Source organism: Schistocerca nitens, chromosome 2 (assembly GCF_023898315.1).
Source record: "Schistocerca nitens isolate TAMUIC-IGC-003100 chromosome 2, iqSchNite1.1, whole genome shotgun sequence".
Taxonomy (NCBI): Eukaryota; Metazoa; Arthropoda; class Insecta; order Orthoptera; family Acrididae; genus Schistocerca; species Schistocerca nitens.
The window spans coordinates 430,364,780-430,425,727 of NC_064615.1; the positions used below are offsets into that span (position 1 = coordinate 430,364,780).

The window sequence follows — 60,948 nt, forward strand, 5'->3', positions numbered from 1 at the left end:
TCACCTGAAAAAAATCTAAGGGGGCTGCTCAGATTATCACCTAGATCATTTACGTAAATCAGGAACAGCAGAAGGCCTATGACACTTCCCTCCGGAACGCCAGATATCACTTCTGTTCGCTCGATGATTTACCGCTCCGGAACGCCAGATATCACTTCTGTTCACTCGATGATTTACCGTCTATCACGACGAACTGTGACCTCTGATAGGAAATCACGAATCCAGTCACACAAGTGAGACGGTACTCCATATGCACGCAAATTAGTTAGTAGTCGCATGTGAAGAACAGTATCAAAAGCCTTCTGGAAATCTAGGAATACGGAATCGATCTGAGATCCCTTGTCGACAGCACTCATTACTTCATGGGAATTAAGAGCTTGCTGTGTTGCACAAGAACGATATTTTCTGAATCCGTGTTGGTTATGTATCAATAAGTCATTTTCTTAAAGGTGATTCAGAATGTTCGAGTACAGTGTATGCTCCAATATTCTACTGCAAATTGAGGTCAGTGTTATGGGTCTGTATTTCAATGGGTTACTCCTATTTCCTTTCTTGAATATTGGTGTGACCTGTGCTACTTTCCAGTCTTTAGGAACAGACCTTTCGTCCGGTGAGCGGTTGTATATGATTGCTAAGAAAGGCGCTATTGTGTCTGCATACTCTGAAAGGAACCTGACTGGTATACTGTCTGGACCGGAAGACTTGCCTTTCTTAAGTGATTTGAGTTGTTTAGCAACACCTAAGGTATCCACTTTTATGTCACTCATGCTAACAGCTGTTCTGGTTTCAAATTCTGGAATATTTACTTCGTCTTCTTTCGTGAAGGAATTACGGAAAACCATACTTAGCAACTCCGCTTTAGTGGTGCCATCGTCGGTAGCATTTCCATCGCTATCGCGCAGTGACGGTACTGACTGTTTCTTGCCACTGGTGTACTTTACATAAGACCAGAAACTTTTTGGGTTTTCTACCATATTTTGAGGCAATGTTTCATTGTGGAAACTATTAAAAGCATCTCGCATTGATATCCGCTCTAATTTCGAGCTTCTGTGAAACTTAGCCAGTGTTGGGGATTTTGCGTTCTTCGGAATTTTTCATGCTTTTTTCGTTGCTTCTGCAACAGTGTACTGACGTGTTTTGTGTACCATGGTGGATCAATCCCGTCTCTTATTAACTTATGCGGTATGAATCTATCTACTGCTGTCGATACTGTATCTTTTAATTTGAGCCATATGTGGTCTACACTTACATATTTAGCTTGGAAGGAATGGAGACCCTCACTTTGGCAGGCATCAACTCTGCTTAGGGAGTTAAAAAAATGGGTTGCAGTGGTCGAGCAGCTCCTCATAAGCTACACATTTCCGTAAGCCACACATTTCTGTAGTCAGTACCAAGTGCCGCCTGAGGTAAACAGTGACAGCACTGGATAAGGGATGCCTAGAAAATAGTGACCTGTAGCGATTAATCACGCTATAGCCATCAACAAATAATGGAATGGTTTGCATTTGAAGAATATCTCGAGAACTTTACATGCCCTCATTTCTAGCGCAACAGTTAAGTATGGGGGAGGTGGTATTACGGTATGGGGATGTTTTTGGGGTATGTTCCCCTATCGCGCTTAAGAAAACACAAAATTTTGAAGGATATGAACCCATTTTACAGCACTGTATGCTGCTTACAGAAGAGGAACAGTTCGGAGGCGGTGACTGTATCATTATGACAGTACACCGTGTCACAGAGCAGCATCTGTGACGCAATAGTTTGTGGGTGGTAACATTCCAGAGTGGACTGGACTGCCCAGAATCCCAACCTGAACACAATGGAAAACCTGTGGGGTGAAAAAGTCGACTTCGCTCCAAACCCCATCTTCCAATAATTACTACCTCTCGTTTCGGCTCTTGAGGAAGAATGTCATTCCTTCACAGACAATCGGATACCTCATGAAAGTGTCCCCAGCAGACTTCAAGCTGTCATAAGGGCGAATGGTGGATACTATCTGCCAGGATACTTTTGGCCAGACAGTGTACACTCTTCACTGTGAATATAAGGCCACACCTCAGCTTATGATTCTGTCTTGTGACCTAGTCCTCCAGATGTTGTATCCTGTTGTTGTCCTAGAAATTGTGACGTCAGAAGTGTGGTTATATTCCTCAGTCTCTTGAGGCACGCTTTGCGAGAAATGTATCGAGAAAATTTCGAATTTCTTGACACATGCGCTCTGATTTTCTAACGCTAGGATGACGTGGATAAAGGTCACTTAACACTTTGGATTTGCAATTTACGGTACACATCTGCTGGGAAATTTAATCTGCACCTTACGGTAGAAAATAAATGGGATGAACACAGATAGCAACAGTATATACATAGCTGGTGACACAATGTTTGTATTTATATACGTGGCGAAGTTCAGGAAACGTGCTGAGGGCTCCAGCGACTGTCTAACATGTCTCAGGAAAGCGGACTTGCAAGCGACGAATGGAGGGGGATGAGCGGTCACGTGACCTCCGTTACTGAGAAACTTGCCGTGTCCTCTGCTCACATATAGCAGGAAGTTCGGCCAGCAGCCACCACGCACTGGTCCGCTCTGCCCTGCTGTCTGACCGTTCTCTCGCGCTTCGTGTGGGTGTTTTGTACTCAACAGTAAGTAAGTATGCTTTAGTCACTACAGTCTGATGGATTGTTTATTATTTTTAGAAGGCTTCAAACGCTTTTCTTTGATGTGTTTATAAAGTAGCTTACGATAGTTAACTTAAATCCCTGATCTAAGATTCTCGTGAAGGCAGATTATCAGTTTTTGTAATGTTTGTGTCATCTCTGTACGAATTTTATTGTTTATTGTAGAGCTTACAGATTGCAGTTACTTTTAAAACAAACCATTATGGATTCCCTCTGACTGACTAAATTGACTGTTTCCGGCAGCAAACATTCTCTTCCGTAAGTTTAAATAGTTTAACCGTATTTCCAAACTCTTGCTCCATCAGAAAAGCCTCATTTTTCTGTGCGTTACAATTCATGTGCTTAGTTTCATGGAGAATGAACAACATTTTTGCTTCATTTTAATTGACTGGACTAGTAACTCGTGGTGATATTGAGGAACTGTCCCTAAATCACCACATCTGCAGTGTTTTAACATGGTAGGCCGGCCGGTGTGGCCGAGCGGTTCTAGGCGCTACAGTCTCGAACCGCGTGACTGCTACGGTCACAGGTTCGAATCCTGCCTCGGGCATAGATGTGTGTGATGTCCTTAGGTTAGTCAGGTTTAAGTAGTTCTAAGTTCTAGGGTACTGATGACCTTAGAAGTTAAGTCCCATGGTGCTCAGAGCCATTTGAACCATTTTAACACGGTAGCACGGAGACTGTAGCGTTGCTTTCTATCTCGCAGTGAGATATTTAAGTTTCTCATAAGGAAACATCAGGATGAAATATATGACTTCCATCACCTTGTAAGTGGGGCACATCAGATCTTTGAGTAGGCTGATTGGTGTCATTGTTCCGTGGTAGGAGGCCCATCAAACGCGTACAATTATGAAAAACGTGTTACCTAAAGTAATGAAAATGATCTTTAAATATATCTCAGAGAGGTTCTAGTTGCTGTTAAAGAAGTGTGTGATGAAAGACCACGAATACTGTTCGGTCGTTCACCTTAAAACAATTCACCTTCAACATCTCTTAGTTAGCCGCTGAAAATCATCCATAACATATAAAAAGTTCGTTTTATGCCACACAACAACTCCTCACTACGAATAATTTTCTCTTTTTTGCCATGTATTGTCAGCTTTAGCACTTGCACCACGAAATTACTTCGTAAACGAATGCGTCACTTATCACTGATTTCCAAGCTGTGCAATCGTCAACTGTTTGTATATAATTTACAGCTGACGATCGCTTTTTAAGAATGATCCCAATCCCATTATACAGGCGTTGGTATTTTAGTAATAATCATGAAAGTTCTGAACGTTACAAACAACACTGTGGACAGAAAAGTAGCTCTACGGTAGTAATTCTATAAAAAATAACGTTAACCGACTAAGGCGAACTGCGGTTTCCAAATCAGCAAAGAACGAAAGAGAACAAGCTGCAGACATTGCTCCATATAGCAGCAACACACCGCTCGTGCACTTTGTTGAAGTTAACTTCAGTGAATTCCATATCTATCTAAGTAGTTCATATTTTGTAAATGCTTAATGCTCTGGAAGCTTCGCGGTGTCATAGACCTAAAACAGAATGATTAGAAAGATGCACCCGAATAGCTGCTTATAGTATTTAATCTTTATTAATTGCTACTGTTTCGGCATTTATCGCCGTTGTCAAGTACCTAATAATACAGTTTTGGTGAGACCGTTAATAACTGTGAATGTCGTTTGTATTAAAGTGACTATACTGTACTCAAGTCTAGAATGATTTACGTCGTTAGCTAACTGTCTTACTGGTGTCAGTGTTTAGATTAGATCGTGAATGACGTAAATATATTGAAAATAATACGTTAATTATGGTTTGCCAGTAGTCTGACACTTCTACTCTTACGAAGTAGTATGTTTACAAAGATTATACAGATAAACAGCAATGTTCGACAGTTCTACTCTTACCACGTTATATGTTTACGATCTTTATACAAATGAACAAATGGTTCAAATGGCTCTGAGCACTATGCGACTTAACTGCTAAGGTCATCAGTCCCCTAGAACTTAGAACTACGTAAACCTAACTAACCTAAGAACGATACACACATCCATGTCCGAAGCAGGTTTCGAACCTGCGACCGTAGCGGTCGCGAGGTTCCAGGCTGTAGCGCCTAGAACCGCTCTGCCACTCGGGCCGGCATACAGATGAACAGCAGTGTTATTCTACTAGCAAATTTTTGTCATGATTCTTTGGTTTTTACATATGTTCCAGCCGATTCACTCTTATTCATGTTCTAAAAGTCCAATAAGGAATTTGTATTTGTGTCTGAATTCTACATACTCATTTACTATTTGTTTTGGATCTTAGCTCGTGTGCGTATATAGATTTATAATTCTTCAAGAAGGCTCATTGCAAGACCTTTTGGTATTCTGTTCAGGATCCGGACTGGGCTTTCGGTTTCATCAACAGAGTGGTTTAGATTTTTAAAATGTAGAAAGAAGCTCTATTGATTATTATAGCTGTTTCTAATGTGTTCTCTTTTACCTGACTTTAAAATTTCTTTGGGTTTGGCCAGTGTAAAAGTTATTACAGTTGCTATATCCGACATTATATATGCCTCGGTTGTAATGGATGTTCTAGTGACGGCGGAATGTGATTTCATTGAAAGCTTCTTATTGTTTCTAAAGGCCAATTGAATATTTGTGGCTTTATAAAGTGCATTCGCTTCGCTGGAAATTCTACCAAGGCAGACTGTTGGTACGTAACTAACATTTGGTTTAGGGAATGTTTCTACAGTTAAATCAGTATCGTTCTGTAATTTTTTCTGCTTTGCTCTTTTACATTTGTAGTATAATATTGTGATTATATTTGGATCAAATTCATGACTACGGGCTGTATAACAAAATGTGTTAAGTTCTTTTCAGCTGTTGGCTTTTATAAGGGGAGTTTGTTTAATCTATTAATCACTAGAAGCAAAAATGCGGGTTTATACGACATTGGACGACAGACATTAGTTTTTTTACTGTTGTCACAAGTGGTATTCTTTCTATAGCTAGAAAATGTGTGGTAATTATTATTTTTCCAACTGTGAAGTCTAGATAGTTAATGATTTTGTCTCTATCCACTTCCATAGCGAAATTAGTTTAGGGTTACTAGTTGACTACTTGGTGGATATTTTGCATATCTGGGTGGCTGCCCTTTACTAGCATGTGTTTGTTCGCCAATCACTCATAACTGTTGAAAAGGCCATTGATAATACGGAAATCAGATCTTGAGCCAAGGAGAAAAATAAACTGAAGATGAAAGGCATTGCTTCCCACGCTGTCCTTGTGTTTTTGCAGTGGTGTTTTTAATTTTTCCCTTATATAGGTTGACAAATTTAGTTGTGGCAATGGAAGGCTTACAGTAACTATTTTACGCTGTGGAGATATTGAGAATATTGCTGGCATTCAAAGTTTTTAATAGGTTTTATTAAATTTTGGGACCTACTGTTAACCAAATTGTACGCTGTTTTGGGTATGCAGACGATAACCTCATTTCGGTAAGTGGCAGCCACGCAGAAATGCAAAGCATCCACGAAAAACGCAAAAAATTACTCCTTCAAATTTATTTCACTATGAAAATGCAGAAAGAAGACACTATTAACTAATCTAGAATCGCAATTTGCAAAAATAACAATTACCACACATTTGATAGGTGTAGAAGGATTACCACTGCTGACAACATTATAAATGCCAATTAGTTTTATCTAATGTCCCATAAATTAGCATTTTAGCTTTTGCTTTCAGTGATTAGTATATTAAATAATCTAACGTTAGAAAAACAATTTCCAAGAATGTTTGACTAGCCGGGGTCTCCAAACGACAGATATCAAACCTGCAGTTCTAAATCGATCACGCGACTGTGGTGGCGGGCGTTATGAGCATGTTTACAGGAGTCAATACAGCAAGGATAAAAGAAGAGAAAATTGTAATTACACTGGTCGTCGACGTTGTCGTCATGAGAAGTTCCATTTGATGTGCATACTACGGGAAGCATTCCCTTTTTGCCGTAACCTGGGTAGACTCTGCCTATGTCACGCATGAATATGCGTAGAATGTCACATGCGTCAACTTTTCCTTGCAACCGCAAGTTATGGAAATACAGATACTGAAACAAGAAGAGTTGGTCTCTATCGCCTGGGTGTCCTTCTCTTTTAACGGAAGATTTCACAGATTTTCACAGCCTCTCGATATTCTGCGTGTGCACCTGGGATCTCCGGAAGACACGAACTCTGCACAATGGTTCACGAACTCGTCGTTGAATCCTTCTGCTTTCAGTGTCTTGCAGGACTGAAAGCCGTCCGTAATCACTTTGCCACCGATCAGTACAAAGTGCTCTATCAAACAGACTGAAGTTACCTTGTCTCTGGACAACATTCATACAAAAATGCACTTCCGGGACACTCGTTCTCTACCACCGAATGCGCAGTTATGTTCGATTTCATTCTTTAAAGGTCGTCCTATCTGGTTTTCCGTTCTTGCGATGTGCGACTCGTCCTACACTGTCAATCTTGGCATAACTCACTTCTCTGCAAAACCCGAAATAGGTATTCGTAGGTAAGTCAGTTTCCGATGCTGTTGCTTGCAGGGTGTAATATCTAATCCAGCAAGATACAAGAATTATACCGTCCTGGATCGATAATTTTGAATAGTCAAACTAAGTATTCTTCGTAACACAATTTTCACAATGAAATTGTACAGGTATTTAACTATCATAACTCCTCTTACGAACTTTTATAGACTTCTCAACCGCAGTCTACACAGTCCGTCCTTTCGACATACAGTATTAGTCCACATTTTCGACAAAACTTCAATTTTCTACAATATATAAACATGGACGTAGATTCTTCAACGTGAGGCAATTGGCCGACGAAACGTCTCCGACACCAGAAATTCAAACTCCCTACTGACATAAAACGTCCATAAACTTCTTAGATCTCACCATTGACATCAGTACACACACACACACATTGTTTCAAAATGTACAGAAAAACAATTACAGACACAGTAATACCTTCTTGATCACAACACCCCATAGCTCACAAACATGCAGCTGTCCACTCAATGATACACCGTCTCATATCTATCCCCATGTCCAGAGATGATTTTAAAGCAGAGTTACATACAATAAAATTTATTGCCACAGTCAATGGCTACAATCCAGTTCTTATTGACCACATCTTGCACAGGAAACAAAAACGGAAAATTATACCCCTCCTCTATGCCCCACCTGCTTCCCCATCCACTGTCTGCAAGAAATGGTGTACACTACCATTTCTAGGTCAGGTATCACAGACTGTAGCCAAAGCCTTGAAATCGTGCAAGTATAGGGTTTCTTACTATGTCAGGAACACTACAGTCCAGTGTGTTTTTAATAGCAAAGACAAGATCCAGTTATTAGCCAACAGTGGGGTATACAAAGTCACCTGTTCTGATTGTGACAAATTTTACATTGGTCAGTCAGGCAGAGACATATCAACTAGGCTGGCTGAACATGAACGCTGCAGGAGGTTTCAGAATTCAGACTCTGCATTTGCTGAGCATGTACTCAGTGAGGGTCACAACTACTAGCCAGTGTCCCATGTACCTCACTTAGTAAAGGCCATAAACTCAACCTGCTGGAAGCCCTGGAAATCAACAAAAATCTTGCTCACAGTCCAGATCTCATCCTAAATGACCAGACACAACTCAACACTTCCCCTCTCCTAAACTTCAATCATCTTTGTTGTTCATTACTTTCCACACTCTCTCTTCCTACATACTCCCATTTTCCTGTAGTCATTAAGTTGTTTTATTTGTTGCAGTTGTCTCTGTATTCCACATACGCTGTAGTTTCAATAGTTAAGGGTTTCCTTTTAACTTGTACTTGTATTACTGTCCATGTTTAACTCCCCTTGTAGTTGTCTCATCAAATTCTGTTCATATTTTACTTTGCTCATTTATTTAATGAAAACTTGTACACAGCCACTGCTTTGATTATAATATTAATGTTAAAATGCAGTACCACCACACTCTCAAACTGTAGGTTCCCTCAAACACCTCAATTTTCCTGCATTTATTAATTTCTGTTTATCTTATTGATATTGCATAAGTTCCTTATGCATTCAGTATTTACACTGACAACTGTCTCTTCTTTTTTTTAATGCGTTGTGTATCACTCTACATGTTTCATACCTCTTGATGCAGCCTTGGCTAGTACTAATTTTATCTTATTTTATTAGTTTTGTTTATTAATAGAAACTGTTATGTAGGCATACTATTCCTATTTTGTGTTAAGGTTTTCCTGTCAACTCCATTGATACTTACGTACTGTTCAGTTTTTACTATTTCATTGCAAAGATGTTACTTACTGCGTGTTTCTACTTCACTCTAGATGTTAGTTCTCTTCCAATGTTGTCTGCTAACATTTAACTTCTTTAACTTCTTTGGTGATAATACTCAGTAAATGTCTGAAGATGGCCTTGTAAGCCGAAAACCGGTTAGCAATAAAAGTAATATTGTAAAACAAAAGCAAACTGGTGCTTGTCATTTATTATTAAGAGTAAATTTGTAATATTGGATATCACGGATTGATATATATATATATATATATATATATATATATATATATATATAAAATAACTTTTGAACACTCTTAAGGTAAATACATTGTTTGTTCCCTATCAAAATCTTTCATTTGCTAACTATTCCTTACAGTAGTTAGTGCCTTTAGTAGTTTGAATAATTTATTTAGATGGCAGTAGTGGCGCTCGCTGTATTGCAATAGTTCGAGTAACGAAGATTTTTGTAAGTGATTTGTGAAACGTATAGGTTAATTTAGTCAGGGCCATTCTCTTGTAGGGATTATTGAAAGTCAGACTGCGTTGCGTTAAAAATATTGGCCGTCAGTTTAGTGTTGATCAGAATAGGTAAAGAGCGAAATGTCTGAGTACGTTCAGTTCTGCTCAGCTGTTTAAAAATCAAATAATGTAAGAGGTTTATCAGCACAGTAATTCATTAATTTTTCTCAGGGGACGTTTCAATTTTAACGTCAGATAAACAGAAAATACATTAGAGACAGCTGCAATTAGAAACAGCGAGAATAATCAGTCGAGCTCCTTTGTACATTTGAAAAATCTAAACCACACTGTTGGTATCATCGAAAGTAAAGTCCAGATCCTGCACAGAATACCAAAACGTCTTGTAATGAACATTCTCGAAGAACTGAAAAATCTTATTTTTATCTCCTCTAAACACTCTAAAAGGTAGTATAAGTAGTTATTTCATTCCTTGCGTATCGCAACAGTAGTATGGGTGTCAGACTTATATTATAGGATTTGACGTCTCATTCCAGGTCGATCATTACTTAGACTAGGAGTTTCACCTTTGCCGCTGTGGGGAAAATGCTTCAAACTGCAGGTTCTTTGACTGTCCTGACTAAATTTACATAAAATAAAATTTATGTTTTTAGGTACATCATACCATTGTTTGCAATTTTTTGGTGCACAATACTAAACGGTTAACATACATTAACTCAGTGTGATCTAATCTTATAAATCAAATTTTCGCTTTTGGTTTTCCTTTTATGGGGTTATGAGTAAAGGTGGCATTATGTATTAACACTCAAAACTAAATTTCTTTATGAGTTAACGGGTTTCGTGGTGGATGGTTTCCTAGGGTTCTTTATCTTGCAATATATGAAAGACAAAATCCCTTTACAACAGGATTTTTTAGTCTTATAAACAACTTTTTAAAATGACTGAACACTCTGTCAGACAGAATTACTTAGAACAACTTGAAAACGTCAGTCATTGCTTTTCATTCACGCTAACCTTTTCTGATTTCAGGTTCAGATACCGTCGATCATTTGCTATGACTCTGGTATCAGTTGAAGAATGTGAAAGTTCAAGGAATAAAGGAATCTGCCACAGCTAGAGAGAGGGAAGTGAGGAATTCGATACCCTATTTGCGACTCATATAGTAAAAGGAGCTGCCATTTTGTGTGACAAAATTAATAAGTTGGCTGCACTGATTTCAGCTATATTTATTTTTCAAGGGATGTTAGTGCTAATGTGTGTTTCTATTTTGAAATATTAAATATATTTCTGAATTCTTGTTTACAGGTGCACAAAACCTCATCAAGGAAATAATTTGCACTTTTTTATGAGTCAGAATTGGAACCCCCCCCCCCAATGATTTACTACAGATATCATTAGTAAATCCGAAATATTTGTCTCCATACGACGACACAACAAGTCAAAATAAAAATCACAAATTAAACTTGCTCGGTGCTACCATGAGGCCTGAACTGTGCCGAGAACCAGCGTGCCATGTGTATTCTCCGTGGTACCTGATAGAATTTTGGCTAGCCTTTTTTCCATTTCGTTTCCGAATGTGAGCTGTAATAATTAGCTTAACCATGTAAAACTCATAATATCGGTACTTCAGCTATCTGCTTCGCATCGGACTGGTTTTGTGTGGGTGTACTTAGAATTATATTTTTCAAATGTCAAATGAAATAATCAGTCATGTGATACATTCTCCACAACTGTATGCGGAGTTGGTCTACTTATTGAAATTCAGTATCTTTCATCGTCTAATAAGATGAATTTGAGCCTATTCTCGTTTTATTGTTCCAAGAGGAGTAATGTTTTACTAGCACATCATCTCGAAACCAAAATACTAATTCCTCTTGGAAACAAAAAGAAAAACCTTCGAGGTCAAGCAACATGTTGATTTAGACGTTCACACGTTGTTTCAGTCGTGTGAAATGCAGCACACATAACCAGAAAACAGGTGCTTGAGTTTGGAACAGCTTAAAATTCATTATTGTATAACGAATAAACGTCACACAAAACGAAAATGTCCTTTTCTGGTTGACTGTAACTGAGTATTTACTAAGGAAAGGAATAAATAACACTAAGCAAAAATTGAGGCAGTGCACATGCATCACAAGAGCTACCAATATCAGCAGAAACGCTTAAAACATGTACGGTAAATCAATTCGCGACAGTTAATACTGATAAAAGCTTTCAACGCAGAGTTCGAAAACTTCTGCACTGACGAAGAAAGTGTGTATAAAGTTAATTCCAAATATATCTGTGAACGTCTCTAGTCTAAAGAAGAAAACATTTTTAGTCTTGTTTCGAGCACTGGAAAAGGTTCTTAAACTTAGGAAAGTGTATGAAGTTGGAGATGTGTCTGCCTGTAGATATCGTTTAATGTATTCAGAAACCAAAATACCCTGAAATTTTAAAACGAAAATGTGTACATCGGTAAAGTCCTGCCTAATAATTCAACATCAACCAGGCTACTTACAGGGAGGAACATTACATGTCACAGTCTCCATTTGGCGTATGTAATCATGAGAGACAGATTATAAAGCACCGAAAAATAATTCCAGTGTTAGAAAATGTCGACCACTCCTGCAGGTAAAACGTTCAAATAATCGGAAGAACCTTAGCTGAAGAACGTGAAAAGCTTGCTGCCTGACACCAAGCAGTAGCGAAGTCGTCACTTAATGGCTCAAAACGTAATTGTATACGCCTTATACGCGTCTTTCACTCCAAGTTAACAGTATAGCAGAGTCTGTTCTTCACTAATCTTCTCAGTTTTACTCCTTCATTCACAAGTCATATGTTTCGAGCTCCGTTTGGTTTCTGTTCCGTTTTGCTTCGTACTTCGTCGGTACATACAACAATAAGTATTCCGACAAGCACATCTGTTCACTTCCCGAGTTTGCAGCACTCTTTTTCCAAGTCAGATCAGCGATATTATCTTACTCCGATACCTGAGCTTATTATTTGTTCTTCTCGTTTGGTTGTTGTGTAATTTGTCCAGTCACTCAGACGATCACATCACTTTTATAAGAAGCAGCTTTCTTACAATAGCACGTAAATGCTAGTCAGAAAATAACTTTTTTTGACTAGTATCTACTCCCTTACACTTACACTGTACCTTTGTAAACCTACTACGTTAGCTTTGAATCAATGTACCTTATAAGCTAAATACTGTTGCCATGCTATACTGAGACATAATCACAATCTGTCGGTTGTTGCAGTACACTTCAGACTCTCTGACATTGGATATTCAAAGCTATTATTACGACAGACAAGAATTAAGGAAACGTCCATTACTCACAGATTTCACGTACGTTGTAGAAGGCATCATTACCGAGCATTATTATTCGAATCTATGCCAGCTCGTTTCATGGTACAAGCGATAATGGTACAGGAAGTCACAGTTATCATCTGCATAATGTTAAATGTATGAGAACACTTAAAATGCAAGATAGGATTTTTCTGATGAATGTCTGCTCTGATAACCATTTGCTGTGATCACCAGAATTACTTGGCTAGTGTTAGTGAAATCTAACAAATACTACGTGAGTGTACTGAAAAGTAATGCCTTCTAACTTTTTGTATGGAAAGTCTCAACGCTTTTAAAATAAAAACAAACTATATTAACATTGTACTTCTTTATTCTTCATGTCCACATACTTACTCTCCAACACAGTCACCCTGGCGACGAACACATTCCTCCCAACGAGAGACCGGTTTGTTGATAATATCGCTGTCGCATGTTTGACTTTTATGGCAATCTGACAACCTCATATCTGTTTGCACCGCTTCATCATTATCAAAGTGAAGTTCCCGAAGGTGTTCTTTTAGTTTTGGAAACAGCTGAAAATCGGATGTGGCCAAGTAGGGACCGTATTGAGGAAGATCGGTAACAGTGAACCGAAGGCATCGGATTGTTGCAAATGTTGTAGCGCTCGTTTGTGGTCTAGCATTGTCATGCTGAAGGAGAGCATGCTCCTTGTGTAGACACACGAGTCAAATTGGCTTTTTCAGTTATCTGAGGGTCTCTCTTTCACACACCAACATGGTTACCTTACACACCACAGTTACGTCACACACAGCCATGTTAAACTCTACAGTTCGGAGACCTCTAACGGCAGAGGGTTGCAACCTGAGTCACGGTAACGGTAAAGTCGACGAAGGAAAATGCATGACATATAATACGTCAACGGGAATTAAGAGCAGAATTAAAAATTTGGTGACATCGCTTTTCATCACGCCCTCGTAGACTACAGTTTCTAAGGAGATGTGTGACTGTTACTGAAAAGCTGAGAACTAGGACTAGGGGAACACATGAACTGCATACACGAGGTACTAATTGTTTTGCCGTAGGTGAACATAAAGATCGGGGCGAAGAACAGCTCTGCTGTGAGCGGAACTACACGCCCACACACAGCAGTGCGATGAGGCCGCTTTTGCTGACGCTGGTGACCGCTGCCAGTGTAGTAACATCGCTGCACGACGACCGGCGTTTGAGATGTGACTGTCACCTCAACCAAGTCAACTTCCACCAGATCGATTTAACCTGTGGCTACAACGCAGTAGGTATAGGAATAACGGATATCAACGACACAGTGTCATGTTCCTTTATTTGTAGTCAAGCATACTACAGCCAAGCACTTAAGCGTCATTAGTTTATTAGATCATATTTCGTCTACAGATTGTACGTAAGGGTACAGAACAAGTTAACGCCTAAGAGAGGGTTTGCTGTTTGAGAAGTTCATGCCGTAAAATTAGAAGAAGTCTAAAGCAGAACATTCATGTGTTTCATTGAACAGAAAAGCTTTTCCATAACCACAGAACAATAAATATAAACATTGCTACTCTCAATTTCGGTGCAATAACCTAATCATAAAGGCAACAGGGCGCTTTAATCTAATACCGAAATGTACTATGAGTATCAGTAGTTGTATGGGTCATATTTTAAATGCTTTTCTAGCAATCTTTGCTGCCGAGAAGGTTCAATGATTCCATGCAGAAGTCAACCACACATAAGAAGTTGAAGCTATGCTAGTTAAATTGAAATAATTTGGTCATTTATGCTTTACATGAATACCAAATATTGTCCACACCTATTCCGCCATTAGACTTTTCCCAGCAAAACTTTCATTCGGTTTTGTTTTTCATATCCGAACTCTTTTTTGTTAAAATTACTTTTTTACCTAATTCCCATTCACGATTAAAGCGCATTCTAAATCACTGTTGTCATATTTAATCGAAGTAGTTAGTACACGTTTATGTCCATTTCTAGCGCTTATTCCCCGTTCCAGTTTAAATAGCCATTACAGTTTTTTTCTTTTTATTTGCCTTTTAGTGCTGCACTTCCGTAATAACTGAATTAATTCCATTAATTTATGTGATTGCTTTCTATGTTAGAAGTTTGTGGCTGGCTATAGATTTCTTTAGATTTTATTTTTAACGTCTCTTTATGAATATCGTAATTCTTCATTCGTTATTTACTAATTTAATGGATTCCGTAATGTTTAATTTTTAATCTTTGTTCGGTATTTTTTGTCGTTTTCCTTATCTCCTGCTCCCATCTCCACCACCCGAGAACCCTACTTCTTTAATTTTATAAAATATTTAATTTATAAAATGAAATAAGTAAGTAGGGATCTGGTGGGGAGGGAGGGATAGGAGTGGGTAATCTGGCCTCACACATTCTATCACTTTCACCTCCTTCCTAAGATTGTTGATATGTGCTGGCGTGAGCTGTGATGTATGGTTGTTAGCGTCGTTGGCCAGAGCGCTGCAGGTCGCCAATTCAGGCCCGACCGCCAGCAATTTTTTTCCATATTTATCAGTTATGGAATATGCTTGATGTATCCCATGTTTGTAACATTTGTACAATCTGGAATATTCAATGTCTGTATAAATACCAGCATTCTGGGATATTCTAAGTTTGTAGAAATAGCTTTACTCGAGGTCAGTTCCGTTCTGGTTCTACATTGGTATTCGTGCTTTCAGTGGTAAATGTGGTAGATCGTTCACAACCCTGCTCCATGATTTGGACGGACTTGACTCTGGTTATCGCGTGACATTCTTTGGTGGAGAAGCCATCATCTACATCATCATGCTTCCAATAAGCCAACTAGCCGACTACACAGGCAGGAACTGGAATACAAACAGTACATCGTCCCTAACGTCCGTATAGTTAAGAGACCAACACATTCCAAGCCAACAGGATGTCAGCTGCAGATCCAGGCATCCGTTAGTGGTTTTCAGAGACTCTGGACGGGACCCGATGAAATGGCTTAAAGGATTCCACCGAGCTACCTAATACAAGCATTGGGAGGATATGGTGTGCTTGGCAAATGTATGATATTACTTGCACGGCACAGCCCAGCAATTTTTCCAGGACGTGAAGGAGAAGCTCAAAAGCTGGGACAAATTCAAACCACAACTGAAGAAAACAATGACGATAGTCAACAGCAAGACCGCTTATCGGAAGAACAACTGAAGAACAGGGCAAAACGTAACGGCGAAACGACACACTCTTACATACAAAACGTTTCGGCCATTTGCATCATTGTCAATCCAAATACAACTGAAGGTAACCAAATCTCATATTTGATGAAAGGAGTCGCAGGAGGCATGCGCGAAGCTCTTCTGCTAAAGAGTGTCATAAACGACTGAAGAATTTATCAAGCGCTGCCAGCGCATCGATGTAACAGGAAAATGAGAGAGAGAGAGAGAGAGAGAGAGAGAGAGAGAGAGTCAGAGCGCTCGTGAGTTGTACGAAAGAGGTATGATTGTCTTCTGAATGTCGTCTCTATGTCAACTGTGGAAGAGAATCATGATCTACCTTATCTCAAGCACCAGGTTGTAAGGCAACAGATACAGCATTTTAAGGCAGCGTGAACTGTAAGACCTAGTACACAAGAAGTAGTGGACTTGAACGTCGATCCTGTGCGTCAGGAGATAATGGAGAATGTTGAAGAATAGTTACATAGATCTTCGGCACCAATCTCCACATCAGTCGAACAGGCCGTGAATATTGAACTGGGCCACCGTTTTCAAACGTTAATCCGGCATCCGGTGCTGCAGAGAAAGAAGGCAAGTGTTAGACGACTATTACTCCGTAAGATATCAGCCTTCACAACGGTTTATTCGCGCCACTCAACTGCAGACGATTATAGTCGATCTTCGGGACGAAGTTCATCGCCGTACCGAGACGAGGCAATTCCTTAACACATCGTAGCCGCTTGATATCGCTATACTGAGGTACCAACCGCTCGCCTAGCCATCCAGATCAGGAAAACTAAACGAGGTGACCATCTATACAGGTGAGGCTGCCACAGATGAAAATCCTCCGTGGACGACAGTTGCAGGGATGACAGATAACCTCAAAAACGTTTCCACTGACGGCTAATTTGTCCGGACGTTAGTCGACTCGCTGTCTCTCGTTCTGTAAAGTCGAACACTTATCGTCACCAACTAGAGAGGGCAATGTTCGACGGTACTAAAGCGATGGTGCTGAAAGGAACATCGTCCGTGAATTAGCCAGCGGTCATATAGAGTATTGCCAACTTGACGAATGGATGATCCGGAAGCATGAGCAGCAGATGCAACAACATGACATAATCATACCTTTATAGTTCTTGTCCTCTCCTTGTAATAAGTAATGACATACAATGTTTCTGTGAGAAATACTGAAAACTGAAGAAAATGTTTTGTCCACTGCCATGTTTTATCTACTGCAACACATCTACGACACCTTAGACTGCTCGAAAGGAGCAAAGTATTTTCAGCTAAGGACATGTAGACAAAAAAAATAGAGATTAATTAAAAGACTGCCTTCATATCTCCTGTTGGTTTTAGTAGGCTTAAAGGTGTGCTGGCTAGAGTGTGTAACGTTTTGGCCGGTTTCTAATGTGTGGTGGACAACCTGCTTCGACACTTTAAGTGGATGACTTGTCTTCGCTATATGGATGATACTGTAGTTTCTTCTAAGACATTTGAAGAACCTGTTAGCTACCTGACGATCGTGCTGGAGTGTTCTCAGACTTTAGGACTCTGTCTGAATCCGTAAAGTGCCTCTTCTCCGCCTAAGAAATAAAAATCTTGGGACGTTTAATGAATGAGATGGAGTTCAACCTTATCCCGAGAAAATACGAACAGTTACAGATTCTCCACATTCGTGATGTGAGGAGTTTTCTCCGGAAGTACTCATACTACCGCGATTCATAAAGGATTTTGTACCGTGACTTTCAAGTACTGCAGGGCGACACCAAATTTTCCTGGAACAAGACGCACAAAAAGTCTTTCCTTATTCGTAAGGACGCATTATCATCATCTCCACTTCCAGCATTGTAGGACGGGAATGATAAGAGAAAATTTCACGCAGATGCTAGTGGTTATACGATAGAGGCAGTTATAGTGGAAATTCGTGAAGATGCTGAAAAAGCGAGAGCTTATGCATCCAGAGTACTTCCCATGTCCGAGATGAGCTGATCTGCAACCGAGAAAGAGCGCCTTGCAGTTCTTTGGGCCATAAAGAGAATTTACTTGATAAACCATTCAGGCTAACTAGCCTGAAGGATCCGTCGGGTTCACTGGCGACACAGGCACTAGAGTTTCAGGAGCGTACCACAGTGGTGTACAAAATCAGACTAAAACCAAGGACGTCGAAAACGAATCCTTTGATGGAACACAGGGGCATAGGTGAAATCTCAGCCACCGATTCATTAAATGACATTGCTGCCTTGCAGAGGGAATATCCAGCACTGCTGAAAACCATGGAAGCCTTGAAGGAGGGCTCACCCAAAGGAGAATTCCAGTTAAATTAATAGGCATTGTATAAGTGGAACGGTGATACAACGAGGCTGAAAAGGTTGCGTATCATCCCACCTCACCTACCGATAGATAGCCAGAAGCTTTTCCGTGACTCTCCAGCATCTGAAGTTCGTGAAGTTTCCAGACAGAATCAGGTATCACGGGCCAAGTTTCTAACGATCCATTAGGCAGTATGTGAATCTCTGTAAGGAACGGCAATAACCGTAAAACGTACCACAATTATCTCCGGTTCATTCTGCGCCAATACTATCAGCAGTGTCGCCATTCCACCATTCGAGCTCTTGGGAAGATTCCCGAAGTCAACAAACTTAAGAGTGCCTCAACTGCTATGGTTTCACTAAAACTATCTTTGAAAATTGCAAATTCTATGTAGAAGACACCGTTTTCACGCAGAGCGCACCCCGTTTAATGATTTCAGATTGTGGAAAAAATTTTCTGTTCGGCGTTAATTTCGGATTGTGACATCGCCCACAGGATAAGTGCCTTCCATCCACAGACGAAAGGCCTCAAAAAATCGCCTTATCAGACACTAGCAGACGTGCTCCACGTACGTTGATATGAAAAGACTGATTGGAGTATGATACTGACATTCGTATAGAACACAATGAAGCAAGACACTGCCGGTTTCACACCATTCTTTCTGCTCCAGCGTTGCGGAACCGAAAGGACAATGGATACACTGTTCATGTTGAAACCAGACGATACTCATGATGATTATGTGGAACACTTCATTACGGGCCGAAGAAGAAAGGTAGGTGAGTCGCATACGGACTTCGGACACCCAGGAGAAACAGCGAGAGCACTGTAACGCCTAGTGAAATACAGCTTGGGATATTTGGTGCAGATTTTTCGGCCTCTGAGGAAAGTGGGATTACTGGAAAAGTTACCAAAGCACTACCTTGGGCCATATCCTTAGTCGCCGAATCCTTAGTCGCTTGTCGGTTGCCATACATGAAGTCAGGGATTATGACCTCCATCAAGACAACAAAAAGACAGACACCATCCCTACCTCCTATATGAAGCCACACAATTGTGTAGAGGTGCGGTTCGATCATGAAGGTTGAAGGAAACTGAGCACACACTGGAGGATCACGAAGAATCGATGGGAGGAGCCGTCTTCAATGCTCATCATATTGCATGAGGAGTAAAAACGCTACCAGAATGCGATGATCCTCCAGCGCAGGCAAACAGAGGACCACGGACAAAATGTAGACGCAGAGTAGTGCAGTCGACTCCAATGAGAACAGCGGGATAGACCACTACTATGACCTGTGGTGCACCTAGCACGTTGTAGTAATTAACGTCGCTAGCTTCCGTACTGCAGGTCGCCAATTCAAACCCGACCACTATACATTCCATGTTTTTTTGGTATTTGGCTATTCTGAAAGGCTCTGGATACATGTTCCGTTTGTGATGTTCGTGTATTCTTGAATATTCGATATATGTATAAATATCAGAATTCTGGATCATTTGAAGTACACATAAACATCTTCACTCTCCAGACAAAAAGTTCTGTTCTGGCTGTACGTTGGTGTTCGTATTAAACGTGCTTTCAGTGACTGTTGTATCACACTGATGATCCTGGTTTCGAGTTTGGTTATGACATGGCAATATTTCTATATTCCGATCTGTTGTTGTTGTTGTTGTTGTGGTCTTCAGTCCTGAGACTGGTTTGATGCAGCTCTCCATGCTACTCTATCCTGTGCAAGCTTCATCTCTCAGTACCTACTGCAGCCTACATCCTTCTGAATCTGCTTAGTGTATTCATCTCTTGGTCTCGCTCTACGATTTTTACCCTCCACGCTGCCCTCCAATACTAAATTGGTGATCCCTCGACATCTCGGAACATGTCCTAAAAACCGATCCCTTCTTCTACTCAAGTTGTGCCACAAGCTCCTCCCCAATTCTATTCAGTACCTCCTCATTAGTTATGTGGTCTACCCATCTAATCTTCAGCATTCTTCTGTAGCACCACATTTCGAAAGCTTCTGTTCTCATCTTGTCTAAACTATTTATCGTCAATGTTTCACTTCCATACATGGCTACACTCCATACAAATACTTTCAGAAACGACTTCCTGACATTTAAATCTATACTCGATGTTAACAAAGTTCTGTTCTTCAGAAACGCTTTCCTTGCCATTGCCAGTCAACATTTTGTATCCTCTCTACTTCGACCATCATCAGTTATTTTGCTCCCCAAATAGCAAAACTCATTTACTACTTTCAGTGTCTCATTTCCTAATCTAATTCCCTCAGCATCCCCCGACTTAATTCGACTACATTCCTTTATCCTCGTTTTGCTTTTGTCGATGTTCATCTTATATCCTCCTTTCAAGACACTGTCCATTCCGTTCAACTGCTCTTTGAAGTCCTTTGCTGTCTCTGACAGAATTACAATTCATCGGCGAACCTCAAAGATTTTATTTCTTCTCCATGAATTTTAATACCTACTCCGAACTTTTTTGTTTTGTTTTCTTTATTTCTTGCTCATTATACAGACTGGATAACATCGGGGATAGGCTACAACCCTGTCTCACTCCCTTCCCAACCACTGCTTCCCTTTCATACCCCTCGACTCGTATGACTGCCATCTGCTTTCTGTACAAATTGTAAATAGCCTTTCGCTCCCTGTATTTTACCCCTGCCACCTTCAGAATTCAGATCTAGGTACTGAATAAGAAATTTTTCTGTTTAATCTGTTAAGTTTCCTAATGTTCAAGAATATTAAGTAGCTATCAGAATATTATTGTCAGAAGGTAACTGAACCACTGACTATGCTTAAGATCCACATGAAAGAGTAATAAATTTTTCTTGTTCCAGTCAAGTTCCCAGCATTCTGGGCAGCAACCAAAAATAGATTGTTCTAAAGGTAAGCACATGATTCGCACTTATGTCTGTGCAACAGTTTTGGTATGAATGTATTACACTGTTTCTTTTGTCACAGGTAGTTACATAAGTTTGTTGAAGATATTATGGGCGATTAGTTTTTAATTCCGATGCTTAAACACTTCTTCTCAATTACGTAAAATACGCTCCCGACATGTGCGTGCATGACGTAGAAGAAACATTCCAACAAACTCAGTTTAGTATGTACAAATACTGACCGTCCAGCTGCGCTGGTCATCAGTTCGAGCCGCGAATCACTGAGTTGTCTTCTGCCATGACGTTATTACCATTTCATCTTCATTCTGATCGGACCATCTTCCACAGAGTACAATAGCAACATTGATGAGCTCAGGCTCGATCTGATGCCCTCCTAGCACTGACTCATTGTGCGTCTGACCAGATATGGAAGTAGTTAGAAAGTGTAGCCAAATGTTGCAAATAAGACATTTTTGATTTTCATTGACGTTTCGAATTCGCAATTGGTGGGGTGATGAAAATAAAATAGCCACCGTTGACAATATTTACATATTTTAAACCCAGAGTAAAATTTTACAGTTTGTCCCAAGACATACATTAACAATAAAATAACACTGGGACTGAAGGAATGACTATGTAGAAAACTCGATGTGAACATGTTAATAAAAAATATCCATTTTCACCTTGTGCAAGGTCTATCGACAGTGGCCACGAATCATTTCTTTGATCTTATCCACCATTACCGGTAAGAACGTTCGTTCTGATAGCTTTAAACTCAGAACACAACTTGAAGACATGAATGCGAATCATCACACCATCCCCATAAATAGTTCTTCTTTTACTTAAAAATCTGGAATAGCGTGTTTCCTTTTCCAAGAAGAAATTACATTACGCTGCTAACCTCGCATCAGGCGCTATTCGTATGAGACACTCATTTCTACACGGTCTGCAACTCGTGGCCAAGTGGTTAGCGTCGCTGCCCATGTATTGTGAGATCGCAGGTTCAGTTCCTGGCACAGTTGGTTTCCTGCACTCGGGGACTGGATATTTCTTTTGTTGTTAACACTGCATCTGATCTGCATCACAAGGACGTGTAAGTCGCAGAAGTGGCGTCAAGTAGAAATACGTGAGCCAGGCAGCCCAACTAATCTAGATGGGTTCTCCCGGCCAGTTATGCCGTACGATAATTTCATTTCATTTTAATGTGGCACTGCAACTAGAGTTTTCAGCCAAGTGTCCTTAGCCCCACGAAATCGTATTTAAATATCCTACTGGTTACTGTGAAATCAGAATTAACACATATCAGCTAGTATTATTGTTTTACATATTACCTGTTATGATTGTTCTTTATGATACTCCCCTAAATACCAGGTTGGTGCATAATTCGTAGCGTTCTGTAAGTTTAATAAACACAACAGTTGCAGAAGAGAATTTAGTCATCAATAATATATTCTCCTTATCTATTTACAACAGTCTACCAACGCGGGGGTAACCATTCGATTTCACGACTGTGGGAATCAAGTGGTTTTGAGACGAAGAACTCGTCGAGCCCTATCCGGAGAACATGTTCATCCTGAAAGGAAGTTCCGTATAAAGGCTGTTCGATACAGAGCGGAAAAAGTGAACATCTAAGGGTGCGAGGTCAGGTGAATAAGGTAGACGTGGACTGTCTTCACAACCCAACTCCTGTACAGTGTTTTTGTCAATCTAGCGAAATGCGGGCGGGAGTTATCGTGGAGCATCACTCTACGCATCCTTCCTGGCCGTTGTTCTTGTATTTCGTCTGCAAGACGTTCATTTGTCGACAGTAAATATCGGCAGTGATGGTTACACATCGGGGAACCAATTCGTAGTACACGACATCGTCGCTGTTCCGCCAGATGCAAAACATTGTCTTTTGTGGATGCACAAATGTCTTTGAATGGGAAGGTGCTGCTTTGTCTGGGCCCAACCATTCCTTTCTTTTCTTTTTGTTATCATAAAGACACCATTTATCGATGCTATAGCGACTACATTAAATGCAGTGTGGAAAGGATATTTTTTTTCTTTTACTAACGTGTATGCATTGTTTTGTATACATATTACTCCATTTCATTCTGTAAAATTTGTCTTTTCTTGTTAGGGTATGCCTTCCTACAAACTGTAAAATTATATTCTGTTTTCACATGTGTAAATATTGTCGAAGTTGTAATTATTATGTGATGTGAAAATGTTATCCTGTTTGTGAGGTTTTACGACGGCCCTGTTAAGAATACATTTTATCTGTGCAAAATTTTGTCACAATTGAGAAAATTTTGTTGTTAAATGTTGCTTTCTCGGCTATAGGACGTGCGATATGTGGACATTTTAATTCGATCGTCAGACATTTAGTGGCGGATTTGAACATGGACACTTTTGGTTGAACTTGGCTATATGAAGGCGACGTGAAGGCTGTGGAATAGCAATTTTGCACGCCGCATTACTATGTGTGAGTTACTGATGTGATAAATTCGAAATTGAATTAAGGGTTTGAACAGCGTTATTAAGTGCGAATTTCTGATAAGAACTGTGAACTGTGTTAATTAGATGCTTTAGTGTATCAAATTTTGATTTGTTCTTCAGGACAGTATTAATGAGAGACTAATATCTGAAGTTATCTACACAACTTTAATCAGACAAAAGCTGACACTGATAGGGCCATTCACCTAGAGTCGTGTTGTGGGGATGGAGTAAAATAAATGTGCACGCTCTTATAAAATAAATTTGGAATGATCATGTAGTTCTAACTGCACTGACTGTGTTCTGCATCAAATTCGCATCCTAGCATCCACCCTGTATTGTTAAGATTTTCAGCACATCGTAGACTGTGGAATCCCAGCACAAAACACTGTGACGCTGATTATTAGTTTGTTGGTTGTGGATATTAAACATTGCAGACATATAATTCCCAAGATTGTCCATTTCGTGTTGGAGCAGCGGCGGTTCATTATTGTATCGCAGAACCAACGAGGCTACATCATCCCAAAGTATGTTTCCTCTGACGTCTTTCTCGAATCATACGGTGACAGGGAAAGACGCTGAGAATGTTGTACCTCAATGTTTATGTAGGAGAATATGATTTAGTGATACTAAAGTAGAACCAAGATTAAAACTAGTAAAAAAGTAAAAATGTTACTTCCTTTTCGAAATAACTCATTTATATTTAACATAAGAAATGACAGACTGTTGAAGGTTACGCAATGTAAACAATTAATACAAAGAGAGCGAAGAATTTCACTGACTACTCGGTAACAGCATTTGCCAATCAATTGAACTTCAACTGCACTGAAATACCATTTATTATTTCATAGAGAATACTAAAACAAAACAGAAAACAGTTAATGTTCATCAAGTAGTTTTGTATTGCTGAAGATGACTGCCAGAAAGACTTATTTCCTGCAGTAGTGTGCTTTCACGAGTCATTAGACAAGCAAGTGCCAGAATTAAATTTTATTTGCTTCATAGCTTGCATGACACTTCTTTAACAGCTCTCATCACAAATCATTATTTATCTGTTGCCTTATAACAGAGGCATGTTACTTGAATATCTTATTGGAGTCTGGCCGATTCTGACCAAGTAGTAACTACCGAAAGCAAAACGTTTATTTAAAAAATTTTACAGTCACAGTTAGAAGGGTATAGATCTGAAGTTCTGTATGTCCAAAGCAAAGAAGCCGTATTTTTTGTGAAAATATAGTAAAAGAAGTAGGATTAGGATTCTGCCACAAACATTGATTTTATTTCCTTTTTATAAAAAGCTATAGCGGAAATTGTAATTGATGTGAAAATTCTATCGTCGGATCCCGAAATTATTATGGGATCACTGAACTACAATGATTTACTTACGATGAGAATTGTATTATTTACAAAGTTTTGAACTTTGTACGATCACAATTTAATTTTTTTGCTAGCGTCAATCAGAATTTAATTTAATGATAGTATAGCTTTTAGTTCCAGCGAGACAGCATATGTTTTGAACAGAAAACACATACATGTTTTGATAAAAGACTTCTAATAATGGAAAAAAATTTAGACCGAGGAAACGTAGTTTAATGATTTAGTTTATATAGTTCGAACATGTAACAGGCGTATACCTATTTTAAAGTTCTCTTCACAGAATCTCCTCATTCTCCAGGCTGTTCTTCTCTGCCTCATATGCCTCTATTTGTAGGTCAGACAATGCTCTTTTAGCTTTGTTGAATTCACGCTGATGGAATATGTAAAATGCTTCTGCAGTACACAAACCTGGACTTACACAAGCTCTCTTCAGCAGTTTAACCCTGGCCGTATTACTCTCACTGAAATATAAAACTGCATAATAAACATATATTTTTAGTTCATTAAATCTACAGAATGATTTTTTGACCGTCTGACCAAAATTATACAGGGTGTTTCAAAAAGAATATACGTATTTAGAATGCATGTATTTATTAAACTTTAAGATATAAGAATATGAAACTTTACTCGGTTATTGACGAACCTCTGATATTCAATATGTCCTCCATCAGCGACGCGAACAATGTCACATCGATATTCAAATTCCTCCCATACTCGGACTAGCATGTCCTTCGTCACTGACGTTATGGCAGTACGGATCCTGTTCTTCAACTCATCCATCCTCTGTGTGACTGGTGATACATAAACGTTATCTTCAACGAAACCCCACAGGAAGAAGTCAGATGGCGTCAAATTAGTGACCGTGGAGCCCAGCTCAGACGTGCTAAGTCGCCAGCTCCTTGATGACCAATCCAACGGTTTGGTAGAGTTTCATTCAGATATTCACGCAATTGGCGTCTCCGGTGAGGCAGTGCCCCGTCTTGCAGAAAAATGAAATTGGCTTCGTGCAGCCTCGGAAACAGCTAGTTTTGTAACACAGCGAGATACAGGTGACCGTTAACCGTGTTTCCATCAAAGAAGAATGGGCCGTAAGCAGATGCTGGATATCGCACGAAACACATTGACTTTGGGCGAATCTCGTACATGCTCAATGGCTGCATGTGCATTCTATAGGCTCCAAATTCGAAAATTTTTTTTGTTTACCTGACCACTAAAATGGAAAGTTGTTTCATCACTGAACACGATGCGCTGTGCGAAAGTTTTGTTAACAGCATCAAGGGTCTCGTTACAAATTACCACACTTTTGCGTTTGTCATCAGGACGCAGAGCTTTTAACAGCTATAACTTGTACGGCTTCATAACCAACCGACATCTCAAAACACACCAAATTGTTGTGGTAGACAGTTGTAACTCCTGGCGGCACGAGGAGCTGATTTTGAAGGACTACGTTGGAAAGCAGTTTGAATTCGTGCAACATTTTCTTCAGGAACACTAGGGCGGCCATCACTGTTTCCTTTACATACACATCCCTCCTCTAAAAACTTTCGATACCATATAAAAATGTTCCACCCCTTCGGAGGATCAATTTGGTACCTCAACCTGAAACGTCTTTGCACTGTAATCACGGAATTGCACTTCGCAAACTCGAGAACACAAAATGATTTCTGCTGTGGAGTAGCCATGTTAAACATCGTTACCAAGCAAAACTGAAGACAACTGACATCTGGCAACTATCAATATAAACTAGATTGTATTCGTTTCTCCAATAGGCGAGCCGAAGCGCAGCAATCGATAGATTGGAGAAAGCAGTACTTCCTAATACGTATATTCTTTTTGAAACACCCTGTATTTTTAGGCTTTCACTCGCACTGTCTTTTTCATGGAGACGCTTCTTCAGTATATTCAGATTTGAAACAAACCTGAACGTGGGCTCAACTGCATTCATGACAAGTCCTGTTACTGAGGTCTTAAGCGAATACACTACTGGCCATTAAAATAGCTACACCAAGAAGAAATGATAAACTGGTATTCATTGGAGAGAAATATATTATACTAGAACTGACATGTGATTACATTTTCACCCAGTTTGGATGCATAGAACGTGAGAATTCAGTACCCAGAACAACCACCTCTGGTCGTAATAACGGCCTTGATACGCCTGGGCATTGAGTCAAACAGAGATTGGATGGCGTGTACAGATAAAGCTGCCCATTCAGCTTCAACACGATACCACAGTTCATCAAGAGTAGTGACTGGCGTATTGTGACGAGCCAGTTGCTCGGCCACAATTGACCAGACATTTTCAAATGGTAAGAGATCTGCACAATGTGCTGGGCAGGGCAGCAGTGCAACATTGTGTGTACCCAGAAAGGCCCGTACAGGACCTGCAACATGCGGTCGTGCATTATCCTGCTGAAATGTAGGGTTTCACAGGGATCAAATGGAGGGTAGAGCCACGGGTCGTAATAAATCTTAAATGTAACGTCCACTGTTCAAAGTGCCGTCAATGCGAACAAGAGGTGACCGTGACGTGCAACCAGTGGCACCCCATACTATGACGCCGGGTGATACGACAGTATGGCGATGACGAATACACGCTTCCAACGTGCGTTCACCGCGATGTCGCCAAACACGGATGCGACCATCCTGATGCTGTAAACAGAACTTGGATTCATCCGAAAAAAATGACGTTTTGCGATTCGTACAGCCAGGTTCGTCGTTGAGTGCCGCATCGCAGGCGCTCCTGTCTGGGATGCAGCGTCAAGGGTAACGGCAGCCATGGTCTCCGAGCTGATAGTCCATGCTGCTGCAAATGTCGTCGAAGTGTTCGTGCAGATGGTTGTCTTCCTGCAAACGTCCCCGTCTATTGAGTCAGGGATCGAGGCGTGGGTGCACGATCCGTTACAGCCATGCGGATACGGTGCCTGTCATCTCGACTGCTAGTGATAAGAGGACGTTGGGATCGAGCACGGCGTTCCGTATTACCCTCCTGAACCCATTGGATCTCGACCAACGCGAGCAGCAGTTTCACGATACGATAAACCGCAATCTAGCAAGGCTACAATGCGACCTTAACCAAAGTCGGAAACGTGATGGTACGCATTTCTCCTACTTACACGAAGCTTCACAACAACGTTTCACCAGACAACGCCGGTCAACTGCTGTTCGGGTATGAGAAATCGGTTGGAAACTTTCCTCATGTCAGCACGTTGTAGGTGTCGCCAACGGCGCCAACCTTGTGTGAATGCTCTGAAAAGTTAATCATTTGCATATTACTGCATCTTCTTCCTGTCGGTTAAATTTCGCGTCTGTAGCACGTCATCTTCGTGATGTAGCAATTTTAATAGCCAGTAGTGTCTTTCATATTTTGAGCTATGCCTACATTAGTCTTCTTTCATGCTCGTATTGTGAGTTGAAGTTTGGCTTATAAACAGTTTGAGACAATATATCGATCATCGAGCACACCTCATTGCCTCTTAATTGCCTGTATTTTTCATCCCAAATCTATGACACCCCCCTCAATGTTGGGTGATTCAGGGTGCCTGTCGTTTCCACGGTGTAGTTACCGTACAGCGACTCTCCACAGAGCCGGCCGGCGAACCGTACGGTTCTAGGCGCTGCAGTCTGGATCCGAGTGACCGCTACGATCGCAGGTTCGAATCCTGCCTCGGGCATGGATGTGTGTGATGTCCTTAGGTTTGTTAGATGTAATTAGTCGTAAGTTCTAGGCGACTGATGACCTCAGAAGTTAAGGCGCATAGTGCTCAGAGCCATTTTGACTGTCGACAGAAATACGGGGCCGCGTGCCGCGCGGGTACGAGCACGTGCCCGGCGCCGGCCTCTACAAGCTGTTCCGGACGGGCCGCAGCTACGAGCAGGCGCTCGCCAGGTGCCGGCAGGACGGCGCCGAGCTGGCGGTGCCCGGGTCCGCAGCCGAGGCGCGCGCCATAGCAGACATCGTGCGCAGGAACCCCGCCGTGAAGGAAGCCTTCGTCGGCATCAACGACTTACGAAAGACTGGCACGTTCAAGTCCATTACAGGTAATTTTCAGCTCTACGATCAACATTCAAGCTTATTAACTCGCTTGTGTCCACTTTCATCGCAGGAAAACTTTTCTTATCACTGAATATGCTAGTTACAATAAAATCTGCTCGCCTTACAGGCGGCGTTGTTTTAAATAAACCAATCGTGCTTCCGACAGCTGTCTTCCACTGTCTTCAGGAGTTCAAATCACTGATTTCCGGGGCTGGTACGGTATTCTGCATACAGGGTGTTTCAAAAATGACCGGTATATTTGAAACGGCAATAAAAACTAAACGAACAGCGATAGAAATACACCGTTTGTTGCAATATGCTTGGGACAACAGTACATTTTCAGGCGGACAAACTTTCGAAATTACAGTAGTTACAATTTTCAACAACAGATGGCGCTGCAAGTGATGTGAAAGATATAGAAGACAACGCAGTCTGTGGGTGCGCCATTCTGTACGTCGTCTTTCTGCTGTAAGCGTGTGCTGTTCACAACGTGCAAGTGTGCTGTGGACAACATGGTTTATTCCTTAGAACAGAGGATTTTTCTGGTGTTGGAATTCCACCGCCTAGAACACAGTGTTGTTGCAACAAGACGAAGTTTTCAACGGAGGTTTAATGTAACCAAAGGACCGAAAAGCGATACAATAAAGGATTTGTTTGAAAAATTTCAACGGACTGGGATCGTGACGGATGAACGTGCTGGAAAGGTAGGGCGACCGCGTACGGCAACCACAGAGGGCAACGCGCAGCTAGTGCAGCAGGTGATCCAACAGCGGCCTCGGGTTTCCGTTCGCCGTGTTGCAGCTGCGGTCCAAATGACGCCAACGTCCACGTATCGTCTCATGCGCCAGAGTTTACACCTCTATCCATACAAAATTCAAACGCGGCAACCCCCCAGCGCCGCTACCATTGCTGCACGAGAGACATTCGCTAACGATATAGTGCACAGGATTGATGACGGCGATATGCATGTGGGCAGCATTTGGTTTACTGACGAAGCTCATTTTTACCTGGACGGCTTCGTCAATAAACAGAACTGGCGCATATGGGGAACCGAAAAGCCCCATGTTGCAGTCCCATCGTCCCTGCATCCTCAAAAAGTACTGGTCTGGGCCGCCATTTCTTCCAAAGGAATCATTGGCCCATTTTTCAGATCCGAAACGATTACTGCATCTCGCTATCTGGACATTCTTCGTGAATTTGTGGCGGTACAAACTGCCTTAGACGACACTGCGAACACCTCGTGGTTTATGCAAGATGGTGCCCGGCCACATCGCACGGCCGACGTCTTTAATTTCCTGAATGAATATTTCGATGGTCGTGTGATTGCTTTGGGCTATCGCCAGACATGAACCCCTGTGACTTCTTTCTGTGGGGACACGTGAAAGACCAGGTGTACCGCCAGAATCCAGAAACAATTGAACAGCTGAAGCAGTACATCTCATCTGCATGTGAAGCCATTCCGCCAGACACGTTGTCAAAGGTTTCGGGTAATTTCATTCAGAGACTACGCCATATTATTGCTACGCATGGTGGATATGTGGAAAATATCGTACTATAGAGTTTCCCAGACCGCAGCGCCATCTGTTGTTGACAATTGTAACTACTGTAATTTCGAAAGTTTGTCTGCCTGAAAATGTACTGTTGTCCCAAGCATATTGCAACAAACGGTGTATTTCTATCGCTGCTCGTTTAGTTTGTATTGCCGTTTCAAATATACCGGTCATTTTTGAAACACCCTGTACATACAGTGTATTTCCGTTAGAACGTGCAAAAATGTGAAAGGACATAGAGATCGCTCCACTGAGCAATTTGGGGTACAGAACCTGGGGTCAGAGAAGCCAGCTTGAGATATGGTAATGACCTGTTCAAATAGCTCTTAGCACTATGGGACTTAACTTCTGAGGTCATCAGTCCCCTAGTACTTAATCCTAACTAACCTAAGGAAATCACACACAACCTGTCTACCGCTTTGTCTACGATTACTGTTTTCCAGCTTATTTACAACTAACATGAGAACCAGTTTACACGTACTAACCTGTTTATCCACATTTACATTCATTATTTCGTGCAAGGAAAAAGAATTGCACGAGCCTTATTACCAGAAAGTCATGATGCAGGTTCCCAAAGACTGGAAAGTTGCACAGGTCACACCAATATTCAAGAAAGGTTGTAGAAGTAATCCACTAAATTACAGGCCCATATCCTTAACGTCGATATGCAGCAGGATCCTAGAACACATATTGTGTTCGAACATTATGAATTACCTCGAAGAAAACGGTCTATTGACACACAGTCAGCACGGGTTTAGAAAACATCGTTCCTGTGAAACACAACTAGCTCTTTATTCACATGAAGTGTTGAGTGCTATTGACAAGGGGTTTCAGATCGATTCCGAATTTCTGGATTTCCGGAAGACTTTTTTTGACACTATACCACAAAAGCGGCCCGTACTGAAACTGCGTGCTTATGGAATATCGTCTCAGTTATGTGACTGGATATCTGATTTCCTGTCAGAGAGGTCACAGTTCGTAGTAAGTGACGGAAAGTCATAGAGAAAAACATAAGTGATTTCTGGCGTTCCCCAAGGTATTGTTATAGGCCCTTTGCTGTTACTTATCTCTATTAACGATTTTGGAGACAATCCGAGTAGCCGTCTTCGGTTGTTTGCAGATGACGCTGTCGTTTGTCGACTAATAAAGTCATCAGAAGACAAAAACAAATTGCAAAACGGTTTAGAAGTAATATAGGAATGGTGCGAAAAGTGGCAGTTGACCCAAAATAACGAGAAGTGTGAGGTCATCCAAATGAGTGCTAAAAGGAACTCGTTAAACTTCGGTTACACGATATATCAGTCTAATCTCAAAGCCCTAAATTCAAGTAAATACCTAGGTATTTCAATTACGAACAACTTAAATTGAAAGGAACAAACACAAAATGTTGTGGGGAAGGCTTGGTGAAGGCTAACCAAAGACTGCGTTTCATTGGCAGGACACAGAAAATGTAACAGACATACTGAGAAGACTGCCTACACTAATCTCGTCCGTCCTCTTTTAGAATACTGTTGCGCGGTGTGGGATCCTTACCAGATAGGACTGACGGAATACATCGAAAAAGTTCAAACAAAGGCAACACGTTTTGTATTATCGCGAAATATCGGAGAGAGTGTCACAGAAATGATACAGGAATTGGGGCTGGACATCGTTAAAAGAAAGGCGTTAGTCGTTGCGACGGAATCTTCTCACGAAATTGCAATCACCAACTTTCTCCTCCGCATGCGAAAATATTTTGTTGACACCGACCTACATAGGGAGGAACGATCACCAAGATAAAATAAGGGAAATCAGAGCTCGTACCGAAAGATACAGGTGTACATTCTTTCCGCGCGCTGTGAGAGATTGGAATAATAGAGAATTGTGAAGGTGGTTCTATGAACCCTCTGCCAGGCACTTAAATGTGATTTGCAGAGTATCCATGTAGATGTAGATGTAGACGTACGTTACTTGTCCACAATGTGGCTGTTTTGTAATGTATTTACATTGTTCCGTGACAGAACGTGCTATGAAACAACTTCAGATCCATTCACCACTCAGTACAATACGATGGAGCAGGTGCCGGTATAGCTGCACTGAACTCACTGACATGCACCTTGTGTATCGGGAAGTACGTTGCAATGCTCTCGCTGCTGGAAAGATGTACACGGAACAATATCCTAACAGGCATCATCCGCCACGACGAGTGTGTATTTCCCTCGATTGCGGAAGACTGATTCGAATAATGGTTCAAATGGCTCTGAGCACTATGGAACTTGACATCTGAGGTCATCAGTCCCCTAGAACTTAGAACTACTTAAACCTAATCAACTTAAGGACATCACACACATCCATGCCCGAGGCAGGATTCGAACCTGCGACCGTAGCGGTCTCGCGGTTCTAGACTGAAGCGCCTAGAACCGCTCGGCCATTGCGGACGGCAAGACTGGATCTGTGGCAGAAGAAACAAGGGTCCGGCAACCTAAGCACCATCGCACACTCTAAAACGTCCCCTTAGAAAAATTAAGAATGACTGTGCTGGTAAACCTCTTACGTTATTTGATTTTCAAACAGCTGAGCAAAACTGGACGTACTTAGACAATTCTCTCTTCACTTATTCTTATCATCACTAAACTGACACATAATATTTTTTTTAGCTCAACGCAATCTGACTTTTAATAATCCCCACAAAAGAATGGCCGTGCATCCACCACTGCTGTCGGATCACCTCCAACTGCCCAACGCCACGCGCTGTTCACACCCAACTGCCCAACGCTACACAAGCGAATATTCCAACGAGTCCAACCAGCCACAGACGGCACACAGTACAGTGATTTTCATACAGTGCGCTACGTGGCGTTACCGACGTAAAAACCTAAACAGCCTACTTACAACTCTATTTTAAAGAGCAGGTGTTGAAACGTGCTGCAACGGACCCCAATACCAGGACTCGTCGTATTGCGCGTGCAATGGATGTGGCACGTACCATCGTATGGCAAGTAGTCCACGAACCATTAGACTCGTATCACCCGCAACGAGTCCATGATATGCTTGTGACTGAGTTTGCACCACGTGTGGCATTGTCAGTGGTTGTTCCAACCAGATAGACCAGATTTTCTCCAAACGGTGTTGTTTACTGACGAGGCCTCATTCGATCGTCATGGTATTTAGAACAGCAGGAATAGCCATGTGTGAGATGAGAAAAACCTTCAGGCTCTACTAGAGTCGCACCATGAAGCACGTTTCGCTGAGAATATCTGGGTCGCCACTGTAGGTGACTATCTCATTGGGCCGTATCCTTCTTCTACCTGGCCGTCTGAATGGCCACCGGTACTTGAGGCTCGTGCAAGGTAAACCTACCTGAGCTGTTGGAGAACGTACCCTTGGTGTTGGAGAGGATGGGGTACAGCATGATGGTGCACCGCCTCACTTCAGTGTGGATGTTAGCAACTATCGCAGTGCTGTATTTCCTGGTCGCTGGATTGGGAGGTCGTGTTCTGTGTCCTGCGAGGTCACCTGACTGAATCCCCTTGATTATTTCCTTAGGGGATAACTACAGTCAAGTGTATGAGACACGATTGGAGATGGATTTGCCAGAATTGTAGCTGCCTGTAATGTGATTCGAAACACACCAGGGATATTTGTCAGGGTATGTCACCATCTTATTCGCCGATGTCATGCTTGCGCTGAGGTTGACTGGCGTCAGTTTCAGCACATTTTGTAAGACATAGTACAAATGGTACTTGCATTTTGACAGTCACGCGTCTTGCAATTAACTGTAAATAAGAAATAAAAAAGTAGACGGTAATGTTATCTTATTCCTATTATCTCCTTAACCTGGCTTCTCCGACACCACGTTCCCTATCTAAAATTGTTCAGTTAAGCATCCTGTAAGTCCTGTTGAATTTTTGCACGCTCTTGCTAGAACATCATGTAGATATAATGACAGCATCAGGAATCTGGAATCTTGCAAAGAGGGCCGGAGTGGCGCATGCGCGAAAGGCTAGTTGGGCGGCTGCTAGCTGCTCTGTCCCGCCACGGGACCCACTGACGTCTCATGGCGCAAGAGACCAGCGTCCCGTTTGGAACTGTCGCTCCGCGTCCCTACAAGCATCAAGCATTATTCTACACAAGAACTTACTTTTACCTTGAATCGGCGTCACCACCATACGGTTACTTTGCTCCAGCAAAATGTTACCAAGCAAAAGCTAGAGATTCATCTGCATTTTTTTTCTACGACAGTGAAATATGAGTTTCCTTATATAGCAGTAAAGATTGTGGATGGCGGTATTTAAATTAAGAACTCAAAAGTTTAAGCAAACCCTATGGAACGCATCTCTGCTACAGAGCAAGTCCCAATAGCTCTTAAAGCTTGCCTTTTATAGCGTCTATTTACTATACATGTTGTGCTTGTTTTAGTCCTTACTATTTCTTCCAAAAATATGGAAACCAATTAACTTGCCATACAAGACATGAGGTTCGCAGTATCAAAGATGAATAAGTGTTCACAGCTGTTAAGGCATGTATTTTAGAGCCCATGTTTATTAGATTTTTTTCCTTGTTTTGGTCCATATTAGAAACTCTAAGAGTTATCTACCCCACAATCTTTGCAAAAACAGTACCGGTGCGTTTATTCCACTGTTAGACGTATCAGAACGATTTTCTCTTAAAACACAGGACATCCTTTCATCTGTTGTTAAAAATTACGCTCGCCCGATTGTCAGCAATTTGGATGACTTTTACACTCGAAAACGTGTTTCGGAGCGTAAGTCCCAATTAATGAACTCATTGCTCCATTATTTCATATGATCAGAAGTATTCAGTGTCCCGTTAATCTTAACTTGTTTTTGTTTGCACCAACTTTCAGAAAAGTAATCGTATTGCGAATTATCATTCGCCGTGACGTGACGTAGTGTTGCCATAATCGCTTTTTTAATCAGTTTTTTCTCGAAAGTATAGACTTGATACTTCTGGTGGGCACGTAAAACACCTATATAGATATTTCCTTCGACGTAAAACGTTAGAAAGAGCTTTACAGACAAAGAAATGTCGATAGACTCAGTCGCCTAGAGCGGCTTAGGTGGGGGTATGCGCGCTGCCATTGAAACATGATTTTCAGGTATCGGCATATGCGCACTCCCATTGAAACGCGATTTTCAGGTACAAATAATTCCCCGACAATCTTATGAATTTTACCTTCTTAAGACTAAAAGAAGTCAAAAACTCGAAAAGAAAACTATTTTTTGAAACGTCGAGACCGAAAACCCCTTTAAATAAGGGACAGGTGAAAGCATGCAACAAGGAACGTCACAGCCTCTGGTAGATCGGTCATACCACGCACACGGACAGTGACGAGTTCATTGCCCCTCCTATTCTCAGCTATCAATCTTCTCATCCAAATACTGACACGTTACGTTACGTAGGTAGTATACTCTGGTATAAACACATGATGTAATCCCACAATTTTCAATTAAACTCCTGTGCTAACAGACAAGATAAGAACATCTCTAAACAAACAGCTCAATAGCCATCTGTTGCATCACTTGTTGAAATTTCATTATAATAGGTCCCCCAAAGTATACGAGGGAGAAAATTGTCGCATAAAATGTTAATGGCGATACTAGTCGTACGCTCTGATCTGTGACACAGTGAACATGTCATAGGCAAGCAAAAAAAAAAAAAAAAACCATCTTGGCTTCGTCGTATACTTGGCAATCTTTTAAGACTTAAATGAGTCAGTTTTGATTACTGCATCTGGAAGACAGATATTTCTGAGTTTCATGTAATATGCTCTATCAGTAATTAGCAAGATAATCTTTTACGGGAAATGGATGAATAAAGTTTTGCAATAAAAATGTTTCTATAGCTGTAGTACAGACCAAGATAGACAATAAGAATTCAAAAACTGAAAATGTGTATCGTAGAGGAAGGCCGATAAATAGATGACTCATTAGAATTCCCGCTAAAATAGAAGAGAATATTATGTGTGTCATGCACAACAGAGATTATAAAAACATTTTTTCTCGAAACCAACGGAAATATGACAAATAATAACGCTATAAATTCAAAATATGCAGAAAGAAACATCACATCAGCCGTTACCCTCAAGTTACTGGTCAAAGCGGATGACGAGTGTTGTAGATTCCTATTGATTTTGATGAAAGGCGCAATAAAAATCATACGAGAGCTATGTTGTGTGTAACTTATCAAAACTAATTAACACTTCTCTCATTACGAAGCTTGTATCGAGCATATAACCGAAAATACTTAGGAGAAGACCACAACCGCACTGCTGGTTTCTACGCATATTTACCCCATTTCAGGATTCCACTTAAGGAACATTCACAGTTTGGCGTATGACTTTCACCTCGGCAGAATGAGCGTAGTATATGCTGCTGTTAGTCATTTCAGTGTCATTTAGCTAAAACGTTCACTAGCACCCCATACCGCACTCCACACGTTAAACTAATGTTAAAAGTAGGGGCAATTTTATTGCCGTCTCAGGCTGAGTAGGATTTTTGTAATTTTTGTATTTATGGGATGTGAACTTCAGAACTGAAACGTATCTCTCCCAAGTATTTCGATGCAGGTATTCTAACTGAACGAAAAAGAACGAAGAAAATGATGACCGAAACGAAACTGGTTCTAATGATTACTAGTCTCGTGCGATTTACATATTCTTTGCTTCACGGAAATGCTCGTAGAACATGCACGTTTCTTTAAAAATTTCATTACACCTTCAATCGAACTCAGGTCCCCCACAAAGCGAGACAGCACTCTGCCAAACAGCTACACTGCTCTTCGAAAACTTTGTGTCTTATTTTAGCATATTAAAAACGTTGGAAAGTTTCAAACACGATTTTATGGATAAATTTTGGGAATTGCATCGAACTGCTTTCTAGGGGTATATTTGGATTCTGAATTCCACGTACCATAACTACACGAAATTGCAAAGAAAATTGCCGCGTGATCTTCTTGTTAGTTACAACTCTGTTCTCAGGGGACTATTCATGGAGCGGTGTTTCTTATAATCGGTCATTATTGTTGGTCACTAAGCCTTGCAGACATTGATGAATTTGTGGAAGTTGTTGTTGCGGTCTCTTCAACCAGTGGTACAAACTCATGCGAGGCGTAGCTTCTGTAGTATATATGAGGTTATAACACATGAGAGTACATAAAAAAAGCCGCTCGCCACTACATTATATGGTTATTTAAATTTCCGTTGACCATGATCTGTTGGGTGACCCAACTGTCTCTCTCAACGAGAGACACATATTGGACGTCGTAACATTCGTCTGTAGGTGTAAAGTGATTGGTTACCCTCTGAAACTACCAGTATAAATCACATCTGTATTTTACTTCCTTTCTGAAGTATTTAAAAACTATTCAAGGATTCAAGTAAGTGCATTCCTTAAAGTACCATATATTACAGATACTAGTCACCTCAACAGTAGCTGATAATAACATTCCTGAGTAAAAAACAGAATGTCAATCATCAGACATTTTCTCTGCGTCATATACGAGGCGTATTCGGAAAACAAGGTCCGATTAGGTGAGAAATGGAAACCACTGCCGGCCACAGTGGCTGAGCGGTTCTAGGCGCTACAGTGTGGAACCGCGAGACCCCTACGGCCGCCGGTTCGTATCCTGCCTCTGGCATGGATGTGTGTGATGTCCTTAGGTTAGTTAGGTTTAAGTAGTTCTAAGTTCTAGGGGACTGATGACCTCAGAAGCTATGTCCCGTAGTGCTCAGAGCCATTTGAACCATTTTTTGGAAACCACTGTGAAAATCCAACAGAACTTTACACAGATGTGTTGGGAAGTGTCTTTAGTGTGCCTATCGATCGCTTCACGTCGCTTTTTCCAGTTCAGAGCGCAATGTAATTGCGTAGAAATGCCGAAAACAAGTGTTTCCCGCCAAGTATGTGGATCTTGTGAGAGATTTCGCCCGAAGCTATGCAGCCCATGTAACATGATTGACATGCGTCTTTCTTCGGGACAGTTTTCAGCCGCATTCTGCAAGGGCAATGGAGAAGCTCGTGCAGCGTTTTCGATGGGAAGTGTTTCATCACTCACACTACAGCCCTTAATTGGCTCCCTCTGTTGTTCCTATCTGCTCATATCAACTGCTGGCTACTAAGACAACATTTTGGCACTAACAACGAAAGGCAGATCAGCATAGAGAATTGGCGAAAAGCACATGGAGCTGCTTTCTGTAAAAATGGTACTGGAAAGTTTGTACAACGCCATGACAAACGCCTAAGTCGGAGCGGTGACTATTTAGAGAGGTATCTGGAAGGCGTGGCAAGCTACTGCGAAAATTTTTTTTATTTTCACTGCGGTTTTTATCTCGCGACCGATCGCACTTACTTTCCAAACAGCCCCCGTACATTCGCAGTAGGCTTAAAAACACCGGTGTGCTGCTAAAACTTAGGTTTGAGTTGCCTTCTTTTCCCTTATATTCGTCAGTGAGAAGGCAGTCATAAATGTTTCTCATAAACAGAGGTTACTTCTAAAGCGCATTTGTGTGTACAGTCTGGAGAAAACAAATATCGGAGCCATTAGAGAAATATAACACATATCAAACATCTGAAACCTCTACGCAAATTTAGTCAAATTAATTCAACGAACGTAACATACTTCAACACTATGAGTAAATGGTGAGGTGTTTGAAACCTATACCGAGCCAGTCAGTACCGTGTTCAGGAAATGAGCGTTGTAGTCAGTGTGACAGTTCTGGCTAATGTAGGTGGTCTGTCTTTCTCAGACGGATTGTGTCCTGTATCGCAAAAGTGCCATCTTTCTCAGGTCCTGGTGTCACTACGACGCTGCGGGGGAATAGTGGTAAAATGATCCGCTTTTCTATTGCACGTCGCTGCTCACTGCCTAAAGATTTTGTATTCCTAACTGTATTCGTTATTGAGTTGTGTGATCATGTCATCTGCATAGGTAAGCGAAGTGGCTAACACGCTGGTCGGATAGCGCTCGACACAGATGTTGGAAGAAAGTTTTATCAGAAGTTTCATGACCAACAAGTGGTGGAGAGTTGGTAGCGAAAACTTTCTGCCTACCGAACTGCAGGCAAATGTCGTGGGTTAAATAACAACCCTCTTTCAAAGTTGATACTGATATTTCCGCCGCAAGTGGATAACTCCGTTACTAGACAGCCTCTACAGTATGGCATGTACGAAATTATATTCCGCCTTTCCATTTCACTCTTAAATGATGCATACTGACTGTACGACGCTGTATGTGTTGGAATTTCTTTAGTGATACTTTCGTGGCCATTACTCAGGATGTAATTTGCAGGACGCAAAACGTTTCTCGGCTCCTATTAGAAGCTGGCTCTTGGAATCTGAGACTAAGCCCACTATGCTGCACAAAGCTCTTTTCGTTGTAGGGCGACGGCTTTGCAGTTCGTTGAGCTTAGAGAAGCTCTCGCAGTGACTAAATAAACCCTTGACGAAGCGCGTAACTCTACTTTTAATCATTAAATCGACTTGCTATTGGTCACAAACCGACAAACAACACACATGAAACTGCTGGACAGGAGCCTTGTAAGCTATCTTCTTCGTAAGCGAGTTACGTAGTAGGAATCTTTCAATGCCTGTCTGGCATCTCTCTTCTCTAAGGCTTTATTTACGTAGGCAGTCTTCTAAATTCAACGTTATAGATATTTCAGGGCAGCAGCTTATCCCAGTGACAGCTTATAAATGGCACGTATAAATGGACAATATATATGTCTTTGACTTGTGGAAAAGTAGATAATTTTAGTCTTCGACCAAAACAGGTTTCACAATGACAACGTTTTCACTCTTTCTCAGTAAGTTCTTGATCTCGCTAAATCTTTGCGTGTGTGCATGTGACTCGGCGTAAGACACGCCCCCTCCTACCCTCCGTACCGCCCACCCTTCATTTCCCCGGCACCCCTCCTTTTTCATACAATGCATTCCACCAGCAGTGACACTATGGATGATTGTCACACGCAGGAGTGTCAACGCTCTACTATCTTGGGTAACAGTAGACGGGAAGATTAAAGAACTTTAAAAATCATGGAATGAAGAACACGGTACTGAACGTTACGCAGTAGGAGATTTTGATATCATAGATGTGCCAAAGACGTACACTTTCGAGTAGCCAACATTGATTATTGTTGTGTTTTAATTTTACAGTAAAGCTCTGTTTTTGATCCACAAGCTTCTCATTCCCTGCTCCTCATTAATTTATGCCCACTTTCGTACGCAGATAAGCACAAGCTGCAGAATCTTTTTTGAGACCGCCTGTTGCACTCCCCAACGGTACTCCAGGTGCAGGTTCTCTTCTAGCGGCGCGTTCCCAATAAGAAAGATGTACTGCATTGTCATTTCTAGGAAGTTCGTTTAATAAGTGACGTGGATATATTGCATTTCCGGAAGTCAAGAAAATCAATGGAAACCTGGCTCTGTCTACAGCCGTCTGCATCTCGGGAGATACCGGAGCAATCCAAGTTTCACACGTTCTGCGCTTACGGAATCTTAGCTGTGATGATTGCCAGTCAGCTGTTAAGGTTCGGTATACATAAAAGTGAACAGACACGTGCACAAACAAGCCCCGAAACTCAACAACAGGAAGACTTAAGTTAAATATGACTGTAGTTGCATGTGTCTCTTCCGTGAATATGTTGAGCCATGAGTAAATTATAGTTACAGAATTAAAAGGTGGTCGTGAAAATAAATCGAATTGTTTTATCGTTAAGGTAGTGATTCTTTAAAATGAAATTGGAACTGGGATAACTTATATACGTGAAGGAAGAATAATTATTCTCTAACTATTTTAACTGAAGATCGCTAACAAATTGGACACCGTGTGCTGAAATTCTGTCGGCTGGTACCGTCAAGGAGGTCAGCATTGCACCCAATATATCTGAACCTACTGGTACTTATATTCATTTCGAATTATGATTTTGTACAGATGATCTAAAATGGCAATAAGAAGGACTCATAACAAAAATTTTCCTATTGCAGTCAGATAATGCAATAATAGCCTGTACAGCCGCCCGGGGTGACCGAGCGGTTCTAGGCGCTATAGTCTGGAAACGCGAGACTGCTACGGTGGCAGGTTCGAATCCTGCCTTGGGTATGGGTGTGTGGGATGTCCTTAGGTTAGTTACGTTTAAGCAGTTCTAAGTTCTAGGGGACTGATGACGTCAGAAGTTAAGTCCCATAGTGCTCAGAACCATTAGAACCATTTGAATAGCCTGTACAGTAACGCTGACTCCCGTGCACTTGTTGTAAAACTGCAGGAACTCCTATAAACTCGCTGGGCTACCACCAGTGGTCTCCCGGCCAGCCAGACAACAAAGGACCCTTCGGCGAGCAGTGTGTCACCATCAACGCCGAGGGCCTCTACAACGACAACCGCTGTGACTGGGTGTTCGCCTTCGTTTGCCAGAGGTCGCTCCCTTTTGTGCTGCCTGCTGGGTACAAGTAGGTAGCTCATCTGCATCTCGTCACGTACCCTGTATTGTGCCACGTTTCGCTACAAGAAACATTGTAAAAATCATCTTAATTACGTTTCATCCCATCATTTGCTACCTACAGAGATAATGTACAGTGGGTGGATGTGGAAACACCAAAAACAAATCATATTACCAAGAGCAGTACGGTGTAGGAAATCATTTGGCCTTCAAACAACTTCCAGTGGTGTCAGCTTGGATAAATACAGGAACTGTAAGATTGTCAAAGAAATGTTACAGCACACTTCCTGCGAAACAGTTGCACGTCCAGCTAACGATGATGGAGATGGATGGCGATCACACACGCTTCTATCCAAAGTACACAACAAAATCTGACTCTGTTGGCCGTGGGAGATGCGACATTGCATCTTTGTGTTCACAAAACCAGTCCACCACGATGCGAGCTTTGTGAACAGGGGCCATATCGTCATGAAACACTGGGGAACAAACATTGCACCTCGGGATGGACCTGATCAAATCACAATGCTCACAAAATCCTCGACAGTAATGCTACCTTGAAGAGTGGTCATGGGGCCCATGGAATATTTCGATATGGCTGTCAAAATCATCATCGGACCCCCGCCATGTTTCACTTTTGGGACCTGACCCGGACCAGAAATCAGAAATAGCGTGAAACGAGATTCGTTCAACTAAATGATTTTCTTCCACTGTTCGATAATCCTCGTCTGATGGCTTCGGCACCACGTTCTCCTGCTACTGGCATTTGCATCAGCAATGCTTTGTTTTGGAATTCCAGTTCGCTCTATAATTCTCAGCTTGTGGGTGTCCCTTCGAGTTGCTTTGTTGTTGACAGGATTCACGAATTGCAAAATTCAGTTCTGCAGCGATTTTTGTAGTTATCGTCCTATTTATTCTTCACAGTCCTCTTCAACGACCGACGGTCACGATCACTCAACACACATTTTCGCCCGCGTTGTGACTTGCCGGTTAATGTTTCACCGCTTTCTCTATATGCAGTATCACTCTTCGATACGGTGCTTCCTCTATCTCGGTTATGGAAGCATCTATTGTACGAGCACCAACAAGTTCCCCATGTCGGAATTCACTTATCTCCGCCATAACGCACTCAAAGTTACACAGAACACTGTTCAGAGCATGAATGATACTTGCAACGTATTGACTACATTGCATAGGCCACATTCGTGGCCAAATGTAGCAGTGCAACCTCCTGGATTGGCTAGCCGCAGCATTACATTCGAGCATATACCGCTCGCGGCGTTTGTATATTTTTGTCCAATCGCAGTAGATATTAGTCAGCTCGGTCCTCCTAATGCGTTATGCACATATTCCTGTCGATCAGGCCTTATGCTAGAAGTTTTACTGTGTCCTGTAGTGTGTGGCTCATACGGGGGTCATTCAGTAAGTAATGCGACACATGTTATTCCGAAAGTAGATTGGTTTTGTTCCAATAGATCATATTATATTCTTTTGGCTACAAAACCCCATGTTTCAACGTAACCTCCGTTCAATACGACGGCCTTACACCATCTTACTACTGGTCTTGCTGCATCAATAACCTCTCCACCATCCACGTACTGCTTACTGCAGAGTGCATCCTTAATTGGGCCAACCAGATGGATGGTACGAGATCAGGGCTGTGCGGTGGACGAGGAACCCAGGGGGAGACACCTTTGAGTACCCCAACTCGTGAACGATTGTGTCTGCACTACCAACAGAGACGCCCAGTTGTGCTGCCAGGTGTTTGATTGTGATCCGTCGACCCCCTCGAATGGAAGTGTCGCTCGTTCCAACATTGCAAGAGTCTCAGGTGTGCGGCAGGCCGGCACGCGTGGGATCGCACAGGTTTGGGCGAACCTGTTGAGATGATTACAGACGCCCCGCCTAGCGACTCACAGTGGTTTTGTTCACTGTCAGATCTCCGAGAATATTCTGCAAGAGGCTACGAATATCTGCGACGCTCGGTTTTCCGCCAAAAGAAAGTCAATTACAACTCTCTGCTTGGGACGCATCAGCGCAAGAGACGCCATTTTGAAGGATACGTATAGCACCGCTACCTATCGGAACTTCACGAAACTATAATAGGTGATGTCCCACAACAAAATTCCGCACTTTTTCAACCCAGTTCGGCTGAGAAAGAGATGTGTTCATTACTTATTGAAAGCGCCTCGTACATTGTGTAGTAATCAGCCAGCCACACTCACCAAAAAATGGTTCAAATGGCTCTGAGCACTATGGGACTTAACATCTATGGTTATCAGTCCCCTAGAACTTAGAACTACTTAAACCTAACTAACCTAAGGACATCACACACATCCATGCCCGAGGCAGGATTCGAACCTGCGACCGTAGCAGTCCCACCACACTCATCAGCTACAACTGTGTGTGTGTGTGTGTGTGTGTGTGTGTGTGTGTGTGTGTGTGTGTGTGTGTGTGTGTGTGTGTTAAATCTGCACGAAATACCGATGAAGAACGTATTTTATTTTTATATCAGTTTAATTTTGAAACTTTAAACCTTTTTAATTACACTCGTTTCATCATGTAGCAGCACAGGTGCTAAATACCTCAACGCCTTGCGAGAAAACGATTTATTTTTTCGCCAAAGGCAAAATATCTTCACATAACAACGGTGGGAAAATATGAAAAGAACTAGGTGTGGATGTGAATATGACGCAGGCCTTGCGATATTCAGATTTCATATTCGTGGTGGTAGCAGCGGCTGAATGGTAAGTACAAAGTCAGGCATCACTCTACAGTGGAATACACAACTGTACTAATAGGTTAGGTCTTCGTCGTTTATTCTCGTTTATATATCAGAAGTGATCGCTGAGCACCTCTCTATACCTATGTTGGTCATTGGTCTCCTCTAGATATTGTCCTAAAACAAATTTCGTTCTGCACCAAAAACCTCTGCAAAAAATGAGCGTTATTATACGATTGCGTGGGTGATATATGTGAATGGGTGTTAGTGAGCCTTGCTAAAATATCATGACAATTCATCTGTTAATACTTTCAAAACTTGGCCCCCTGCCTTTTCATTCAGAATATTAATACTAATCATTAATTTTATGCTTATAAAATCACAAAATGTCTTCCACTTGTCAGCTCACGTGGGCTATTGTTAAAACCTTTCTAGTCCCGAATCGTCATATGAACACGTAATTATAGCAGGTGACACTAACATTAATTTTCTGCGCAATAGTCCTTCCACTGGGAAATTTAAGAGGATGCTCTCTTCCTATAATATGACGCTACTTCAGCTGGCACCTACTCATCACACGACTTCCAGTCACACTTTCATAGATATATTCGCAACGAAATCTCCAAACAGAATAATCCGCACCTCTCAAATATCTGCGCCTGGCATGTCTGCCCATGATATCATTTTCATGACGTATTCGCTAGAATGTCCTAGAAAGAAACAAAAACTTTCTACATACCGAGACTTCAAACGCATAAATTTGCCTGAACTCGAAACTGAGGCACAAGAAATAGTTTGGGTGATGACCTCTACTCCCTTCATGGACATAAACGACAAACTCCAAGATTTCACTATCAAAATTACCCAAGTTTATGGCAAATACGCTCCAATAAGGACCAGAAAAGTAAAAAAGGAAACCTGCACCTTGGCTGACTGATGAACTAAAACAGGTCATGAATCTCAGAGACGCTGCACATCGAGCATACAAGATACACCCTACACCTGAAAATCACACTGTATACAAGCAGAAGCGAAACAGTCAAGCGGTGAGAAACGCTAAGCTCAGGCATGCCCGTACATTAGCTGACAATAGATGTACACCAGCTATTCTGTGGAAAAATCTGCGTAGTCTCGGTTTAGGCAAAATAAAAGTTGCAGATAATCCCATGGTCCCAGCTGAAGAACTAAACCGATTCTTCACATTACCCGCAACCACAATTGAACCGAAAAAAAAAAAAAAAAAAAAAAAAAAAAAAAAAGTCATTGATTACTTCATGGGGATGAACGACTGTAGCAAAGAAAAATTCTATCTACGGCACGTCACTTGCAGAAAGCCATAATGCGGATTAGATCAGCATCTACTGGACATGATGGCATCACTATCCAGATGGTAAAACTTATTATTGATCAACTACTGCCATCTATAACAGACATTTTCAACGATTCATTAATCACAAGTGTTTTCCCTGAGGCCTGGAAACTGGGACAAATTAAGCCTCTGCCTAAAAAGGACATCGCCACAACCCTCTGACTACCGCCCCATCTGCCTTCTTCCTGCACTATCAAAAGCCTTAGAATATATAGTCCATGACCAGCTCACCAACTTTGTAACTACTAACAACCTACTAGACGAATACCAATCAGGTTTCCGTAAACATCGAAGCACAACATCCGCACTGATAAAAGCGACAGATGACCTGAAACTTGCCATGGACAGACAAGAAGCGACTACCATTTGCTTCTTAGATTCCAGCAAAGCATTTGATACTGTCGACTTCGACATCTTACTAGCCAAACTTAGCGGTCTAAATTTCTCACCAAGTGCAGTGCAATGGTTTCGCTCATACATGACGTCTCGTCAGCAACGCGTCCTCTCCGGGAATATAAAATCACAATGGCGGCAGGTAGTGTCAGGCGTTCCCCGAGGCTCAGTACTAGGTCCCATACTCTTCTCTCTATATGTCAATGATGTGTCATCGGTTTTGACTTATTGCAAATATCATATGTATGCTGATGACCTTCAGTTGTATCTAAGTGCGAAACCAAGAAATCTGAAGAAAGCTATTGAAAATTTCAATACTGATCTCGATGCACTATCAAAATGGGCACAGGACATAGGACTAAAACTAAACCCATCTAAAACCCAAGCGGTACTAGTTGGTCACTCTAAGCTCATTAGCCCAAAACATCGTGAATCCGTACCATCTCTTATCCTAAATGGAACAAATATTAACTTCTCTCCCTCAGTAAAGAGTTTGGGAGTAATAATAGATGAAAATCTAAATTGGACAGAGCACGTAACTGCTGTGTGCAAAGAAGCATCAGCATCCCTTCATGTCCTACAAAAATATAAAAAACTCTTCCCTTTCGATCTGAAAAAGAACTTAGTACAAACGCTTATAATCCCAATCATTGACTACAGCGATATTATCCTACAAGGCCTCTCTCAGGAAAACTCGCGACGTCTGGAACTGGTCATGAATGCCTGCGTCCGATATATCTGTGACGTTCGACTTTTTGATCACATTCCACCAGCATATGCAAAATTGTCCTGGCTGCGTGCAGACAAACGCAGAGATTTCCATACACTCTGTCTCATTTACTGCGTTGTAAATGTACACTGTCCCTCATATCTCTCCCCGTCCTTAACGCTTATGTCGGAACAACATGACAGAAACACACGTTCCCATCATAATAAAATCCTCTCTGTTCCACTGCATCGCTCAGTCACCTTCTCCAAGTCCTTTACAGTAGCGGGAACCCGACTCTGGAATAGCCTCCCTCGTTACGTTAGAAAACTTAAAAACATGTCCGGCTTCAAAAAACAGTTAATGACGTATCTACTTAAGCAACAGTAATGCCTTCCTCTGTACATGAATGCAGTTCACCTCATTACTTCCCTCTTTCCCCCTCCTTAAATCTCCCTTCCCCAAAACTCGCTTTAGTAGTAAACACCTACTTTACACACCAAGATATTAATGTACATCTGCACAAATCTTCGTTCTATTGCCAATTTTTCTCATGTTTATCATTATTATTTTATTTTTTTTACTGTTACTATTATTGCTTTTATCATAATTTGTATGTATAGCACCTATTGTAAAAATACTGCCAGTACTTATTAGGTCTTAGTCATTACTCTTTATTCATATTGTGACTAGAGTAATCAAATTTTCTTATTTAAACTATGGTCATGATGTAACTCTGATGTGTAAAATGCTGCATGTGTGAAACACTGGTCTGATGTAAGAGAGGGCCTGATGGCCCTAATCTGACCAGGTTAAATAAATAAATAAATAAAACCAACAGTGGGTGAACAATCTTAGGACTGATTTGAGGCGACCCGTCTCGACTTCATCTACTACGCCAACCTATTCTTCTCAGAGTAGCACTTGCAGCTAACGTCGGATATCCTCAAATGTCTGTTTTCCCCTATTGTTTCTACCCTCTTCAGCTACCACTAACAATATCCAATTAATTCCGCAGTGTCCTGTTATACTGCCCCACATTCTTGTGAGTGCTCCCCATCTAATTATTCCTCGCCGGCTCTGCGGAGAAATTCGTCATTCCTTATCACTCGATCTCGTTCTCAACATCCATCTATAGCACCGCATCTCTAACGCCTTCGTTCTCTTCTTTTCAGGATTTCCCATAATCCATGATTCACTACTGTGGTCCAAACTCCTGTTCTCAGAGATTTCACCTCAAATTAAGACCGTATTTGGTGGACTACCTTTGAATACCTTTGGCTAGCTTTGCTAGTATCCTTTTTATGTCCTCCTTGCTTCTTCTGCAGTGTTACATTTCTTCTAAGGTAGCAGAATTCCTTCACTCAGCTACTCCTTAATTGCCAGTTTTGATGTTAAGTTGTCGATAAACTTGTTTCCACTGCTCCTCATTACTTTCGTCTTTATTCGGTTTACCCACAGTACATAAGCACTGTAATTTAGTTCAGTTTCGCTGAGGATAACAATGTCATCAGCGAATCTTATCACTGACATCCTTCCACCTTAAACTGTAATGCCATTCTTGAACCTTTTCGTTTTTTGCTTCATTTCTTTTTCGCTGTGTAGATTAAATAGGAGGGCGAAGAACTCCTGTTGTTGAATTCTTTTTGATCTGATCACATCGTTCTTGCCCTTCCGTTCTTATTGTTACCTGTTATTTACTTTCGTAAGAATTGAGAACCTTTTGCACCATATTACATTGTCGACTACATTTTCTAGGACAACAAAACCTGTAAAAGTTTTCTGATTTTCCTAAGGTCTTACTTACATTGTCTAGATCAACTGCAGAACTACCTCTTTTGTGGCCTTACCTTTCTAAAACCATCTGATCCTCATCTAACACAGCCTCAATTTTCTTTCTTTTCTTGTCAGCGTCTTTGACGTATGAGCTGTTACGGCCATTTCATAATATGTTACCCATTCATCTGCCATTACTGTCTTCATCATTACATGAATGATAATTTCCTGAAACCCTGGTAGTGTATCTCCACTGTCACAATCTACAAACGAACTTGAATGGCCGTTTGGTTGTCACTTCCGGTAATGACTTTAAAAATTCCGAAGGAATGTTTTCTGTACGTTCTGACTTATTTTAGCTCCCATTTCCCCTTCTGTCGTGTTAACAGATATGCCTTGAGTGTACTATGTCATCCTAGCCAACCTATCCTCAATATTTAACTTTTGTTGTTGAAATGTTTGCTTTAAATTTCATAGAATATTAATTCTTCTCTATCTGAATCTGTCTTTCCAACTACTATTTCTATTTCCGGTTCTTCTTACTTGTCCTGAAAACATTTCTCTTAAGACTCACTGCAGTTTCAATTAATTTCATTCCTAATTCACATATATTTGGATACCCCTGCCTTTCCTGGAGCTCCCATCGATCAACCGAAGTATTTCTTCTGTTAAAATAGGTATCTTCACAGTTACTTTCCTTGCTCCTGTATTTGTCCGTACGACATCCGTGATTGCCCTTTTGAGAAATGTCCGATTCTATCAAATTGGGCATCTTGCTGTAGAATTGATTACAGTAGTATCTACAGAGAACTTCAAACGCACTTCATCATTCCTCAGTATATCAGTATTCCACTTCTGCCCACACAGATTCTTCCAGACAATCTCTTATACTTCAGTCTATTCTAGATCATCACAAAATTGCGATCTGATTTCATATCTGTTCCTACCTACGCCTTACAGTGCGCAATATAATTTGGTAATACCTGTCCCACCAGTATGTAATACAACTAGAAATCTTCTTGTGTCGCCTACCGTTTCCAAGTAAACCTTCTCCTCTTTTGATATCTGAACAGTGTATTCGCTATTACTGGCTAAAATTTAGTGGAGAACTCTTTCTCCTCTTTCATTCCTAAAACCGAGACCATTTTTCCCAGTAACTCTTTTTACACACACACACACACACACACACACACACACACACACACACACTCCCCCTGCCACAGCGTTCAAAATCCTTACGATTATTAGATTATCTCCCTTCATGCAGTACATTAGCCGTTCAGTACCCTTATATACTTCATCGATTTTTCCTTTTTCTGCTTGTGACGTCGGCGCATGTAGCTGAGCTATAGTTGTGGGCGTAGGTTTGCCTTCCATTCTGAAGAAAACAATTCTACCACTGACTTGTTCAACGTAACTCATTCTCTGACCAACCTTCCCGTGCGTAACATATCCTAACCCTCTACATGCCCACCATTTTCCGCTGCTGTCGGTATACCGAAATATGATTGGTTCGGCATTTTTAGAGCTCTATTCATTTTAGTAATTTACTCACTGATTTTGCAAAAGCAAGTCAGAATCGTCTCCTTCTGTATTTGAACACGGCTGACACCACCCGCGCGCGCCAGTTTACGTCGCGCACATGTTAATCAGTTGTGACACAGAGCTGAAAAAGTTGCTTTTTGATTCTATTGTGTGCAGTGTTTATTTGCGTCTGTAACTTAAACTTATGTACAAACAACAAAGGTGGTGGGTATTGAAGAAGAACTTGATAAAGAAGTTTATACGAAGAGACGCGTGAACTATGAAAGCTTTGGAACAATTACAAAGTCAGGCTTCTACGTCCACAAACTCGTTTCCGTGGAAAACGTATTTATAAGGGGAAGAAACGCTTCACACAATAAAAATATCAGAAAGGTAATGGCGGCTCCACACAGCAATGCCAACATGGAAGAGTCCCCATTCACATTAATCACTTATTGTGTGACGCTAGAAACAAATTGAATGTCGATATGGTAAAAGCAGTATTATAGATTCGTTGTAATTTGAAGTTCACAGTAGACAACGAGTTTTACCAAGAATGAAGGTAAAAATACTCGTTAAAAGCTGTAACAAACGTAATTTCTACTGTGTAGTAACTGTTTTATTGTGTTCTCCCTCAGCCCTCAGCTCAGCAAATCTTTTCGTCAGGCGATGTTCGGCAATTTTGTCAATTTAATTTGTCAACCCTACTGGTGCAACATGTACTTGGGTGCCAACAACGATCGGTGTCCATCTTGTCCTCCTGCGTGCACCTCCTTCTATGACGATCAGTGTCAATTTCTGCTCCAGAGGAGCACGATCAGTGTCAATTTCTCCTCCAGAGGAGCACATAGAGTGAATGGAGCAGGAAACTTTGTTTCTTTCCTTAGACAACCTTATTCCTATTATTCTGTAAATTATATGTACCGCTGTTAGTTCAAAGGGCTTCGAATATTTCTTAATGCAGGAAGTATGGCATGCTCAGAAGCGAACGCATTTTCAGTTACATTTTCTAAATTTCTGCCTTTAGTCCACCAATTGCAGCAGCTGAAGGTCGTTTGCTTTTTTAGCAAAAAGTAGTCTAACGGCCGAGTAGACGATTATTTGCGGAATTTTGTCGCCTTAGTTCCGGTTAAGAATTTAATTCAAAGGCAGGGCGATTTCTTGATGAATGCAAGTCTGCAGAGTAAGACAAGGTCAACGTTCGTAGAATACAAGTGGATGCATTGTATGTTACCTTCGGTCAACTTCATTCAATTTTCCGTACTGATGAGGAAGAAACGCAGTTCATTGCAGTATAGGTAGGTAAGAACATCGGATAATACCACTGATCTTTCTGCACAGGTACGTACCGCAGCTGGGCTTCTACAAGCATTACATCGCTGCAGACACGTATGAGGGAGCAAAGAAGCGCTGTCTGGACGATGGGGGTCATCTGGCTGTACTGGACACACAAGAAGAAGCGGAAGAGATGATAAAATACTACGACATCAACAAAGACGTCACGGAATCGTATGTTGGCTTGAATGATATCGAAGAGGAAGGTGTCTTCATTAGTGAAACAGGTGAGGCATACTTGCAGCTTTACAGCGTTACTGTCTGCTAGTTGTATATTTAGGGCATTTTTGGATCGAAGTGATTGTAAGTTACATTTACAGACATTTCTTACATTTACATACAATCCTCTCCGAAATCAGATACAAAAGTTCTCGATTATTCGCGTGCACATTATTCAATTTGAGGATTATGTGCTCGATACTGGAATGTACACTACTGGCCATTAAAATTGCATAGATCCTGCGAAATCACTCCGTTCCCCACTCCCCTGAGACCCTGCACCCCATACTTGCCTCTCTCCTTCCCACATCCCTCCCTACCTGGCCCTCTCCCGCGCGCCCCCCGCCCACCTCCCCCATCTCTTCCCCTCCCTCCCTTCTTCAGGTCTCCCTCATCTCCTAGCGCCTGGCAAATCCTCTGTATTGCTCTTCATCAGTGTGCCACATCAGTGTTGTTTAGTGCTGTTTCTAGTGTGCGTCAAGAGGTGTGCTTTTAATTGTGTCCTGCCTTGAGGTTGCCGTCAGTGTTACGTTATGTGCTATGCCATCCGTCGCTACCTTTATGCTCCAGTCATACTGTGCCTTGTGTTCTTTTACCCGTCGCAGTGTGTGGCTTTTTGTGTGTGCTACTTTTAAACAGTTTTTTTTTATCTCCATTTTACAGTCACCCCGTTTTTTGTCTATTGTCTTTCATCATGTTCCCCTTTTTTATATCTATGTTCACCTTATTCTCTCCTTTGCTGTTTTTAAATGTCTTCTATTGTTTTGTTCTATGTCTTTCGGCTGAAGAGCAGCGCCTATGCTGCTGCCAGCCCGCCCCGATGGGGAATTGAAATACAATAAAGAAAAAAAAAAAGAGAAATCAGTACCCAGAACAACCACCCCTGGTCGTAGTAAGAGACCTTGATATGCCTGGGCATTGAGTCAAACAGAGCTTGGATGGCGTGTACAGGTACAGCTGCCCATGCAGCTTCAACACGATACCGCAGCTCATCAAGAGTAGTGACTGGTATATTGTGACGAGCCAGTTGCTCGGCCACCATTGATCAGACGTTTTCAAATGGTGAGAGATCTGGAGAATGTGCTGGCCAGGGCAGCAGTCGAACATTTTGTGTATCCAGAAAGGCCCGTACAGGACCTGCAACATGCGGTCATGCATTATCCTGCTGAAATGTAGGGTTTAGCAAGGACAGAATGAAGGGTAGAGCCACGGGTCGTAACCACATCTGAAACGTAACGTCCACTGTTCAAAGTGCCGTCAATGCGAACAAGAGGTGACCGAGATGTGTAACCAATGGTACCCCATACCACCACACCGGGTGATACGCCAGTATGGCGATGAGGAATACACGCTTCCAATGTGCGTTCACCGCGATGTCGCCAAACACGGATGCGACCATCATGATGCTGTAAACCGAACCTGGATTCATCCGAAAAAATGACGTTTTACCATTCGTGCACCCAGGTTCGTCGCTGAGTACACCATCGCAGGCGCTCCTATCTGTGATGCAGTGTCAAGGGTAACCGTACCCATGGTCTCCGAGCTGATAGTCCGTGCTGCTGCAAACGTCGTCGAACTGTTCGTGTAGATGGTTGTCTTGCAAACGTCCCCATCTGTTGACTCAGGGATCGAGACGTGGCTGCACGATCCGTTACAGCCATGCGGATAAGATGCTTGTCATCTCGACTGCTAGTGATACGGTGATACGAGGCCGCTGGGATTCAGCACAGCGTTCCGTATTACCCTCCTGAACCCACCGATTCCATATTCCGCTAACAGTCATTGGCTCTTGACCAACGCGAGCAGCAATGTCGCGATACGATAAACCGCAATCGCGATAGACTACAATCCGACCTTTATCAAAGTCGGAAACGTGATGGTACGCATTTCTCCTCCTTACACGAGGCATCACAACAATGTTTCACCAGGCAACGCCGGTCAACGCTGTTTGTATATGAGAAATCGGTCGGAAACTGTGAAAAGCTTAGTGGTGCACAAATTAAGAAATGAACTTTCAACGACAAAAAAGGAAATGCCATTCAGGCTAAAAGATGTAAGCGTTAATATACGAATTTGAACCTCCTGGTCGACGCTTGCTGTCAAAGTGATTTTTACCACCATTGAATGAAAGCCTGTATGGCGCTAAAACGTGTGACTGCAGTGGTGGTAGAAGTAGGAGCGGAACGACATTGTCGTTGGTACCCCTTTGAAGAGGATTGTGATGCCCACATGGTGCTTTCAACAAGGAATAGAGCTGCCGTGGTCTGAGTTGTATCGTTTTCGTTCTAAGATGAAAATGTCTACTGCGCTTTTGTCGTACGTTACCCCTTCCTATACAAAACGCAAAATAACCTATAAGCGTTCACAACGTCCTGAACGATGGCTTCATACTTCTGTATCGACCGAATTCGAGTCTAGCTCTTGCCAACACTATCGATCTAACAATACAGTGCCTATGTGTACTGTAGCCGTTAGGAAGTGACTGACGTGCTGTGCCAGGACAAATCAGTAAGTACATAGTGTAATGCTAGTGCTGCGTTGATTACTTTAAAATGCGATACTCGTGGTGTGTTACATTTAAGTAAATCCGTTACTAGAACTTTTTATATTGTTTATTTTGAAATCTCAGTAGGAAACCTTTTCTACGATATGACTATTTTCGGTCAAAAGTGATCATTTTCATGATTTTGTAGTTGTGTAAGCAACTTGTTGTGTCTATATAGGAACTACATAGCAGAGGTATGTCATACCGTAAAATAATGGGCAAAGGAGACAGAAAAATAAACGACTTTTCATGTCAAGACAGCTGCTGAATTCTCTGTCGAAAAATATGTAAGCAGTAGTAGGTGAAATCAATTATGGATTACATTTTTTGAAATATTCCGTCCAAACAGGCCTTGGAAGGCCCATCGATATCGACCGACCGCTGTATCATCTTCGGCCATTAGGCGTCACTGGATGCGGTTATGATGGGTCATGTGGTCAGCACAACTATTATCCCGGCAGCCGTCAGTTTCCCTTACCAGACCGAGCGAGGTGGCGCAGTGGTTAGCACACTGGACTCGCATTCGGGATGACGATGGTTCAATCCCGCGTCCGGCCATCCTGATTTAGGTTTTCCGTGATTTCCCTAAATCGCTCCAGGCTAATACCGGGATGGTTCCTCTGAAAGAGCACGGCCGACTTCCTTCCCCGTGCTTCCCTGATCCGAGGAGACCGATGACCTCGCAGTTTGGTCTCTTCCCACAAACAACCCAACCCAACCCTTACCAGAACCGCTGCTTCTCAATCATGTAGCTCCTCAACTCTCTTCACAAGGCTGAGCTCATTCCAGTTGCCAACAGCGTTCGGCAGAGGCGGACGGTCAACCATCTGACGGTTAGTCAAGCCCAAAAGCGCTTAATTTCGATGACCGCTCTTGCCACTGAGGCAAGGACATTGGCACAGTTTTTGTAATACGGTATATTAATGTTGGAAGGCATCAGAAAATGTACGGAAATTGAAAGCATCTTATATCAAGAATATACAAGGCAGTTATCAAAAAGTCTGATCTAAAGCGCTGACGTCTGTGATTATGGCCGTGTGCAACATAGCATGTTAACTTCTTCATTAACTTCAGTATTATTTACAGTTTCAATACACATATTATGTTCAGTCTGTTGCCACCTGTCAATCATGTATCTAAATGTGGTTATGGTTTATTTACGATTCCAAAGTTCTCGAAGTACGCCTGTAAGTATGACGGAACTACAAATTTCTCCACCTCTCGACTCTCAGAAACGTGTTGTGAAACATGAATTCGCGCCCACTTCCCCTTACAGCGTTTCCAGGTTGAGGTTTCGAAATTCCTCCATACGAAACAAAAACGTCCCCAAAATTATAACATTTCACCAACTTTTCCTTACAACTACCTATTCCTTTAAACTATTATCAGTGTATCACTGTTAGTGTTCGCAACTTGAAGAAGTGGAATTGTGTGTTGAGGGACATAAAGTAATCGTACACATAAAATATTACGTAAACAAAAATCTTTTAATTTGTAAATAAAAACACATAATCTGAACAGAAAAATAAAAACACATGCTCTAGGGCCAGTACACTTTCTTTCTTCATGCTGTTGTCATTGTTATTTTGATTTAACAATAGAACACGACATAATATTTCAATTCGCAACTCGACAGCTCCATCCACTATGCTACCATAAACACATAAAGTGCGGGCCTGTATATTTTACTTACACCACCTGAAGGCTCTTAGTCATCAATCTATCATTACATTTATTTAGAACAAAACATACCAGAACCGACTCGTTTTAGAGATATCCCTAATATTTTTTTTGCCTTCATTGTGTTTCGATTCCCCCCGAAGGGGGCGGGCTGGCAGCAGCTTAGTACGCCGCTCTTCAGCCTACAGAATTTGTTTAAAAAATGAAGATAATAAATAATAAAAGCAGGCGATAAAATCGGTGACTGAAATGGTAAAATGACGGAAAATTGTGGAACTTAAAATATAACACAAATGGTCGGTGATGCTAATAAAATACACAGGAAGCAGACAGGTAAAATAATAGACAGACAATTGAAAAACACGGAGACAGTCTGGTTTCTGTTCGCAAGAGATATAAAAATCACACCCAGCGACAGCATGATTTCTGTTTACAATTCTTTGGAAAGACGCACAACACTGAACACTCACTCGAACACTGCACGAAACAGTTGGCACAAACATGACACACCACAGCTGAGGGCAAACTGGGGGAAACTGGACAGATGATGGGAAAGAAATGGGGGAAGGAGAGGAAAAGCGAAGTGGGGGGAGGGGGGAAGGAGCCGACAGAGGACGAGGACTCATAAGAGGGGGGGGGGCTGGGCAGACGCGAGAGGGAGTGGGGAAAGGCAGAGGAGGGGAATGAAAAGGAGTCGATGTGGGGGGGGGGGGTGAGAAGGGAGACAGTGAGAGGGTAGGCGGGGAAAAAGCAGGATGGAAAAGGGGGGGGAGAGGGAGCCTGGGGAAAGGACAGAGGAAAGGAGGGGGAGATGAGGATCAGAGTTGACAGGACGGAGATATCTTTAATATTTGAAACAGCGTACATACCGGGTGATCAAAAAGTCAGTATAAATTTGAAAACTTAATAAACCACGGAATAATGTAGAAAGAGAGGTAAAAATTGACACACATGCTTGGAATGACATGGGGTTTTATTAGAACCACCCGATATTGCTAGACGCGTGAAAGATCTCTTGCGCGCGTCGTTTGGTGATGATCGTGTGCTCAGCCGCCACTTTCGTCATGCTTGGCCTCCCAGGTCCCCAGACCTCAGTCCGTGCGATTATTGGCTTTGGGATTACCTGAAGTCGCAAGTGTACCGTGATCGACCATCTCTAGGGATGCTGAAAGACTATATCCGACGCCAATGCCTCACCATAACTCCGGACATGCTTTACAGTGCTGTTCACAACATTATTCCTCGACTACAGCTAAAGTTGAGGAATGATGGTGGACATTTTGAGCATTTCATGTAGAGAACATCATCTTTGCTTTATCTTACTTTGTTATGCTAATTATTGCTATTCTGATCAGACGACGCGCCATCTGTCTGACATTTTTTGAACTTTTGTATTTTTTTGGTTCTAATAAAACCCCATGTCATTCCAAGCATGTGTGTCACTTTGTACCTCTCTATGTACATTATTCCGTGATTTATTCAGTTTCAAATTTATAGTCAATTTTTGATCACCCAGTACATAGGACACACGTTTTAGTATGAAACAGATCGAACTCGAGGTTCAACTATAACGACGAAATCTTATATGGCGTCTCTCAGAACTCGATACGACTACGAATGTCGATATACATCCTGAAAGGTCGAAGCTGGTCATGTGCACTTTTACTTGATGTCGCAGAAAGATATCAGCACGGTGAGTCTAACGTCTCGCACAAAAGCCAAATGTTTCCACTCAATAGAGAGTGACATCTGGTGAATATCTATGGAACTAAGTACGTGCTGTCTGAACGAAAATAGCACGGATGGCAGCAGTAGTAAGATTAGGCAGACGAAGGACTTCCTCAGGTTCCCCAGCACCAAAACTTCCTCAAGGTTTCCCTTTCCTCATAAGTTCCCCCAGGAAATTATTTTTCCTCAAAATTGCGTTTGAAAACCAATTCTGAAGTGACTGTCCCCTTGTGTTACAGGCAAGCTGTTGACATGGCTGTCGTTCGCCAACTGGTATCCGGGAGAGCCGAACAACGGGGGGCCCGCCGGCGAGGACTGCGTCACGCTGTACGTGGCCGGCACCTACAACGACGTCGACTGCCGCCTCAGGTACCCCTTCTTCTGCGAGATACCGCTGCCCAGCAGCTAGCGGACGCCCTCCGCAGCCGTCGCTTGTACGTCTGCACGAAATGGGACAGGACAGCGTTCCGGTGCTTCTCCTCACTGGAACGATAGGCACTATTCCTTCACCACATTACTGGTTTTTTTCCGAATTGATTAATGGCTTTTGGGGATCTCCACTGCAATCAGCCTCAGAAATATAAACAGCAACAACTTTCCGTTACATCCGTTTCAACTGAAATTATGTCAGTGATCTAAGGAAATTAACATGTTTACTATATTACAAAGTAAAAAAAATTAAAAAGTTAAAAATCGCTTTCCTTATTTTTAATTGCCCCCTGTTATAAAATCTTATAGCAACTTAAACTCCTTTACGTATTCTGCTGCCAAAAGAGTTTTAATATTTATACCATTGCCAGAGGATATCGGACGCTGCATTAGTTCCGTAATTTCTTGATATCATCTGTAGTGGTCGAAGAAGCTGTAGTTAACATCTTCCCCAACGCCGCTTTCGCATAAAGAAGGTGTGATTGTGCTGAGGCGGTGGAGATATTGACCGAATCTCCCTTGATTAAGTTGTACCCTTGCCACTATAAAGGTTCTGCTTTATCTGCAATTCTGCTACCGAGGGCGTCATGGGAGATTGGACACCACTGCGGCGTAGCGTCTTCCTGTAATTTCGCAGAAACGATGCGTGTTTCCGTTTGATCGGTCCTTGATTCTAGTACTTATGGTATTTAGGAGATGGTTAGCATTTCACTGTACCAGTGTACACAGCTTCCTGCACTGTCACTTCTTGATTTCTCTCCATTCTGCTACGCGCCTTCACTGACAAAATGTCTGTTTTGAAAAGGTCCTGAACGTCTTCCATAATGCGGTACACCAGAAAACTTTTGGTGTAGCTAACATTGTAGCATTTTAAAAGCAGCAATCTGAGCGTCAGTCTGCTAAAATAATGACCGATTGTCCTTGAACTTCTTTTGCGTACCTCGCTGTTAGGCTTTGTAGTTAGTATGGACACTACTTCTGGAAGCTTCATTCTGATCCCTCTATCACTGTTGCATCTACGAATGCACTTAATACACAATCTTCCTGTTTAGTCCTATCAGTGTAAATCTGTCTTGAAGGTGGCCCTGCTCCTAAATTATTAGGTAAAATTTTCTCATTCAATGTATCCTTCATATAAAATGGGTCTTACTGTTCATCTTCATGAAAGTGTTAGCGCAGGGTCTGATGATGCAGCTCAAGTTGGGGGGACTGGCGGCGTATTCACACACAATTTAACTATCGAGATAAAAATCTGCTAAGTGCAGTAGACTCTGTAATGAACTTTCTATTTTTTTGTCAATAAAATATCGTGTAAGAAGTGGAAACGTTTAGCCAGAAAATTGGCGATGATCTATTTCCTGAGTATTTCTAATGGCTTTTCTTTGCGCCTACCAGTAGAGCATGTCAATTTGAAAGCGAAAACACCATGTCTGATGGCTCTGTACTGGAACTTGTCTTACTTCTCTACGCTATATTGTGTCGTTCGCCCGTAGCAAATGCATCCGTAGTTCGTATAAGATCTCTTATTACAGGGCGTTATTTGCTGTTGTTAATTCTCGGGTCTGTTCAGTAACGGACGCCTGTCACATACCGAAGCATATTGGTGAGAACTTCGTACTGTTCATTTACTCCCTTAAAGCGATGTTACCATATTTAGTTATAATCGACGTAAAGCTGTAATTCCTTTACCACGCTTTAGACCGGGAGTATAGTCTAATGTTCCTTATTTCTTGAAGCCTGTGTCTCGTATATATTATTGTACATAAGTACGCGATATCTTCAGTTATGAAGTGCGACAGATACATCAAACATAGTAACTTATGGAGGAGGATGATGTCACAGTAAGCAATTATACATTACATATTTTACTGCAGGATGTATGTCATGAAGAACCGAGAATCTCTGATGATTATAAAATACACATAGGTCAGCTCACACTATCACGCGTAGTATGGAAATGGCAGATTTCCACTGGAAGTGGATTCCTAGTGAAAGAAAAGAATCATTCTCATAAAAAATTTCTTCGACTTTTCAGAAGCCCATAAGTACGTGTATTCCACTCAGTCGGTCTATTGCGCTAAATATATTTTCGAGCAGCTGATACACACCTATGCGCATTTCATTAATACGAAAATTTACAAATTAAATATTTTTGTTAGTGATATAATCATTGTTTCCGCCCCTGTCGCTGGTAGCGCCACGATGATCAAAGTAGTTCCATTACTTGCCTATCAGCTCACAGAAAATGCACTACTCCGCAAGGAACTGTATGACATTGTTGATGAACGACAATTTTGAAATGTGGCTGCTGCTTACGTCTGTCTCATTTCATAGCTCCATCGGTGTTAGTCACACATTCTGAATGACATGACCGTGAAATGAAACGATTAAACAGCTAAGTGTAAACAACTAAATGTACAAAACTTTTAGTGTAGTAAATAACTGGAGACATGGAGGGAAAACGTAATGTAATGAAGTTATTATTTAT

General features: G+C 41.7%; 1 protein-coding gene across 1 annotated transcript; it reads left to right on the plus strand.

Annotated features, from left to right (window-relative positions):
• Window positions 1-2,550: 2,550 nt before the first annotated feature.
• LOC126234431 (collectin-10-like) lies at window positions 2,551-58,706 on the plus strand. The gene is made up of 7 exons (XM_049943126.1): window positions 2,551-2,644; window positions 13,835-14,043; window positions 21,121-21,169; window positions 28,807-29,058; window positions 41,864-42,047; window positions 51,866-52,086; window positions 58,271-58,706. Exons 2-7 carry the CDS (start codon window positions 13,906-13,908, stop codon window positions 58,438-58,440), a joined length of 1,014 nt encoding a protein of 337 aa, XP_049799083.1. The 5' UTR covers window positions 2,551-2,644; window positions 13,835-13,905; the 3' UTR covers window positions 58,441-58,706.
• The last annotated feature ends 2,242 nt before the right edge of the window (window positions 58,707-60,948 follow it).

Excerpts from the sequence above, each read along its gene's own strand:
- LOC126234431 (XM_049943126.1), top strand. The coding sequence starts at position 13,906 with ATGAGGCCGCTTTTGCTGACGCTGGTGACCGCTGCCAGTGTAGTAACA. Across the intron at positions 14,044-21,120 it reads TAACCTGTGGCTACAACGCA|TCAAGTTCCCAGCATTCTGG; the intron begins GTAGGTATAGGA and ends TTCTTGTTCCAG. Across the intron at positions 42,048-51,865 it reads GTGCTGCCTGCTGGGTACAA|GTACGTACCGCAGCTGGGCT; the intron begins GTAGGTAGCTCA and ends CTTTCTGCACAG.